We start from the raw sequence: 64,685 nt of genomic DNA, 5'->3' as shown, positions 1-64,685 counted from the left end.
GATTCATATTTATTTATGTGTTCTCCACAGGGGAGGAAATTAGGCCACTTTACTGGCCAAATGCTGGTATTTTTTACGTTTGGCTGGTAAAAAAAATCAGATACCCGCCAGTTGGCTGTTAAGCCAAAAAGTTAGTTTCCTCCCCTGCTGGCGAGTATACAAAAAAATAAAACATTCTGCAATCACTGCACTGGCAAACGGTGTGCGTCTTCTGAGTGTTCGCTTTAGTTGACAGTGCCACGAGAGCACTGCACAAGACCACCCGCGGACATATAATGTTTAATAAACGTTTGCGCAGTACTGGCCAACCCGCGGACATATAATAATAAAAGTCCCGCGGTACTAGGCTAGCCATCAGGAGCACTCGCAAACAGATAACGTTAAACACAGCAGAAGATGGAAAACAGACAGACTGACCAATGGGGAACTGCATCCAACCCTAGTACAACCCTCGAGTATAAGTTACTAAGGAAACATTTAAATCACAGAGGTGTAATGTTAGTCTACTGGAACTGTATACAGTGGTTAGCTTCTAGTTAGCGTTTTAGCTATAGCTGCTTGCTAGCTAACGTTAGCCCCGTGTGCTCAAATCAGCCAGCTAGGTGTATCTGTTATGACTATAATGTTTCCAAAAAAGCACCGGACTACGACGTAAGGTTAGACATTTTATTTCATGCTCAAAAGCCCCTGGCTTGCACATCGCAGTCACGAAAGGGGCTAGCTCAACCAGTGCACTGTGCACAACAGCACACCAACCCAACTGACGTTACCACAACACTTGACGGTACTTCACAGCACTGTCGTAAGACCACCGTGCTGTCTTAAAGGCACAGTGTGCCTACTCAGATGCATACACAACATTGACACGGCTTGACATACAAAGAAGTAATTATCACAATTAGCGATTTTTTTTGTCTGGTAAAAAATCTGTTTGGCTGGTAAAAAAAATCAGATACTCGCCAGTTGGCTGGTAAGCCAAAAAGTTAGTTTCCTCCCCTGGTTCTCCACTTGCACAACCTGAAAGTAGTCACTTCCGGCTGACTTCCGGTTGCCAATGGTACTTCCTGTCCCATCCAAATACATTGGTTTTAGCTACTTTTCTCCCCTTATTTAAACAACTTTGTCGTCACAGAGAGGCAATGAAACGTTTGTATTATTATAGTATAGAATGTATTTTATAAGCAAACGTTTGTCAGCAGGGTTTTTGGGCTGTATTTCATGTAAAAACGTTCACTGTTAGTTTACTTGCTCACGCTAATTAAGGCTAATACTGGCTAACAGAAGCTAGCGCAAGAAACGACGCCGCAAAGTATTGTTTATAGTGCATTTCTTGCCACCTTATAGCATTTGTACATTTGTATGACAGTCTATAATGCTCCCGTGAGGTTTTTCCGGACGTTTTGGTAATGATTTTCACTATAAAATCATATTTCTAAATGACAGGAAGTTGATGAAAACTGTCCGGAATAGCTTTGAGCTAACGATCTTTGCCAATGCATTGCAAGAAACAACGCCGCAAAGTATTGTTTATAGTGCATTTCTTGCCACCTTATAGCATTTGTACATTTGTATGACAGTCTATAATGCTCCCGTGAGGTTTTTCCGGACGTTTTGGTAATGATTTTCACTATAAAATCATATTTCTAAATGACAGGAAGTTGATAAACTGTCCGGACTAGCTTTGACCTAACGATCTTTGCCAATGCATTGCAAGAAACGACGCCGCAAAGTATTGTTTATAGTGCATTTCTTGCCACCTTATAGCATTTGTACATTTGTATGACAGTCTATAATGCTCCCGTGAGGTTTTTCCGGACGTTTTGGTAATGATTTTCACTATAAAATCATATTTCTAAATGACAGGAAGTTGATAAACTGTCCGGAATAGCTTTGAGCTAACTATCTTTGCCGATGCATTCCATTCTAAACGTAACATTAGTTGTTCAAAACATTACCCGTCTATATAATTTGTTCCTCAACGTTATATAGACGGGTAATGTTTTGTAAACTAACTGCAGCCTGCTACAGTTAGAAGCTAACGTTAGCCAGCAAGCTGCAGCTTGCTACAGTTAGAAGCTAACGTTAGCCAGCAAGCTGCAGCCTGCTACAGTTAGAAGCTAACGTTAGCCAGCAAGCTGCAGCCTGCTACAGTTAGAAGCTAACGTTAGCCAGCAAGCTGCAGCCTGCTACAGTTAGAAGCTAATGTTGAGGAACAAATTATATAGACGGGTAATGTTTTGAACAACTAACGTTACGTTTAGAATGGAATGCATCGGCAAAGATAGTTAGCTCAAAGTGACTACTTTCAGGTTGTGCAAGTGGAGAATTGCATGCATTTCTACATTTTATTTCCTATTTTGTTTATTCATCCCAGTATCTTTCTTTCTTATGTGTGGAATTCTACAAGACATTTACATTCACATTTACATTTAGTCATTTAGCTGACGCTTTTATCCAAAGCGACTTACAAGTTCATTCCACCATTGTGGGGCAAGGACTGAGAATAGGCGTGTAGGTGGTGTATATGTGTTTGAGGATGATATCCTTCAAACAGGCAATAGTGATGATATAATTTGGGCAGTGCTGAGCTGGGTCACTTTCCTCCAGTGTATTTGTCCCCCGGCCCCACCCAATGGCCCCATGCACACACACACACACACACACACACACACACACACACACACACACACACACACACACACACACACCGAAGTAAAAATAAAAATAAAAAGTTGATTTTTTTATTTTATTTTTTTTAACTTCGATTTTTTTTTAATGTTTGAAGCTTGTGCCATCGAACGAAGCTTCGAAGTATTTAAGACAGCCCTAATTAGTATAGGGTCCCGCTGCAGCACAGGAGAATCCTTTTTGGAGCTGGAGGCTACTAGAGTACACACAGACAGTGGAGCTGTTTGCAGATAGCGAGCATTTTGACTTATTGCGTGGTGGCAATGTCTCGCAGATAATACAACTACAAGTATGATTATATAATATATATTTTATTTAAAAATTTTTTTTTTATATAAAATATATATATATATTTTTTTTTAATCAAAAAAGATTTGGCAGGTAAGAAATATGCTTGGCGGGTAGATTCTTCCCATCTACCCGCCACTGGCCGGTGAGTCAAAAAGTTGCAGGTAGCTGTGGTTATATACAGTACATATTAAAGTACATATTAAAGTCATGCAGGTAGCTGTGGTTATAGTAGCCTGGTATTAGGCCGTGTTCACATCTGAAAGTCCACGGGTAGACCGGACTTTCTGGTGGACCAAATGTGAGCATGATACATTGTTTCGATTTTGGTTTGCGTTCACACTGCCCTTTTTTGAGCAAACCTAATTTGTAAACAAAGGACATGCAGTCGCCAAGTCGTTCATCTATTGGACAGATCAGTCGCCCAGGTCATTCATTCTATTGGACAGATAATTTTCGGGAATGTCCCGGCTGAACAGCACATGTTCGCTCGCACATGCACATTCTCTCTCCCTATACAGCTAAAGAGATTAGTTTTATCTGGTATCACAGCGGCTAAAAAGCTGATAGCATCACGATGGTTTCAACCGGAAAAAAATTGTCGGAAGGTTTGGATTCTTACATATCTTGATGTGATTTATCTAGAAATATCTACAGCAAGAATTTTAGGTGTCAGTGAAACCAAAATTGCAATGTGGTTAGAAGTGGTGGAGAGAATAAAAGCTAGCATATGAATTGTAGTGCCTGGTTAGGAGCGAATGATAATGGATGGATTATCCAAGTGGGGGTCCGGGGGGGGGGGAGAGAGCGAGAGCATATGTATGTAGGGTATTAGATAGCAAGTATTAGGTGTATATCTCGTATACTACATTTATTTAAATGGTGATTTCATTGGATGTGTACTGTTAATTAATGCTTGTATATCTAATTTTATGTTTAAAAAAAAAACATTCTCTCATGCTCGCTCGCGCACACACGCTCTCTCTCTCACACACTCGCTCTCTCATGCTCGCTCGCACACACACGCACGCTCTCTCTCACACACGCTCTCTCTCTCTCACACACTCGCTCTCTCATGCTCGCTCGCACACACACACACACACGCACGCTCTCTCTCTCACATGCTCGCACACTCTCTCTTTCACGCTCGCGCACACACACTCTTTCACACTCTCATTCACACTCACTTCCAAAAATCCTGCGCTTCCTAGATTAGGTACTATATAAAGTTCAATGCCGTTCACACCAACAGCAAACCGCACCATGCTCCACTTTGAAAGGGACCGAGTCCCAACTTTTCAAGAGGACCATGGTTCGGTTGTTTGGTCCTCACAATAGTTTGGTTTGTGTTCACACTTCTCCAAACGAAACGGACTATTGATTTAAAGGGACCATCATGGTTCACTTAAAACGGACCAAAACAGGGTAGGTGTGAACGCAACCTACTGATGCAGATATCATCCCTTCTCCTAACTTGTTCCCCCCCTCAGCTCTGGCCGGTCAGAGGGAGCTGGACGACGCCTTGGTCAGCATGTTGGTGGCCGACTGCCACCCCTTCTCTCTGGTGGAGGAGCACGGCTTCTCTGCCTTCATCCACAAACTCAACCCTGACTACACCTTACCATCCAAAACAGCTCTAAAGGTACAGTACACTCAAACTCAACCCTGACTACACCTTACCATCCAAAACAGCTCTAAAGGTACAGTACACTCAAACTCAATCCTGACTACACCTTACCATCCAAAACAGCTCTAAAGGTACAGTACACTCAAACTCAACCCTGACTACACCTTACCATCCAAAACAGCTCTAAAGGTACAGTACACTCAAACTCAACCCTGACTACACCTTACCATCCAAAACAGCTCTAAAGGTACAGTACACTCAAACTCAACCCTGACTACACCTTACCATCCAAAACAGCTCTAAAGGTACAGTACACTCAAACTCAACCCTGACTACACCTTACCATCCAAAACAGCTCTAAAGGTACAGTACACTCAAACTCAACCCTGACTACACCTTACCATCCAAAACAGCTCTAAAGGTACAGTACACTCAAACTCAACTCTGACTACACCTTACCATCCAAAACAGCTCTAAAGGTACAGTACACTCAAACTCAACTATTTCTTGTCTAGAATATTGTCATAAACATATTTGGGTGAACATGTGATTGGACACTCCTGTTCCCCATACGTTATGCTCATTCTCCGGAGATGGATCGGTGTGTGTGGAGATTGGAAGTAACATCACTTCATCTATAAAGCTATACACACTGCTTTATGCAATCTTAAGATATTAAGATATTCAGAATCCCATTCAGATTGTTTTATTGTCAATCTTTTGCCGTTGACTAAAAACACACTTCTTCAATCAATATCTGAAATGAAAAAATATATATAATAATAAAAACACTAACCTTCTACTGTCTTATACTATCATGCACTCTACCTACTATACTAATAATGTCTTTACTACTATGCACTCAACACTGCAGCACCCAAGTTAAGGTGCTGGTTCACACAAGTAATGAAAAAGAAACACAATATCACAATACTATACAAATAAAAAAGTTTCAGCACTGTTTGAGCACAGTCATCTTGTACAGACGGGGGGGGGGGGGGGGGGGGGTTCCACCCCATTGACTGCATTGGTTAGTGGCTAACTAGCTGGAAAAAGAGAGAGAGAGAGAGAAAAAAAATCACAACCTTCCCTTTTAAAATATCACGTCCAGATGTTCACCACTGACCACATGTGGTGTCTGTATCTTTTAAAGGCCAGTGTCGCCGCCCAGTTTGATGTCATCAGAGACGGTGTGATGTCAGAGGTGGAGAGGGCGGAGTCTATCAGTCTGTCATCAGAGGTCTGGACCACTGCAGACGGTGAGAACAGAAACTGTGTGAGATGGACATGTTTTAACTGTTCCAGTTGTAGCATTACAAATTATATATATATTAGTGCTGTCAAACGATTAAAATATTTAACTCGATTAATCGCATGATTGTCCATAGTTAACTCGCGATTAATCGCAAATTAATCGCATTTTAATTTTTAATTTCTTTTTTTTACCTTAAACAGATCTTTTTCAAGTTCCAAGTTTTAATACTCTTATCAACATGCGAGTCAACAAATGCTTGCTTTGTGCAGCCATTTAACACAAAAGGATGACCCTCATGCATTGCAAATTTGCATCAAATTCAAAACAGAGTGATGCACAAAATAACTTAAAAGAAAATAATAATTTAAAACAATGAATAAAGTGTGCATGAAATAATAGGGGAAAGAAAACGTTAGGAACTTGTTACATTCACACACACAAGGGCTGATTAATCACACACACCCCTCTCTCCCTCACACACACACTCTCCCAGCTCTTTTTCTCTTTTGCCCCTTCCTCATCTCTCTCACCCCCCTCTCTCTCTATATCTCACACACACATACACACACACACACACACACACACACACACACACACACACACACACACACACACACACACTTCAGAAACAAACATAGTATCAATGAGAGCATCAATAATACACCTGAGTGAAGTCTAGTAAAAAATGTTTTTTTTTTTTTTTTCTTTTTAGTTAATCTTGAGTTAAAAAAATTTGTGGCATTAATAGAATCAGGCGTTAACGCGATATTAACGCGATATATTTGACAGCCTTAACACTTTAACTGCCAGGAAACGCTTTACAGCGTCATTCCCGGCCATGCTCAAGTTGCCGAGGACGCTTTACAGCGTCTTTAATATCAATATTTCAAAAATCTGGGATCGGATTCATATTTCCCCTCCGCTGGCCTGAGATCCACCAGGAGGACCCACTGAGCTCTCTGGCGGTTCAGGAGCGCCATCTGGTGGCCGATCGGCGCAATCGCTTAACAGGAAGTGCAGTAGAGGTTGTGCTGGTCGGCCATATTACTTCCGGGCACTCGCTATAGGTCCCGGGACTCGATACTAACTGCTATTATCAACATTTGACCCACATTAGATGATTGGTATAACGCTGCCCACGGAATTATAAACGCCCCCTAGCCCATCCGGTCAACATCAGATGACGTGTAGTAACTTCTAGAAGTACGTCTAGTTGGAATTTTTTATATTGCGCTGATTGCCATACAACTGTATTGCATCATCAATATAATGCATTTGGGGCTATAGATCACGTTCTGGAGAAAGCTGCAGAAAGAGATGAAAACATACTTATACATTAGACCATACTTTACTATGAATATGTGAATGAAAACGTTGCTACACAATGAACAATACATATAGGACTTTGAATGGGCCCTAATAATGGCAATGTAGCAATAGAATTTAAAAAGTTATAGCCCTGCAAAGAAGGGGACTTTCTCCATAGACAAATAGAGCCGGCAACCTACGGTTGATAATGAATCTAACCCATGGCACCCAAAGTGTTATATATATATATATATATATATATATATATATATATATATATATATATATATATATTAGGGCTGTCAGTTTATCGCGTTAATTAGATTAATTAATTACACGGCAAATTATCGTGTTATGAAAATTAACTCAAAATGAATACCTTTTTTTATTTATTTTTATTTAAATATCTTTCAATCTCATTCATTCCATAAGAACGTAGAATACACATTTACAGACTTTCTTTTTAATATGGGCCATTTGCATGTTCTAGGTATCTGATTCTAGGGACATGGGAATGTATTCCCAGTGTCAGAAATACTGTGTCTGTTACTAGGCTTGAGTAAATTGTAATGAACCAAATGAGAATATCAATTCAAATTATTTTTAAATCTTTGACTGTGAATAACACCATGCTCAAATTGACCAGACCTGAAAAATCTAAGCAAATGAATAAATGGAAGATGATTAAACAGAAGGTTTTGTATACAGTACTGAATTCTGCCATCCGGACACATGCAATTTGAAATATGATTATAGAATATCAGGCCTAAAATGGTTATGCGATAAAAATGCGATTAATTAGATTAATTAATTACAAATCCTGTAATTAATTAGATAACTTTTTTTAATCGCCTGACAGCACTAATATATATCCTCTATATATAATATATATATATTAGGCCTGTCCCCGACTAAGGATTTGTATAGTCGACTTTGATTGGCCCAAATTTGCAAATTGGCCAAAAATATTTTGGTTTTTGTCATTCCATTTGGGCTGTGGGGGGTGCTTAATGTCTGAAGGAGTCGACGGAAGGCTTCTTCTCCTCTGCGAAAGCATGCAATTGGTCCACTGATGGATACATCTTGATTTTGTCTAGTGTGTTCATTAGACGGGTGAAATCCTCTTTCTGTGCCTGTTTTCTTAGGCAGTTAGCCTCGCCATTAGCTTTAGCTGCGCTTCTTGGCCTTCTTGCTTTTGGAAAGAATGATATATAAATAAAATAAAAAGATTATATACTATATATATATATATATATATATATATTATTTTTTTGACTAATACTTTTTTTTTGTGACTAGGTTGGCAGTCGATTACGGCTCCTTTCGGTCGATTAGTCGACTATTCGGCTAGTCGAGGTCAGCCCTAATATATATATATATATATATATATATATATATATATATATATATATATATATATATATATATATATATATATATATATATATATATATATATATTAAGGCTGTCAAATATATCGCGTTAACTCCCGATTCTATTAATGCCACTAATTTTTTTAACTCAAGATTAACTAAAAATTTTTTTTTTTTTTTTTTACTAGACTTCACTCAGGTGTATTATTGATGCTCTCATTGATACTATGTGTGTGTGTGTGTGTGTGTGTGTGTGTGTGTGTGTGTGTGTGTGTGTGTGTGTGTGTGTGTGTGTGTGTGTGTGTGTGTGTGTGTGTGTGTGTGTGTGTGTGTGTGTGTGTGTGTGTGTGTGTGTGTGTGTGTGTGTGTGTGTGTGTGTGTGTGTGTGTGTGTGTGTGTGTGAGATATAGAGAGAGAGGGGGGTGAGAGAGATGAGGAAGGGGCAAAAGAGAAAAAGAGCTGGGAGAGTGTGTGTGTGAGGGAGAGAGGGGGGTGTGTGATTAATCAGCCCATGTGTGTGTGAATGTAACAAGTTCCTAACGTTTTCTTTCCCCTATTATTTCATGCACACTTTATTCATTGTTTTAAATTATTATTTTCTTTTAAGTTATTTTGTGCATCACTCTGTTTTGAATTTGATGCAAATTTGCAATGCATGAGGGTCATCCTTTTGTGTTAAATGGCTGCACAAAGCAAGCATTTGTTGACTCGCATGTTGATAAGAGTATTAAAACTTGGAACTTGAAAAAGATCTGTTTAAGGTATAAAAAAAAATTAAAAATAAAAATGCGATTAATTTGCGATTAATCGCGAGTTAACTATGGACAATCATGCGATTAATCGAGTTAAATATTTTAATCGTTTGACAGCACTAATATATATATATATATATTCACACATATTCTATCTCTCTCTATATATAGAGAGTGCATGTCAGTGAGACACACTAACATTAACCCTTTCCCTACCACACTACAGAAGGTTAACCGTTTACTATCACACTACAGACGGTTCCATCTGTAGTGTGATAGTAAAGGGGTAACCTTCTGTACTGTGGTAGGGAAAGGGTTAACCTGCTGTTGTGTGGCAGTGAAAGGGTTAACCTTCTGTATGGTCACAGTGAAAGGGTTAACAGTTTGGCAGTGTGGCAGTGAAAGGGTTAATATTGTCCTCCTCCTCCCAGGTGAGACACTGGTCTCCGTGACGGGTCACATGGTCTCAGAGGAAGGTCCGCTGAAGACGTTCCTGTTGGGAGTCTGTTCTCTGCCAGACGACCACCAGCCCAGTCAGCTGGAGGACTCCAGGAACCAGCTGCTGGCAGCATGGGCCGTACACAGCAAAGTAGTGGCTCTGATCACAGAACCAGGTGGAAATATACATATAAATATACTTATAAATATACATATATACATATACTGCTGGCAGCCTGGGCCGTGCACAGCAAAGTAATGGCTCTGATCACAGAACCAGGTGGAAATATTATATACATATAAATATATTTATAAATATACATATAAATATACATATACTGCTGGTAGCCTGGGCCATACACAGCAAAGTAGTGGCTCTGATCACAGAACCAGGTGGAAATATACATATAAATATACTTATAAATATACATATATATACATATACTGCTGGCAGCCTGGGCCGTGCACAGCAAAGTAGTGGCTCTGATCACAGAACCAGGTGGAAATATACATATAAATATATTTATAAATATACATATAAATATACATATACTGCTGGCAGCCTGGGCCGTGCACAGCAAAGTAGTGGCTCTGATCACAGAACCAGGTGGAAATATTATATGCATATAATTATATTTATAACTATACATATAAATATACATATACTGCTGGTAGCTTGGGCCATACACAGCAAAGTAGTGGCTCTGATCACAGAACCAGGTGGAAATATTATATGCATATAATTATATTTATAACCATACATATAAATATACATATACTGCTGGTAGCTTGGGCCATACACAGCAAAGTAGTGGCTCTGATCACAGAACCAGGTGGAAATATTATATACATATAAATATATTTATAACTATACATATAAATATACATATAAATATACATATAAATATACATATACTGCTGGTAGCCTGGGCCATACACAGCAAAGTAGTGGCTCTGATCACAGAACCAGGTGGAAATATACATATAAATATATATATACATACAGTATATACATATACTACTGGCAGCCTGGACCATACACAGCAAAGTAGTGGCTCTGATCACAGAACCAGGTACAAATATAGTGATTTATATGAATGGGAAAATGAATGGGACTCATGAGTGATTAATGTGAACATGAATGGGACTGTATGAGCGATTCATGTGAAAATGAATGGGACTCTGTCTCTGTGCCAATTTGTAACTGATCTCTCTCTCTCTCCCTCTCTCTCTGTCTCTCTCTATCTCTGTCTCTCCCTCTGTCTCTCTCTATCTCTGTCTCTCTCTATCTCTGTCTCTCCCTCTGTCTCTCTCTCTCTGTCTCTCTCTCTCTCTCTCTCTCTCTCTCTGTCTCTGTCTCTGTCTCTCTCTCTGTCTGTCTCTCTCTCTGTCTCTCTCCCTCTGTCTCTATCTCTCTCTCTCCGTCTCCCTCTCTCTTTCTCCCTCTCTCTCCCTCTCTCTCTCTGTCTCTCTCTCTCTCTCTGCCTCTCTCTCTCCCTCTCCATCTCTCTCTCCCTCTCTCTCTCTCCCTCTCTCTCGGTCTCTCTCTTTCTCTCTCTCCCTCTCCATCTATCTCTGTCTCTCTGTCTCTCTCCCTCTCCGTCTCTCTCTCTTTCTCTCTCTCTCTCTCTCTCTCTGCAGACCTGTGTAGTAGCATGTCCTCCAGGCTTCAGAAGCTAGGCGTGCTGGAGATGCCGTCTTTAGTCGTGGTCTTAAACCAGGCCTTACTCAGAGCCATAGAGGCCACCCAGGACATCCAGGAGATCAGGACGCGTGCCAGAAATATAACAGGTAGCTACACACACACTTTATATTGTATTTATACTGTATTTATATAGGCCTGTCGCGATAAGCAATAAATCTATTTATCGCGCGATAATGAAAATGAATGTGATGATTTTGACGGGCGCGATTAATTGCTATTTGCGTGTTTGTTTTAATGAGGCGGAAACCAGAACCTCTTGTCAGTCATTCTAGTCTGTGTGTGGGGAGGCGGGGCCGCTAGCGTTACTACAGAGGTTGGCTGTGATCTGCCCGCATGCAGGCAGGCACGAGAGCAAAGCTTGCGTCACATCACGGCATGGCAATCTCACGACATCCCTTGTCTATTATTGCTTTTATACAGCAGGATGAATACAGACAATTCTAGGGTCTTTTATCTCAATTTCAGTGAACTTGGCCCTACCCCATTCGAAATGCGTTCCGCGGCCCATGCTACAGAGTACAGCACGAGAGCTCCTGTGAGCACCATGCGTATCCGCGAGCCACAGTAAACAAACGCGAGCCACAGTGTGGGGTGACCAGGGCCCTATTCCCCGTACCTGGTTCAACTAAGTCGATCAAGAGTCCCATTATCCAGATTCAATTAACCCGATGTTTGAATCCGGGATTTTCCTGTTCCTCGAACGCTGATTCAGTCTCGTTCATTTGAACCAGACTTGAGACTCAGGATAATTGCGCGCGGCCGCTTCAGCTGAAAAGACAGCAGATGTCGATCGCAGAAATCCTGATTTTCTAACGGCATTGATTGATTGATTGATTTAAAACTTTATTAACAGATTGCAGAATGGGTACAATGCAGTACGGCTCAATAGCCTCGCCGACAAGTTAAATGCATAATCTATAGGCTAATTTTAAGTCCCTCATTACCCCAATCAATCAGATTATATTTCTTTAAACGTGCCTGCTGGCAGTAGGCTTATGGATTGAATAATCAAATGAGATCTTGCTAGCGAAAATAATTAGTTCAACTCTTTCAGAATAACGATATGGCTCTCTTATCCATTGATGGATGTATGGTGGATGTTTTATTTATCTGGCACTGTGGTGTGGCATGACCCGCGTTCGAATCCCCCTTTTTCAATTTTTTGTTTTTCTTTTTGCAATGTAAATGCTTCAATTTGGTGCACTTTGAGAGCTATATAAAGAATGACATCCTCAATGCATGTAGATTTATAATATTTTAACTTAAAACTAGGCTACTTTTGCGTATATTCATTAATATTATATTCCAAAAAAATTATATAGTTAACGCGGGGTTTCGAACTAGGGTTGTCCGCTTGACAGGAGTGAGCACTAGCCGTTGCACCACTGTGCCAGACGGGATATATCAATTGTGTATCCGTCAATGGACAAGAGACCCGTGTTTAGAATATTCTTCTTTTGAATGAAGTTTTATCTCTTTATTCTCAAATGCATTAATGTGACGTCAACGGCTCATTCAATTGCTCAAATCCGTCAAACAGCGCATCTCATCAGACATTTTAATCCCAGTTACAATATCACAATAACGTGTGAGTGATGATACAATTCAACAATCCTCAGATTCCTCGTAATTCATAATCCACAAAGACTACAATCCACGCATAGACACTTCAATTTTATGCTTGAATGAAACACAATCCGGGCGCTCTGTTAAGCAAATCTACAGCGGAGAATATATGAAACTAATCAGAGCCAAACGGCCGATAGGTTTCATTCATTAAAAATATCCCCGCAGGATTCACATTTGCAATTATTTTATTTAGGACAAAGTAAATCTATAGGCTGAATATGATTTATTATCAGCATTTAGTTCTATTATTATACATTTCAAAAGCCCCCTCTAGGAAAACGAAGTACAAAAACATAATTTAGAATGGTATAATGGGATCTAGACTGTGAGAAATATTTCAGGAAGCGAGCTGGCATTTCTTTGCGCGGGCGTGGCCATGGTTCATCCAGCTAACTGAACTTAACCCTGCTCCGGACCAGGTTCAAACTTTCTGATCTGTTACCATGGTGATTTAGAAAATCCGACTTCGGGGAACGGAAAGGTCCGGCTTAAGTCAAGCTATGCTGAAAATTATCCGGCTAACTCAGTTAGCCAGGTACGGGGAACGGGGCCCAGGTGTCCCGCGGTAACCGCAAAAAAAAAAGTTCGAATGCATTTATTTCTGTAGTAGTCTATTCTGTATAGCCTATAGCATCTAGTCTAAATGTCTATCTTTAGAGGACGACTTTGCAGCAGGAATATTGTTTGGGATTCAGCAAGCACGCATTTGTTATTGAAAGTGAAACACAGACAAATAGGCTATACTGAACACTGTTTATTGACACTTGCAAGAACACAGAACAAATGTGAAACTTGAAACTAAATGTGCATAATATAACAACAGAAACCGTTAGTAAATACAAATAAATCCTAAAGTGCACATTCGTTGTGGCAATTTATTGAATAAAGGCCACTCGTTTAAAAAACTAAAAACAATAATGAAATAATACAAGGTCTAACCAATTAAATGAAAAGCCATTTTTGCATTTATTCTCTAAATTTGAGCCGCTCTCAATTTATTCTCTCAATTTTTGCCCATATACGTAAAATACGCACGCAGCCACTTATAGTTATTCTGAGACTATAATTAATCTGTATCTGGATAACCAAGGCACAGATTTTGTCGTGGCAGGTAGCGTTTTGTCAGGAAAATTTATATCTATACTGGTGTATTTTTCCTCCACGAAAAATGGAGCCTCGAATAATTATTATTGCCCATAGACGTAAAATACGCTGTAAAAGTTAAGCTAAAAACGGCGACAATGCCACTTATTTCAAATACGTTCTTTTTTTTATCTACTTTTTTTCGCATTTTCTATTTTTCTCCCATCCCAATTTCATATTGTCCAATTCTACCCTCCCCTGTCTTGAACGCTGTTAGGCCATGCCTCCCACAGGTCGGCTGCAATGTGGACCAAGCCTTGCATCATGTGTCCCCTCCGGTACACGAGGAGGCAGCTGTTGCATCTTTTCACTTGAACAGCGCAATCTCTCAGCGGCGAGGGTCTGCGTGGGAGGGACACGCCGCCCTCGTTGCTTCCCGATTCTGCTGTGCAGGCGCACCAACCGTCTCTCTCTCTCTCTCTCTTTTTTTTTTTTGCCTGAGTATTTAAACCCTGCACGCACGGCTCGGATCGTCCCAGAAAAGAAACTACACCATTCCCAATGGGGTGCAATACCAGCTGGAAGGCGTAGGCGGCGGTATTTGCCCTTTTGCGAGCTCAGACCCATTCCCAACGATAACATGAGGCTGGATGGATGAAAATGAATGGATATCGCTAATAAAAGAAATAACTATTAAAACCTGACTATCAGGGCTCCAGACTAACTTTTTTCACCACCGTCTCAGAACCGTCCCGAAATACAGTTTTAACCGTCCCAAAGTGAATGTAAACCGTCCCAAAAAAATGTAAATATATATATCTATCAACGTCGATTTTTATCATATGGGGACATATTTTGTGCTGATAATGGCACAGAGGGTGAGACCAACTGTGTACCTTAACTTTTGATTATTGTAAGCACAAAGATAATAAGCAGCTATAACTAGAACGTGTCGATAACATACAGTTCCAATAGACTAACATTACACTTCTGTGATTTAAATGTGTCCTTACCTTAGACTCAGGGGTTGTATTGTTGGATGCAGTTCCCTGTTGGTAATCTTTTTTAAATAAATATATATATTATATAATTATACTTGTAGTTGTATTATCTGCGAGACATCGCCACCACGCAACAAGTCAAAATGCTCACTATCTGCAAACAGCTCCACTGTCTGTGTGTATACTCTGCTTTGGTCAAATCACATTCAGCATTGCCATCTTCGCAGTGTTGTTATGAAGCATGATAGCTAATTAGCTAATGTTCAGCTGCAAAAGTGAATACTTGACTGTGTAGTTTTGTTTAAACAGTAACGTTAGCTCACGAGCGATAGCTAGTTAGCCAACGCTAGCCAGCACTTGCGAAAATGAATGCCAAACTGATATCAGACGTTGTTATCAGGAGCTATCAGTAGTAGGGATGCACCGAATGGGAAATTCTTGGCCGAAACCGATACCGAAAATAGGAAACAGTTGGCCGAAAACCGAATGCCGAAAGGCCGAAAATGATTAATATAAATATATATATATATATTTTTTTTTAGCTACCTGATTATGGCAAAAGACATGATTATGGCTAAACTTAACTTAAATAATATTAATAATCACTATTATGTGCCCATAAAACATTTATTCAGCACTTTTGAATGCATACATTAATTCCAGACTGTTAAGACTAAAAGACTTACAATGATTGATGACGACTTCCTGTCCTCGCATTTCCATTTCCGGTTTAACGATAATACATTTTCAACAACAGATTGCTGCTAATTAAACACTTCATTTAAACGGAGTAACGTTAACGTTATGTCGAGTTCATACGTGTTGTGTAGTATGAACTCGTCATAACGTTAACATTACTCAGTGTCCACTGTTGCTGCCACCGTTGCGTCGCAGATGGATGGTACACTGTTAGCTCCGTAGCTAATCCGAAAGCCGAAAGAGCCTTTTTAACCATTTTCGGCCGATAATTTTCGGTAGCCGAATTTTCGGTGCATCCCTAATCAGTAGCTAGATAACATTAGACAACGCCTCATGTATTAAACAAAAGTGAATAGATGACTGGGCCATTTTGTTTAAAGGGGACATGTACTGCTATTCCTAGCACTATTTGGGCAACTTTACACAATTCCTGTTAGTCTATTGAAGACATCTGTAAGGTTTTTTTCAAAAAAATGCATTGTTTTATATTTCGACTGGTAGACAGAGAGAGATAGAGAGAGAGAGAGAGAGGGGGGGGGGGGGTGCGAGAGAGAGAGAGAGAGAAAAAAGACAGGCCGTCTCTTCCTTTCGTTTTTTCTCTCCCTGCGGCAGCTTGTGGGGGGGGCCTCCCTTCCTCCCCTCTCCCGTGTGGCGCAGCAGGCCCCCCCCCCCCCCCCAAGTGCTCCCTCCCTCTCTCTCTCTGTCTCTCCCTCTCTCTCTCTGTCTCTCCCTCTCTCTCTCTGTCTCTCTCTCTCCCTCCAGAGTATGCAGAGGTGTCAGGTTTCACTGCCTCGCAGTATGAGGAAGTGGTTTTCCACTCGCTGTCTAGTCTATGTAGATTGTGGGCGGGCATTAGCTACAACCACAGAGCCAATCACATCACTGTCTTCTACCCAGAGCCTGAATGACGTGACTCAGGCCTTCAAATCAGGATGGACTAATTTACTGGAGCAGGAAATTATCTGAGCTGAATCAGAGCAATCCGCCAATATGGTTTGTGACATTGATACTAACTCCTATTACTATAATACAATGCTAGAGACTGAAAAATGACATTTATAGTACATGTCCCCTTTAATGCTTGTTATGTTGAAAGAGGAGCTCTGAGGTGCTCATCCACTCGACTCTTGCGTGGTAAGGGTTTGTTGACATGCCATGGGTCTGGGAGGGGGAGGAGGAGGAGGAGGGCCAAGACGTGCAGCAGCAGCAGCTGTGTGGCTGTGAGAGAAGAGCGAGTGAACCTAGTGTGGTTTGCTGATGAGAATGGTGGGCAGGAGCTGCAGCTGGATTAGCATATCGCTGCGTTGGGAGGCGGAGATAGTCATTGGATTCGGCCAATCACGCAACATTTAGCCCCACATGATAATGTTGCCGTCTCTCTGTCAACTAACAGTCAGCACGAGACACGCACCGTTTGACAGCAATATATGCGCGCACTCGGCAGTCGGCTAATTGAAATTTCCTGTGAAAAAAATAAATCCTCTTCGTCCCGTTTGTGTCCCGGCAAGGATTTCTGTTTGTCCCAAATAATTTTTTATCGTCCAGGGGACGACGGGACGCCGTTAGTCCTGAGCCCTGCCGACTATACTCGTGATTGGCGCTGAGCGGTCGGCGAGTTAACCCGACTAATGAGTTAAGACTTTATTAAGACTTTATTAGGACTGTATTAAGACTGTATTAAGACTATTAAGACTGTATTAAGACTGTATTAAGACTTTTTTAAGACTGTATTAAGACAGTATTAAGACTTTATTAAGACTGTATTAAGACTATTAAGACTTTATTAAGACAGTATTAAGACCTTATTAACACATTGGTCGCCATGAACGGCGTAAGTCATTATTGCCCACCATGCATTGAACGCCAACAACGGCGTAAATCGTTTTTGGGATCAATATAAAAAAAATTCGCCATGGCATTCATAATTCATCCAGCCTCCCTCCGGACTGCAGCGGCACCCTGTATGAGATTGCAACGCCTCAATACCGCCGCCTGGTGGATGGTCGGGCGAGTTACACTCTCGCCAAAACCGGAAGTGGCGATTGGTGCGTCGAGGAAATCCCTCCGGCAGTCATATCTTGTTACGTGGATCCAGACAAACACTATAGTGCATTTGGATCGCTTTCTAAACGCAATAATCGATATGATTTCGGCGTTTATTGCGCCATACAAACCGGAAATGGATCTAGGAGATTGGCGTCAAATAATTGGGATCTTTTTCCTCCAGTCTCATCGGCGAACGGTAAGAGGACACTAACGTTATTTTCAGCGCGATTGTTAATTAATTTCACTGCAAACCATCTGCTCAACATATCAACCCATACTAAATAAAGCCGTTACTGACGATCAAGGAATTATAAACGCCCCCCCCCCTTTCCTTCACGCATGATGAAGCATAATGTATACCGATCATATACATTTGAATTTTTTAATATAGCGTGTATAGGAAAGAAATGCCAATCGATAATCTATCATATGCGTCAGGGCCTATAACTCTCGTTTGTGGAATTATAGCAGAAAATCTTAAAAACATACTTATATTCTAGACGGTATTAACACAACAATGTATGAATGAAAAAATATAACGTTCCCACATCCTGAACGATAGATAATCGATGTTGAATGGGCCATAGTAATGTCAATATAGCAATACAATTTAAAAAGTTATAGCCCTGCAAAGAGGGTAAACATCTCCATAGGCTTTCAACGGTGGCAGACTGGGTACAATGATGGGCACAACCCCCGGCGCTCCCCAATGTGTTAAGACTGTAATAAGACTGTATTAAGACTTTATTAAGACTATTAAGACTGTATTAAGACTTTATTAAGACTGTATTAAGACTATTAAGACTTTATTAAGACTGTATTAAGACTTTATTAACACATTGATTGCCACGCAGTATGCCCATTATTATACCCAGTCTGCCACCGTTGAAAGCCTATGGAGATGTTTACCCTCTTTGCAGGGCTATAACTTTAAATTTTTTATTGCTATATTGACATTACTATGGCCCATTCAACATCGATTATCTATCGTTCCGGATGTGGGAACGTTATATTTCTTCATTCATACATTGTGTTAATACCGTCTTGAATATAAGTATGTTTATAAGCTTTTCTGCTGTAATTCCAAAAACGCTAGTTATAGGCCCAAACGCATATGATAGATTATTGATTGCCGTTTCTTTCCTATACACACTATATTAAAAAATTCAAATGTATATGATCGGTATACATCATGCTTCATCATGCATGGAGGAAAGGGGGGGCGGGGGTCGTCCATAATTCCTTTATCGTTATGTAGTATGGGTTGATATATTGATCAGACTGTTTGCAAACAAAGAAACGCACAATCGGGCTGAAAATAACGTTACTGTCCTCTTACCGTTCGCCGATGAGACTGGAAGAAAAATATCCCAATTATTTGATGCTGATCGCCTAGATCCATTTCCGGTTTGTATGGCGCAATAAACGCCGAAATCATATCGATTATTGCGTTATGGAAGCGATCCAAATGCACGTCAGTGTTTGTCTGTAGTCCCGTAGCAAGATATTACTGCCGGAGGGATTTCCTCGACGCACCGATCACAACTTCCGGTTTTGAGAGTGTAACTCGCTTGACCATCCACCAGGCGGCGGTATTGAGGCGTTGCAATCTCATTCAGGGTCCCGCTGCAGGGTCGGAGGTTGGCTGGATGAATTATGAATGCCATGGCGAAAAAATTAAATATTGATTTAACCCTTGTGCCTTGTTAAGTAACTGACAGAGTTGTCACGTTAGTGCATGAAAAGATTGCATCACGTTCAAGGTCATAAAAAACTTAATTTGTAATATTTCGTTCCAATTCTTTTTTCATGAATACCACTATGAACCTAACTCAACATATCTATCAAAGATTCCAAATATTTCCGTTTGTAGGGTTATGGTTAGGGTTAGGGTTAAGGTTAGGGTTAGGTTAGGGGACTGTTGAGCAAGTGTTGGGGTGGGCACGGGCACAGGGATGAGATTTGACCTTCTCCTAATCTTTCTGTCTGGGTAACCCTAACCCCCTAATGGCAAGAAATAAACCACTATGGACGGGTTGAAAGCTAATAGTTAACTTTTGTGTTAGAGGGTTTCAAAATCTAATCTTTTCAAATTCTGTGAATATATGGAAAATAAGCAAACAGACACAATTTCATGACATAATAATCAACACAGCCATCGTTGTACACAGAAACACAAAAAAATATAGGCAAAAAACACCAAATAGTCGCTAAGGGGGCAGAAGAGTTAAAAAACGGCGTTCAGCGCATGGCGGCCAAAAACGGCGTAACTCGTTAATGGCGACCAATGTGTTAAGACTGTATTAAGACTGGGTTTGTGATCATCTTACACCTGACGGCCCTGGTGACGGGGGGGGGGGGGGGGGGGGTGAAACTGAGGCCAACTGAGGTGAAACTTGTTTGCCTGCGACAGTGAAATTGCTTGAAATGTCATGTGGTGTCAGACCAGCACAGTGCGTGTCTACTGTGATTCTACTGTTAGGTTTCTTCAGAAGCAACGGAGCAGCCAGAGACCGACTGGAGGCCATTCAGGAGCAGCTGAGCGGACCAACACACACACTGGTGGTGGAGAGTGATACCAGGTGCTATTCTATTCTATTCTATTGTAGGTGAACAGTGTCTACTCTGTTAGAGTCTATATTCTATTCTATTCTAGATGGAACGGAATGTTAGAGTCTCTAGGTGGAACAGTATAGACTCGTTAGAGTCTCTATGCTATTAAGCTTAGGCGCTCTTTCGAAGTTGGTTAAGGTTAAAGTTTGTCTTAGAGCGGGGCGATAGAACGCCTGCCCTGATTTCAATCTCTAACCTTAACCAACTGCGAAAGAGTCGCCTAAGCTTAACCAGTGATAAACTAGGCGTTAGGTAGTTTGCAGGCTGTTAGACCCGGAAATAGGCGCAGAACTTGCCGTCCCACGATTGGCGCACATGTCACATGACCAGAAACGTGCGTGGTCAATCAGAGCGCAAAACTCGAACGCGAAAACACGAATTTGTTGTGGAAAGCATAGACGCATCAAGGCCTGACCACTCCCCTCTGCTCATCAACAACGAGGTAGTGGAGAGGGTCACTGAGTTCAAGTTCCTGGGTCTCAGTGTGAGTGAGACCCTGTCCTGGAGCACCAACACCGCCCCAGTGATCGGGAAAGCTCAGCAACGCCTATACTACCTAAGGAAGCTGAAGTAGGGCTGGGCGATACGGCCTCTAAATGATATCACAATATTTTTTGGCCATATCACGATACACGATATATATCGCGATATTTTGACATTTCCTCTAAAGCACTTAAAAATGCTTGATTTAACCCTTTGATGCATAGTCACGCCAATATGATGACTATAATAATAAGAGAGAGAGAGAGAGAGAGAGAGAGAGAGAGAGAGAGAACCAGCCCCCCCCCCCCCCCCCTCGAGTTTTGTTCTAGGTTTGCGTTTTGAGCGTCTAAGCTGCTGTAGGTGATGATGTCACACTCGATTGTCAACACAGGAAGTTTAACACACGGTGATGGGAACTGGATGCCCGATATAAAGAAACGAATAACCAATAAATATGAAGTTATGTTTGAACTTCTGTTGTCAAGCCTCATCAATATTACCCCACCCCCTTTCCTCACGAATGGAACTAGTGTCGTGGAGTTCGCTTTGAGCATTTCCAGGGTTATTAGCCAACGCTAGTTAGATTAGCCTAGTTATGTGCGATAACTTAGTTAGCAGCTAACGTTAGCCCATTGCTTCGTCAATTAAATTGCATGTCATTAAAGGTCCGCGCTGGTCTGTCTATAATGAAATGAGAGGACAGCTCTGCGCTAAAGCAAGTCTCATCTCAGCCGCGACGTGACAACATATACTCGATGTTCACGATATAGTAATTTACTACATCTCATGTAGAACAAGCCGCGATACATCGAGTATACTCGATATATCGCCCAGCCCTAAGCTGAAGCAGGCTGGCCTGCCACGAAATCTCCTTGTCAACCTCTATCATTGTGCGGTTGAGAGTGTGCTGACCTACGGTGTGTCTGTGTGGTTCTCCAGCTGCACAAAGGCAGAGCAAGAGGCTCTACAGAGGGTGGTGAAGGCGGCAGGCAGGATCGTCGGGACTCCTCTACCAAACATCACCTCCGTCTTCACCTCCCGCTGCCTCCACCGCTCCAAGTGTATCATCAAGGACCAGTCTCACCCAGCAGCACATCACCTCTTTCAGCTCCTTCCCTCTGGGAGGAGATACCGGTCCATACATGCGAAGAGTTCAAGATTCATGAACAGCTTTTTCCCCCAAGCAGTCAGACTGTTAAACTCTCATTGACTGTCCCCTCACGTGCACCATGCACTTACCTGGACTTGAGAACCACTATGTTACCGCTCATCATGCACTTTATTATTTAAAATATTCTGTTATATGTACAGTGTTATGTGTTACATGTACCGTATTTTCCGGACTATAAGCCGCGGCTTTTTTCCCCATTTTTTTACCCTGCGGCTTATATAACGGTGCGGCTTATATGTGACTCGACGTGACCAAACTCGAAAATGTAAACATCTAAATATTGCTTTTTTGACTGCATTGAAAGGTTATTTATCTGTTCCCTTATTTGCTAAACTTAATACAACTTGTAAATGAGTTAATGCTTGTTATTTATCCGACAGTATTGTGTCCCAAAGCTAATTACATATGGTAATTAAACATTAAAACACCTGCGGCTTATAGTCCAGTGCGGCTTATATATGTACACATCATTCAATTTAGCTGCTGCGGCTTATAGTCAGGTGCGGCTTATAGTGCGAAAAGTACGGTATGTATATATTGTACTATGGTCTGTGGGAGCTCCCCTGAAATTTCGTTGTATACTTGTGTGCAATGACAATTAAAAGTCTATTCTATTCTATTCTATTCTATTCTAGTTGGAACAGTATATACTCTATGTTAGGTCGCTTTCACATATAGTTTTGGTGGACTCGGTGCGGTTCTGGGGGTGAAGTTGCAACATTGTTGCATTCTTCATTTGGTTCGCCTGCTTTCACACAGATATCTGTCAGGCGGACCGAGACCTTCTGAACAATGTCACGCGGTCGAAAAGGGCGCTTGTCTATTGGACAGTGGAAATGTGTGTGTGGCTGCGATCCCGTGTGTGCGCGCGTGTGTGTGTGTGTGTCTGTGTGGACTGCGAGCCCTCCAGATCAGCGGAGCCGAGTTTTGACATGGCATTGATCCATTGTTCTATTGAAGCACATTACCACCATCCTCTCGCTAAACAACTTGTAGACCACGGTGTTTTTATGAGTGCCCACAAGTAGCTGTTTTATTAATAATATAATAAGCCGCGCGCCTCGGTAATAACAATAAGCTGCGTTTTTTCTTCCTTCTTCCCAAGATGCACAGACATATATAGATAGATAGATAGAGAGATTAGATGCAGTGTGCTTGTTTTGCAGTGAGTGCTGCGAGCAGTGGTAATAATAATCACTTCCTATATTTGGTTCGATGAAGCCGAACCGAGACCTACATTTTCAGGCGGACTAGAGTTCGCCTGCTTGGTCCGCGGACCGAGTTCGACGCGCATTCACACAGACCCGAAAAACCGGACTATCGAATTCTGGTCCGAAAGTCCGGACCAAACAGCCCCTGTGTGAAAGCGACCTTAGAGTCTCTATTCTATTCTAGGTGGAACAGTATATACTAGGGATGTTCGATATTGGCTTTTTTACCGATACTGATATACCGATATTGTCCAACTCTTAATTTCCGAATACCGATATCAACCGTTACCGATATATGCAGGGTCGTCTCCCCCCCCCCCCCCCCCCTGCTTTTGAATAAAATCAGAATTTGTTCTTACTTGCTTGCCTGGGTAAATAAAGGTTAAATAAATGTAAAAGATTTTTTTTTTTTTAACGATACCGATAATTTCCGATATCACATTTTAATGCCAATATCGGTAGGCCGATAATATCGGACATCCCTAGTATATACTCTACGTTAGAGTCTCTATTCTATTCTAGATGTAACAGTTTATACTCTATGTTAGAGTCTCTATTCTATTCTAGATGTAACAGTTTATACTCTATGTTAGAGTCTCTATTCTATTCTATTCTAGGTGGAACAGTATACACTATGTTAGAGTCTATTCTATTCTAGGTGGAACAGTATACACTATGTTAGAGTCTCTATTCTATTCTATTCTAGGTGGAACAGTATACACTCTATGTTAGAGTCTCACTACCATCAGAGGGAGTCGATCGCTGCGGCCCTCAGTACTCTGGATACAGACATCACTCCTCTGGCGTCGCAGGATTATGATGTCATCAGCCAGTGCCTGGAAGTGTTGGTGCCCTTCCGCGAGGCGATCGAAGAGCTCTGCTCAGAGACACGAGTCTCCGCCTCCAAGGTCACACGCACAACACACACACAACACACACACACACAGACAGACACACACACCTCATTACTTATTGTAATGTCATATGGTGCAACACTTACCCCAGCCATCTCAAGAAACTTGAAAGTTTACAAAAAAAAATACGAGTAGTGTCATGGTCTGGGCCCTCACGCCCTTTGTTCCATCGCTTTGGTCTCCTGAGGCTCGCTGAGTTTAATGTACACCAAAATGCATCAATTATGTATCAAGTTGTCAACAACATGAATCACAGACTGTCTGAGCTTGTCCCAGTCTGCCGTCCTGCACATCCACAACACAAGAAATAGGCATCTTATCTTTAGTAAAGAGGAGAAAACTAAAACGTGCCGGCCTAAGCATAGCACGCAGGGGCCCGCAGATCTGGAACGAGCTCGACGAGAGTCTGAAACTAGGGGTGGGCGGTATGGTCTAAAATTTATATTACGGTATAATTTGAAGCATAGACGGTAACGGTATATATCACGGTATCAGTGTTTTCGTTCGAATAATTTTTTTTGCCTGATAGGCAGGCTATATAAAGAATGACATCCTCAAGGCATGTAGATTTATAATATTTTAACTTAAAACTAGGCTACTTTTGCGTATACAGTCATTATATTCCAAATAAAATAAGTCCCAAGTCGAGACTCCGTGCTGCTCCCAACAATCTCAATAGTATGCAACTGCAGAGCCGCAGAGTAGGGGCGCTTTCAGGTCCGGTCACAGGCCCGCTCAACAGCGCCCCCCACCCAACGGCTGAATTGCCAATCGCTGAATTGGAGTATTGCACTGTGCAAAACCGCTGTCATTGTAAAGGATAGGTGACGAGACTATTGGTTCTTCTGCTCTGCTCCCTACCAGTAGTGTACTTGGGCCGTTTTGAGTTTTCAGAGCCTCCTCAGAGTTTCAGAGCCTCCCTCTCAGTCAGAGAGCCTCCTTAGAGGAGCCTTCTCCTCAGAGAGTCTTAGTCTACTTAGTCCAATTGTTACATGAACCGGACGGGATCAGTTTAACCCGTTGTCCGCCGGGGAGCTGACAAGTTCTGGTACCCCGAAGGACCCTGAGCTTTTCTGGGGGGAAAATGCCTGGGCGGGCCGGACGTCACAGGGGTTGATGTCATGAATGTGTGTGTCATATAGATGTCACTACGAGTTGCCCTTAATACTTTGAGTGCCAGCCACGAGAAATCTTGTTATTTCATGCCATGCGTTGAGTGCCAGCCACGAGAAATCTTGTTATTTAATCGTTATTGCTTTTATTAGCGATTTCCATAAATTTTTCATCATTCTAGCCTCACGTTATCATTGGGACTGTCTAGGATCTCGAACAGGGAAAATACCGCCCCCTATCGTCTGCCGGATGGTAATGCACCCATTGGATTGGACTCAATGAAAATGGATGGGGAAAGAAAAATCCGGATTCCACATTTTACTTCTCAGGCATGTAACCTGAGCCGGATTCATTGTAGACCCTCAGAACAGCGTGGAATATGTGTTTCGAGTACCCAGCGTTGGATCAATAAACGCAACCGATATTTGGAAAAATATAAAAAGCCGACAGCATAAAAAAAAAGAAAAACGCCAACCAAGGCGCGCCGGTCCCAAAAGGCGGATTCAATCATTGGAAAACACCCTGGGCCAACGCTGATCGGTCTCGTAAGACCAAACGCTGATTTATGAAACAGCGTGCATGCTCGTAAAGAACCCGAGAACAGTGACGGCAAATTTCTAACAAGAAAGAGCCCCATGTCATGTCTCTTGGCCAATAAGAAAACGCACCTGTGACGTCTTCAATGGCCGGGGAAATCCCATGTCCCACTATCCTAATTTGGTGTGGGAGACAGGGAAATCCACCTGTAGTGTAATAGCTTTACATCCTGCACGCCAACCACAGCCGATTTTTGCGTAAAAAACGGGTTTTATCCACGGCTCTGGCTTACGTGCGAAAAACTTGCCACCCGCTATTTTTTATCTTTACCCTTAAGCAAAGAAAAATACCAGACTGAAGAGAGGGACTCAAAAAGTCCTTGGTTTACATGCTACATATGTACAACTCTGTAAGCTAACAATAGCACACCAGTTGCGGACTCAAATGCTACGTTTTATCCTAAAACGTATTTACATGAAACACAAAACCCTCATCGAAGCCATCAAGTTCACTTTTACCACGTAAGAAAGAACACTGGCTTAGGTAGAGAGAAAGGACATAAGCCCTTGGCTAAGTGCTAGAAATACAGGCCTTGCAAGTTATACAAAACGGCACCCAAAGCAAATTTCAGAGAAATTTGCACAAACTCCCAAGCAAGAACACGACCCTAGCATTTTAGCTGTGGGTCTATATTGCACATGTCGGCTGATGCCAGAGATGACGCCGAATCAGAGTGTCCAGGGCCCGCTATCTCCCTGCGGCTATCGCTAACGGTTAGTTACAGGCTAACTGCTAGCTACAAGCTAACGGCTAGCTACAGGCTAATGGCTAGCTACAGGCTAACGGCTAGCTATTGAAGCTGCGTAAGGTGGAGTGCAGGCCTGGTCACTCCAGATAGCCAACTGCCTAGCCCAAAGAAAGGGCAGACAACGCTCTCCTCCCTCACACGAGATACAGTGGCGTCGGCAGCGGAGCCCCGTTTGTACGGGCGGCTGCCGCCCTAAGCTCGGGGACAAAAAACATGCAGCTCCCTTGCGTACTTTCCTCCGTCTCGCTCGCATCACTTTCTCTTTCTGAAAAGCGGGAGCCAACGTCCAGTGCGGATGGCAGTAGGGCATCCCGTCTCGAAGGTGGGATTTGAACCCAGACTCGGAGTACAGGGCTCCCAGGAAAACAAAGCACACTCTGCCCGAGGGGAGAGAGCTCTGTCTTCGTGGGGTGTCAAGAACTCCCCGCCCCCTCCATGTAATCCTAATTGTCCATCGGACGCTACAGGCTAACGGCTAGCTACAAGCTAACGGCTAGCTACAGGCTAATGGCTAGCTACAGGCTAACGGCTAGCTATAGGCCAATGGTTAGCTACCGGCTAATGGTTAGCTACAGGCTAACGGCTAGCTACTGTAGCTGTATCGGACGCGATGGAGAGGTAACGGAGGAATCCTCGCCTGGAGCCGGCTGTTCTGCGGGGCCGTATGCCTGAGCAGCCGACCCTGCACAATTGACACATCCGTTTAGACCGTCCGCCCCCGCCACTCACCGCCAATTGACGTGAGCGAGCAGAGGCGGAGAGCCTGCGTCGCAAGACACCACCCACTAGGGATGGGTACCTTCACATTTGAACCGATACCGGTACCGGTACCTGTGAATCGATACCGGTACCCAACGGTACCTTTTTTCGGTACTTTAGTCTGAAGAAATTTAATTTACCTACCTCAGTTGTAAAAAAAGAAATCCAAACTTCAAATAACTACAATTTCGACAGTTTTCGGCTTGTCATTGCTCCGACTGCTTTGTTGTTGAATCAAGTCAAATCCTAGGTAAGCATATATTGTGCGTGTGAACGTTGACATGAAAAGATTTTTTTTTTTTTTTTTTTTTTTGTTTCTCACTTGATTCGATACTCGGTAGTACCGACGTGTTTCGGTTCGGTACCTCAAAAGTACCGAATTCGGTACCCATCCCTACCACCCACCAGAGAGACCGTCGGACCAGCCGACTGCCTCCCGTGGCAATAGTATCCAGCTGCACAGCCGGAGAGCAACGCTGGCGGGGGAACTGCCCAGTGACGCGCACTCCCCTCCGGGAGCCGCTGAGGCTCACCTGCCTGTCACAAACGTGGAGCAGGAAAGCCCCACTACGCCCCGAGGAAGCCCGAATGTGAAGCGCCGGTGGAGGTCAGAATAATCCTCTAGACTCTCCGGTGGTGACGACATTATTCTTTCTTTCCCCCGTAAATTAGTGAGAGAGGGAAAAACAAAAGACAATGCTAACACAGCTCCTGCAACTAACTAACTACTTCAGCACTGATCTGAAGAGGTGCCCTGCACGTACTTCCAGGTGGTGAAAGTAGGGAAGGAGCTGGTAGTATGGCCATGGCCCCGCTTATGTGAGCGGATGTGGGCGTGGCCAGGCAGGTGTAGGTGCGTGCATGTGGTTGAAAGTTTTCATGATAGCATATGATTAAAGGGACAGTTCCAATAGAGCAGAGCGTAAAGCCATATGAAATATAACGGATAATGATGTATAACAGATAATGTTGTATAACAGATCATTTTGTATAACAGATAATGTTGTATAACAGATCATTTTGTATAACAGATAATGTTGTACCTTGCAGGTGATTCCTCTGGTCTTCTGTTTGAGTGAGTTCCTGGAGAAGCAGCTTTCCTCTGGCGCCCTGCGCTGTGCTGCTGCAACGCTGGCCTCCAGCCTGCAGAGGGAGCTAGCTGCCAGCTTCAGCAACATAGAGACAGAGTCTGTACTAGCACTGGCTACTATACTGGACCCACGGTATAAGGTGTGTGCGTGTGTGTTTGTGTGTGTGTGTATTGAAACAAAAAAACTAATGCAAGCAGAATTACTGCAATGATTTAAAAAGCTAAATCCAATTATTATCAAACACTTGATACTTTGGGCTGTTTCAAAACTCCTTGGACACTGTGGGATATAGTGGATATCCTGAAGAATGTACTCAGTCAACCGAGATCCAGTTAATAAGGTTTATTAGCCAGACAGATAGAATATATACATGTAGTTTAGAGAGAATGGCGGAGGCTCTCGTCCAAGGTGATCAGCTGAAATCACTCAGGTAGAGAAGGCTGAATCTTTGTGAGGAGGGTGATTATATAGTGTGAAGGGGGAGGGGGGGGGGCCCATTTGATAGGTAAAATGGGTGGGGGGCAACACAGGATAGGGAACAAAGGAAAAGGCAGGGGGGTGTCTTTACATGAAAGTTGGGGGCTCAATATATTATTCCACAGTTAGTCCCTTCTTTTTCTTTATAATGTGGGTGAGATCAATATATAATACCACACATATAGCATGATTCATAATACATAGACTGAAAACTATATCCCCGATCCGAACAAGTGATGGCTTATTTTGAAGGTATGAATCTGTACTTTCATATTATGTAAGAAAAATAAAAAAATTTTTTTTTTTTGAAGATGCCTCAACAAGACCATAATTAATGTATATGGCTAGTCACATATTATTCCACAACACTTCAATTACCGGAAGAACTAGGAATGAAAAACCAACGCAAAATAAGTATAATTACTGAGTCTAAAAAAACTGACCTGCCTCTTTCATTAGTATTTTTTATAACCTCTTATGGAAGCAATGGCTCTTCTGAATGTAATCAACTGGATAAATAAATCAAACTCAACACATAACTCTAGTAAAAACATGCATTTTGTCACTACCCATATCTCTGTAAATAAACTGTATCATAGATCTGTCTCCAACAGTAGAAACAGTCTATAGATCTGTCTCCAAAAGTAGAAACAGTCTAACAGTAGAAACAGTCTATAGATCTGTCTCCAAAAGTAGAAACAGTCTAACAGTAGAAACAGTCTATAGATCTGTCTCCAACAGTAGAAACAGTCTATAGATCTGCCTCCAACAGTAGAAACAGTCTATAGATCTGCCTCCAACAGTAGAAACAGTCTATAGATCTGTCTCCAACAGTACTGTTGAGTGACAGCCTGACTGTTGAGTGACAGCCTGACTGTTGAGTGACAGCCTGACTGTTGAGTGACAGCTTGTATAGCTGAAACCAGGTGCCTTTTGACCATAGAAACATGCAAATGTTTGTAAATGGACTCATTTCATAAATATGAAACTGGAAAATGGCCATAATGTGGGCTCTTTAATGTAAACCACTCACCCTCTGTCTGTAACTCATCACAAGCGATAACGTATGCTGACGACACAGTCGTCTTTACATCTGACCATAATGTAACTGCAATACAGACAGACTAAGCTAACTTCTGATCTTGACATGCTCAAATCACTGTCTGTGTGTGTCTGTCTGGCTGTGTGTCTGTCTGTCTGGCTGTGTCTGTCTGTCTGTCTGTCTGTCTGTCTGTCTGTCTGTCTGTCTGGCCGGCTGTGTGTCTGTCTGGCTGTGTTTCTGTCTGTCTGGCTGTGTTTCTGTCTGTCTGGCTGTGTGTCTGTCTGACTGCCTGTCTGTGTGTCTGTCTGACTGTCTGTGATTGGCTGTAGGTGTTTGGGTTCCAGTGCCAGTCGAACTGTGATTGGGCCGTGAAGCTACTGACGGAGGAGTGCGCCGAGGTCATGGTTCCCGTGGCGACGGAGACGAACAGCAGCAGCCAGAGCGTCTCGGACAAAGAGGACACCAAGAGCCCCCCCCCGCCGGAACCAGCCGCACGCTCCTCCTCCTCGTCTTCATCAATCTGGGACTGGTTCGACAGTGTTGTCAGGAAAACCCAGAGTGTACAGAGCACCTCGGTGGACGCTGCTGTAGAGGTATTATTATTATTACTACTATTATTATTATTACTATTATTATTATTACTATTATTATTATTATTATTATTATTATTATTATTATTATTATTATTATTATTATTATTATTATTGTTGTTGTTGTTGTTGTTGTTGTTGTTGTTGTTGTTGTTGTTGTTGTTGTTGTTGTTGTTGTTGTTGTTGTTGTTGTTGTTGTTGTTGTTGTTGTTGTTGTTGTTATTATTATTATTATTACTATTGTTATTACTATTGTTATTATTATTATTATTATTATTATCATTATCATTATCATTATCATTATCATTATCATTATCATTATCATTATCATTATCATTATTATTACTTATTATTTATTATTTATTATTATTATTATTATAACTATTATTACTACTATTGTTATTATTACTATTATTATTATTATTATTATTATTATTATTATTATTATTATTATTATTATTATTATTATTATTACTATTACTATTATTAGTATTGGTATTAGTGGTATTACAAAAGGCGTTCCACATGGATCAACCCTGGGTCCTGTCTTATTTACGGTTTGCTGCATTGATCAGTACTTTGATCAGAAGTCGGTCAAGTCCAGCTACAGGTAGAAAACACAGTTTGCAGGATATCAGTAAGTAAGAGCTGTAGGAGGATGTAGATGGTACTGAGGCCAGAGAGAAGAGCTGTAGGAGGATGTAGATGGTACTGAGGCCAGAGAGAAGAGCTGTAGGAGGATGTAGATGGTACTGAGGCCAGAGAGAAGAGCTGTAGGAGGATGTAGATGGTACTGAGGCCAGAGAGAAGAGCTGTAGGAGGATGTAGATGGTACTGAGGCCAGAGAGAAGAGCTGTAGGAGGATGTAGATGGTACTGAGGCCAGAGAGAAGAGCTGTAGGAGGATGTAGATGGTACTGAGGCCAGAGAGAAGAGCTGTAGGAGGATGTAGATGGTACTGAGGCCAGAGAGAAGAGCTGTAGGAGGATGTAGATGGTACTGAGGCCAGAGAGAAGAGCTGTAGGAGGATGTAGGAGGGTACTGGGGGGGGGGGGGGGGGGGTCTGTCACATGTTGACGAGTTCAACGAGCTGAGGGGAAGAAGCTGTTCCTGAGCCTGCGGGTCCTGGAACAGTGATTCCTGTAGCGCCTCCCAGAGGGGAGGAGGGCAAACAGTCTGTGGTTGGGGTGAGAGGTGTCCTTGGTGTTCCTTCCTCAGACATCATTCACGGTGGACAGTCTCAACTGCAGGGGACGATGTGCCAGTGACCAGTTCCCTCCGTTCTTCCTCCCAGGTCGTTCATTCTCTCTCCTCTTCCTCCCAGGTGCAGCGCTACCTCAGTGACCCCTATCTGCTGCGATCTGAGGATCCTATTGGCTACTGGGACCTCCACAGACAGGTGTACCCTCACCTGTACCAGCTGGCCAGGAAGTACCTGAGTGTCCCCGCCTCCGCCTCGCCCCCCCGTTACCTCCTCAGCCAGAGCGGAGAGGGGAGGGGCCAGCGGAGGCGGGCTCTGAACAGGAGGACAGTAGAGATGATGATGGGACTAAACCAGGGACTGATCTGATCAGTACCATTCTGTATCCCCAGTTCCTCCAAACCACACCATTTTACTACAGTACCATTCTGCATCCCCAGTTCCTCCAAACCATTTACTACAGCACCATTCTGCATCCCCCCGGTCCCACCAAACCACACCGTTTTACTACAGTACCATTCTGCATCCCCCGGTTCCACCAAACCACACCGTTTTACTACAGTACCATTCTGCATCCCCCGGTTCCACCAAACCACACCATTTTACTACAGTACCATTCTGCATCCCCAGTTCCTCCAAACCATTTACTACAGCACCATTCTGCATCCCCCGGTCCCACCAAACCACACCGTTTTACTACAGTACCATTCTGCATCCCCCGGTCCCACCAAACCACACCGTTTTACTACAGTACCATTCTGCATCCCCCGGTCCCACCAAACCACACCATTTTACTACAGTACCATTCTGCATCCCCCGGTTCCACCAAACCACACCATTTTACTACAGTACCATTCTGTACTCCCACATCCTCCCGTATCATCCACCTCTAAGGACAACAGGAGGCACTGCTCTAAAGGAAGTCGATGATTTCAAATACCTGGGCTCGTGGGTCAACTCGTCCGAGCAAGACCTTAAAGGGAGGAAGGCGCTTGCGTGGAGGGCTCTGAACGGCATGACCAGTGTGTGGAAATCCAACCTCCCCCGTCGAATCAAGCTCAACTTCTTTCATGCAACAGTTGAGTCTGTCCTTTTGTATGGCAGTGAATGCTGGACCTTGAAGCCCACCCTGCAGAAGTCCTTGGACGGGTGCTACACCAGAATGATGTGTGTGGTGCTCAACATCAACATGGATGAGCATGTCACTAATGCAAACTTGTATGGGGGGTGCTAAAGGTGAGCGATAAAGTGGCAGTCAGGAGAATGAGGCTGGCAGGTCACTGCCAGAGACACCATGAGATGCCAACCAGCAAACTTGTGCTGTGGGAACCAACACACGGGCATCGATCACGAGGACGTCCCACATTAACCTACGTGGACGTACTCAGGAGAGATGCGGGAACGGAATGCACCGGCGAGCTAGCCAGATGCATGGAGGATCGGGATGACTGGAAGCACCGATGGAGGGCCCGTCCGAGGACGACCTAGATAGACCATTCTGCATCCCCCGGTTCCACCAAACCACACCATTTTACTACAGTACCATTCTGCATCCCCGGTTCAACCTGTGCTGTGATTACATGGCTGCTGTAGATTAAAGATGCTACATTAAAGATCCTCCACTCAAAAACATGTTTTTCTACAGTTAACTAGATAGATAACTTTGACTATACTACAGATTGTTATTTGTGCAGAACTTGTGACCAGAGCGCCTTTTTCATATTCTTCCCCTGGAGAGGGAGAGCAGCTCTGTACTTCCATGAAATCTGAGTTGCATTTGTGATGTCACTAATAGGTCAAACCAATCATGGTCCACGGTGGTAACTTGACACCTATAGCTTCAGCAGGCAGAACACTGAGTAGGTATACAAATTAAAATGTAACATTTAAATACAAGCTGCTGACTTCCTGGTAAATATCAATGGATGCTTTTTTACAATATTCACATATCATTGCATCTCAATGAGGGTAGAGATGCTGCTAAGACATTTTCAATCGTTTATTGAATCATTTGGTGGAAAAAATATATTTAGACAAACGTATTCAATGTAGAACATGTTTAATGGTTTAAAATGTATCTGGAGGGGATCTTCAAGGATCTTTTCAACAATAAGTCAGTGTTGTTATGATCGATAATGAGGCTGTTATAATGAGGCTCTTATAATGAAGCTGTTATAACGAGGCTGTCATAATGAGGCTCTTATAATGAAGCTGTCATAATGAGGCTCTTATAATGTACAGACATCAGTATCTTCATCCAAAACCATGAGTGTTTGTTTTACATGGTTATTAACACATTGAGTGCCAGCCACGAGAAATCTCGTTAGTTCATGCCATGCGTTGAGTGCCAAGGATGAGAAATCTTGTTATTTAATCGTTATTGCTTTTATTAGTGAAATCCATTCATTTTTCATCATTCTAGCCTCACGTTATCATTGGGGCTGTCTATGAGCTCGAACAGGGAAAATACCGCCCCCCTATCGTCTCCCGGATGGTAATGCACCCATTGGATTGGATTGAATGAAAATGCATGGGGAGGAAAAAATCCGGAATCCACATTTTACTTCTCAGGCATGTAACCTGAGCCTACTGCAGTCATCACCGACCCTCAGAACAGCGTGGATTATGTGTTTCGAGTACCCAGCGTTGGATCAATAAACGCAATCGATATTTGGAATGGCGATCAGGAATTGGAATAATCTTTTTGCAGAACATCTGATGTGAGGTAAGGACTTTATTTTACCAGTCTTGGGGTAATCAGAGTTTTTTTTCACGTATATCTCAACGTGTCCCCTATGTGTGTGTGTGTGTGTGTGTGTGTGTGTGTGTGTGTGTGTGTGTGTGTGTGTGTGTGTGTGCGCTGAGTGCTGACCAGGAAATAGATAATAATTTTTCAGCCCGCTTCTCTAGCGTGCATAAGTACACATATACTATCGATAATCTAGCGTTTATTTGAAAAACTATTCATAAATAGGCAGAAAAATGACAATGTGTTTTGTGTATTCCACTAAAGGGCGATTATCACAGAATATATTTTTTTTCTGGAAATTTCCAAAAACATCAGTTTTTCAAAATGGTATAAAAAACGGAAATGTACCGATGAAATAACAATCCGTTTCGTACATGTTGACTGCAAGCAAGTCATTGATAAGCAACGGGCGTATTAGACACATAGCCATAATATAGAATATAGAAATAGCTCAGTGAAAATCATGAAATATCGGAAAATCTGTCTAAAAAGGCTGGCATTCAAGCACTAATTCTGGCGCCCCCTGCTGGCACTCAATGTGTTAAAGGAACACTCCCAACATTTTGGGAAATACACTTATTTACCAGACAGTCGGACGAGAAGATTGATGTCAGTTTTGGAGTTGTTGGAAGATGTATTTCTTCATTTTTGACGGAGCTAGGCTAGCTGCTCCTTACTGCTTCCAGTACTTGTGCTAAGCTAGGCTAGCTGCTCCCTACTGCTTCCAGTCATCGTGCTAAGCTAAGCTAGGCTAGCTGCTTCCTTCCAGCCCCTGTGCTAAGCTAGGCTAGCATGCACCCGGACCCCTCTCGGGCTACTGGAAACACAGAGATGTAACTGATATCAATCTTCTTGTCTGAATCGGGAAGATGGCAGGTAAGTGCATTTCCTTAACTCATTGAGCGCCAATAATGAGATCTTGTTTTTCGTTCCTTTTTTTCTATTTTCTTATTCTAAACACTCGTGCGGGCCTTTGTGAGTGTGCCTGGGACGGGACCTGCAATGACTATTAAATCCCGACAGGTGGCAGTATCGCCTACCTTATGAACTGCATGGGCCAGTTCAGTGAGCAACCAAAGCACTAGGGAGTGAGCAGCAGTGAGAAAACTACAGCCATCTAACGTTCGACAATGGCGATCGCCTAGAGTGAACTATTGGATATTAGGGGTTAGGGGTGTACCGATATATCGGTCGGGTATCGGCCGATAAGTGCCTTGTTGACTGCCATCAGCTTATCGGCCGATAAGCTCAAATTTGCTGATGTCAGTGGCCGATAAATGTCCATCAATTTGTGTCGCGTCAATCTGGTCCACACGTTCAAACTTTGAAAAAATTAAAGCAACTAAAACCCTGCCTACTCCCCCGACGTTCTGCAAACTGTCACAAGCATTCTGGCACTAGCTAAATCTGAATGAGATTATTCGTTCTACTCACATCATACATGTAACGTTAAGCTAACGTTTTTCCAACAACGATAGCTAGTTAGCCAACGCTAGCCAGCTACTGCAAAAACTATTGCCAAACTGATGATATCAGGAGCTATCAGTAGCTAGCCAGCTAGATAACGTTAGACAATGCCTCATGTATTAAACTAACGTGAATAGTTGACTGGGTAATTTTGTTTAAACAGTAACGTTAGCTAGTATCACTCGAGGTGCACTCGACTGTTGCCGGAGCATTTGTTGTTATATAGTTACACGTTCAATAACATCAGCAAGCATTGTTGGTCATTCAAGAGCCCGTACTGAATTGTACCCATTCTGCAATCTGTTAATAAAGTTTTCAATCAGACGAATGTATAGAAAAGCTTTTATTATAACATTCTTTGCAGTAAAATCATTATGCCTCGTTTGGTACTCCTGCGGACGCTGGTATCCTATTCATGAGCGGCGGGGAGCTAACGTTATTAGCTACGGTATTGTTTATTGTTTAAAAAGGATCCCCATTAGCTGTCACCTAAGTGGCGAGCTAGTCTTCCTGGGGTCCACATAGAAAGACAACACAAAACACATGTTTTGTATGGTTGTTGTTGATCTTGTGTAAATCAATGGCGCAGTTCCCGGAAGTAAAAAAAACGAATAAGCGCTTGCTTGCGCGGTGTGACGTAATTGGCAGAATCGACTGTCAATCAAAATTGTTCTGATTGATTGATTGATTGAAAACTTTATTAACAGATTGCAGAATGGGTATTTTTGGCTTTTTTACATAAGGGTCCTCCATTTTCAATTCAGCAAAACATTTAGAGACATACAAATATACAATATTTTCATAAAAAACGAAAAGAAAATATTAAGAAAATTAAATATTTATAAAAAAAAAAAATTGCCATAAATATCGGTATCGGCCGATTGTGATAGTTGAACAATCGGTATCCGTATCGGCCGCAAATTTTCATATCGGTGCATCCCTATTAGGGGTGTAACGTTACGTGTATTCGCCCCGTGAATTTACGGTACGTGGCTCACGGTGCGGTACGTGCAGCCATACGAAGAATACGTCATATATACCACACTAGGTGAAACTATGGTTGCACATTTTAGTATCGAGTATATGTTGTCACGTCGCGGCTGAGATGAGGCTTGTGTACGTTTTGATAGTTCGTTTTTAGTTTCAAACGGAAATACGAAAAAAACTGAAATACGAGGTGTTTTCCTATTTCTGTTTGAAACCAAAATCGAAAAAACTGGGAAAAACAGAAATACAGAGCTGTTTTTCGTATTTTGGTGTTGGAATCAAATGAAAAAAGGAGTAAATAATGGGCCGGTTTAGGTTTTTGACCATTCCTTATTTCGTTATTCTTTTTTGAACCACGTGACAAGTACGTTTTTCAATGTAAAAGCCATGCACGATCTAACGTTAACGAATATGTATAAATGTTTTGTGCATTTCATTTAGACATGATATTTTATGTGAAGTAATAGCCTAATATGGAAATAGCCTGTGTGGTCCGTCTGTCCCAATAGTACAATACAATACAAATAGTGTTCTCTAAACGCACGTTATACAGATATCCTAGTTCAGTGGTCGGCAATAGGCGGCTCGCAGGCCGAAATAGGTCCGCCAGCAATAATATCTGCCCATCAGATTATTTTGAGAATATGATTTGTAATGAAGACTCGCTTTAGTGTATCGGAATCGGGAGACTTAGGTAATGTTAGAAAGATATTCACAGATTCGAATTTCCGCGGTCAATAATTCTTGAAGGAAAACTCCAACATTTTGGGAAATTAGCTTATTTAACATCTTCCCTGGAGTTAGACAAGAAGATACATACCTTTTTTGTCTCTGTGCGTGCATTTAGCTTTGGGAACAGTTGCTCCGTTAGCGTAGCTTAGCTTCATCACTGGAAGTGGGGGAGGACAATAGCCTGACGTTCCCTTACAGTGTATACAGTCACCAAATACACTCCAAATACAACTCCAAAACGTTCATGTAAACATGTTGTGACCTGTGTATTTACCACGTGGAGAAATAAAAACCTCCCCAATTTAGAAAACCGTAATCCAATGGCTGGTATTGATAATATAATACTAACTACTGCACGTAGCTAACCGGAGCTAACACAGAACCGGATGGTCACTAAAGCAAATATAATGACTTCCTTTCTGGGGTTTTCAAAATAAAAGTGCTGACGTTTATAGCAGCGGAAAACGTTTATTTTGTACATTATCTAACGTTAACACGAACCTAAACTAACTTTAGACATATGTTTTGAGGGCACGCAGGTTAAAGGCACCATTGTGATTGTGTCAGGGTTATTTGACATTTGGGAATGTTGGAATTAAAAGGGGGGGGGGTGTTATAATGTGAGCTTATTAAAACTGAGTTAATACTAATTAGGAATAGTAATTAAAACAAATCTGTTCTGGCCCATGGACTATAATGGTAGGAGTAACATTCCATGGCAACCTTCTGATGAAGCTTAACACAGATGTGGGACATGCTGATGAGCTCCTGCTACCCAGACTGTTACAATCACAGCCAGGGCCTCTCTCTCACCTGCTGCTTCCACGCCCTTATATGGGCAGCTTCCTGTCGCTGCTTCCACACGCTGTCAGCCAGGTTCAATCTGCACACCTGAGACTCGTCAGGTCATCACCAGCCCTGACAAGAGACCTGCGTTTCCTGCCACTCCCTGTCCGAGTGTTGCTTGAATCTGGAGACAGCTGAGACGCAGCACCCTGTGCAAAAAGCTTACTGCACCTGGTATTCCCAGCCGGTCTCCCGTCCAAGTACTAACCAGGCCCAAACCTGCTTAGCTTCCGAGATCGGACAAGACAGGAAGTCTTTCGTACCAACAGCCATCTGACTGTATATCGCCTCAGTGTGCCTCACTGAGATTAACAATCTATCAATGTGATTTTTTGCACTGGACTGTATAACTCATTGTATAATATCTTCCTGTACATTATCCATTTACTGTATATTTTTGGACTGTATGTTTTAGGATGTATATCTTTGACTGTGTATTCTTATTCTTTGGAATACCTAAATGTTTATTGTGAGCGATCTGTGGTGCTGAATTTCCCTCAGGATTAATAAAGTACGTCTATGTGTAGAATCATGTGTCATTGAAAAAGGAACTATTTTCAATTGTGTCCAATGAGAAACAAATGATTTCCAGATAGACTGTGTCCTCCACAAGTCCAAACTAATGGCAATTGTTTCTTGCCATCTATACGTTGGCTTTTGTCGGCAGGTTATTTCGCTTACGGCCATACCAACTTGAACACGCCTGATCTCGTCCGATCTCGGAAGCTAAGCAGGTTCGGGCCTGGTTAGTACTTGGATGGGAGACCGCCTGGGAATACCAGGTGCAGTAAGCTTTTTGCACAGCAAGGAGGTGCTACTAGTACTGATCCACTTCAAGCTCAAGTCTTTCAACTAGCTTTTGCACATTTCAGTAGTACACTACCTACAAACACTCATTCAAACAGCTTGAAAGTAAGTAACATGCCTAGTGTTCGGATCTTTCAAACATTTTCTATTTGACTCCCTCCGAAAGAGGCCGACAGGCACCACACAATGGATGACTCAATGGTTTGTCATTAGAGTTTGTTTATTTTAAACAAACTAGTTGAGATGTTTTTCCACAATACAACTCTTATAATTCCCACAGTTGGCGTTTATTTGATTTTGGGCACTTTTGGGAAAATCTATTTATCAAAAATAAAATTGCATAAAACCTTAAATGATCGATTAAGCTTTATAGTCATTTTGTCAGGAATCATAATATGAACATTGTTGTAAACATCACTTTATGGAATTTAATATATTTAACACTTTTCCTAGAATGTCAGAGAACATTGTCATTACCATCACGTTACCAAATAACTCTTTAAAATGTAAAAAAAAAAAGTAAAAAATGTGTGCTTTTAAGACATTTATGTAACATTATACCTTACTTCTGATGTATTAGTGGTTTGAAATATTTTACTTGAATTGAAACATGCTTTAGATCTTTAGATATGCAGCCTTTTAAATATATTGCTAGATCCTGTCAAGAAAGATACAATTACTACAACAACAGGTCCATGACTCTTGTTTTTCATACATAAAATGTTAAGGGAGGGCTTGTAATATAGGAAAACATGTAGGAAAATGTCAGATTTAAACTATTTGTTACAAATTTGTTAAGAAATATGTCATGTGTTGGTAATGACGTACTGTTGTGGTAATGACGAAATGTGATGGGAATGACATTTAGATAGATTTATTGAATTAATTCATGGATACAGTAACACAACATCTGAATCATAGGTATTATCAACAACTGTTACAACAGGATAGGAACATCTAAGAAACCATCTAAAAAAAACACTGACAACCTTTATAGTTTCAAACAACATACTTTAACAGTAAGAGGTTTGTTCTTTTAACATGCCTACATCTTCTTCTCCATGAGGGAGCATACTTGTTTCCAGACAGAGGCATTGAGCATCATATGTCTTTTAGTAATCAGTTGCGGCTCTGGGACAAGGCCCAGCACATTTTCCATTCTATACCATATTAGGGGAGAACGGGGGACGTTGTCACACTTTTTACTCTAGTGTGAATTGCTCATAATCAAAACATCTTTCAATAGTCATTCCTACATTAAATTGAAGCTTAAGATGTTGGCTTGAAATGTGTATCCCTCTCATTTTCCAACGTATTGTAACAAAGAGTTAATCACCTATCAAAGACACTCTGACACATTGTGACAACCAACCCCATCATGGGGATGGTTGTCACACACTATGGGGTTGGTTGTCACCATGTGTTTTAAAACTTTTAATGGGAAAATCTTAAAAAGAAGACCAGATTTAGATTTCAGATAATGATTGAAGAAGTGCGTCTTTAGTCGACGGCGAAAGATTGGATGGGTTTCGGCTGTCCTAACTGGGGTGGGTAGTTCATTCCACCATTGTGGGGCAAGGACTGAGAATAGACAAGAAGGCAGAACTAAATTTCAAAGTTTAATTGCATTGACAAGTTGACAAATACATAACTTAATGCATCTTAATGAACATAAACAGGAAACACATCTTTAGGCCATCCTATATAACAAAATAAGAACACAATAAATCGGCCTAACAATAATAGCCTACACAACATGTCTAGTAAAGTACCTGCACAGCAGGATGTCTGGCAACACCACATTAGAATAGTATACACAAATATACTAGTATAATATAATAGTATACCCAAAAAACCCAAATATCGGTTATCGAATATCGATAATATAACAACCAAATATCAGTTATTCGATAGTTGCCCTTTATCTGGCACTATTTAAAAGTTTAACTGAGATCGGAATAAAGGAGTTTTTAAACCTATTTAGTCTAGAGCGTGGAACTCTAAACCTCCTCCCATAGGGCAGTAGCTCATACTCGGCATGTAAGACATGGGAGGGGTCCGAGACTATTCTATTGGCTTGCCTGTTAAAAAATAGTCTGCATCAGACGGACCAGTTTGGACTTTAATTGTACAGACAGGTTACCAAACCAAGCTGTAATACCGTATCTGATGAGACTCTCTAATACAGATTGGTAGAAAAGTAACAAAATTTTTTTATCTACATTTACATTTACATTTAGTCATTTAGCTGACGCTTTTATCCAAAGCGACTTACAAGTTCTGTGCGACAAGACAGCAAGAAGGGTATAACTCTATCAGCTGAGTAACAATGTTCATCAAAGTGTTGCGTGTTACAGTGTAGGTTAGTTTATTAGGACAAGTGCATGACATTAAGGTTAGTCGGGGTTAGATTTTTTTTTTCTTTTTTTTTTATCATTTCAGATAATGGTTGAAGAAGTGAGTCTTTAGTCGACGGCGAAAGATTGGACGGGATTCGGCTGTCCTAACTGGGATGGGTAGTTCATTCCACCATTGTGGGGCAAGGACTGAGAATAGGCGGCTTCTCTTTGATGACCCTCCGGGAGCTTGGATAGGAGTAGATCTGAGGCGGCCAGAAGACGCAGAGCGTAGGGGTCTTGAGGGTGTGTAGTTAGAGACCATTGACCGGAGGTAGGCGGGAGCGGTTCCCTTTGCCGCACGGTATGCTAGGTCGAGGGCCTACACCATGAACTCTAAGGCGACGTAGAAAGTGCAGTCGTTGTTGTAGTCTGCTACACAGGCTATCTACATGGGTGTTCCAGGTTAGTGTGTTATTGACAAAAATCACAAGATATTTATATGAAGAGACCGGCGAGATGGACTGTGTGTGGATGACCACAGGCCTGTGGTCCCCAACACCTCTGGGGTCAAACACCATCTCCTCAGTCTTAACTGATTGAAAATGTTATTAACAGATTGCAGAATGGGTACAATACAGTAAGGCTCAATACACACAATTGTTAAGGGGATGCAGACCAGAGAAAGACTTTCGTCTTGTTTACACCAGGTCCCCCATTTTCTATTTATAATGAATTGTAAGTAGGGTGCAACTAGCACCGTGCAATCCATTCTTTGTGGATCTAGCCCTTAATGTTGCTAGTCTTTAGCACTTTGTGATGGAGCAGTTTGTCAGCCATCAGTTGAGTGTTTGCATGTGTTTTAGACAAGCATGTGTCCCTATCACGGACGGTTGGCCTCACTATCCAAAATGGGCAGGTTTTCCATAACTTACTATAGGAAATATTGAGCTGTGGATGTTCATTCTTGAATTTCCGCCAAAGACTGTACATTTCATTCAGAAAGCGCTTTTGCATTTTCACTTTCTTCCACGTCAATGTGTCTCTCTTCCCTGTTGTTGCCCGTGAGCAGTGATGCCAGTAACTAGTTACTAAGTAACTAGTTACTCTAATCTGATTACTTTTTCAGTAAATAGTAATCTAACTTACTTACTTTTTACAAGCCAGTAATCTGATTACAGTTACTTTTCCAAGTGGCTGTGTGTTACTATTTAGTTACTATCTCATAATGCTGATGATAAGAGAGCCAGGGGTACAGTCAGCTAGACTGGAGATGGGATGTGCGCTCGTGCACGCACGCACACAGCCACACACACATGTTTATGTTTATAGCTGATTTTAGAATGGCTTCAGCATGAAGTTAAATAAACTATCCAGTTTGTTTTATAGTGTAATTTGGCTACTTGAGAGAGAGTGAGAGAGTGAGAGTGAGAGAGAGAGATTCATGTTACGTGCGACTTGCGGAGTACGCACTGAGTCCGTTGTCTCAGAATGGATTTGGTAGAGAGGGAGAGAGAGAGAGAAAAAAATTGTCATTCTTATGTTGTGGCAGCAGCAGGGGGGACGACGACAACTTCGTAACCAAGTTACTTTCAAAGTAAATAACTTACTTTGATAATCAAGTAATCAGTCAAGTAACTAGATTACTTTTTAAAGGAGTAATCAGATTATTTTTACAAGTAATCTGTGGCATCACTGCCCGTGAGTTATCATCACGTTCCAGAAACTCTTTGACTTTTGTCCTGGTAGAGAGAGGCAATGCATTTGCATGTTTCTTCTGAAGTCCAGTTCCTCTTCTGTATTTCCGCATCATCTTTGCAGAGAATCCAAGTTCCTTTTGAGCCAGATACACCAACTTGTACTTTTTCAGAATCCCCCCCCTTAGAATCTTTGAAATTACTTGCTTCTCTTTAGTGTTGGTGTCTCGCAGCTCTGACACTAGAGTATTGTGGAACAATATAGTGTCTTCCTGAGATCACATTTCTTTGACTTCATTTGTTGTTTTGATTTTGATCGTGGCGATTCTTGTGGTTTGAGCTTATTTGACAGTCTTTCATATCGTTTTTTATATTTCTCCATATTTCGTTTTGCTCTCTCCAACATCAGGTTGGCTTCACACAGATCTCTGTAGACTTTACTTCTGTTTCTGTTTCCTTTTTTCGTCCTCTTTGTTGTGGGGTTTCTTGTGGTGTAGGCTGATTGGGACTTTCACATCTGGCAATAGGGACAGGGACAGCATTGTGTTGCTCAGGTTGTTGTGTTGGTGACACTGGTGGGCTCTTCACTGTTAGGTAGTCATCCATATTTCATATTTGCTTATCGTTTGTTCTTTTGTTTCTTTGATTGATTCACCATTGATGCCTTTTATATCTTTGTGTGCATTTGGGCTGCTGAGATATGCATTGCAGCTTACCCGTCTCTTTTCTCTTTTTATACCGCTCTTTTTCTTTTTGAAAGTATCTTTGATATTGTTCTGGATCATCTTTAAGTCTCTCTCTGTATGATTTTGACCTTTGGCCTGTTGATTTAGGTGCCATGGTGAAGACACTAGCATAAACAAATACAAAAACCAATAAATAAATAAATAAATAAATAAATAACAATAAATATCAGTTATAAATGAGACACAACATATATTTACATATACATATACATACAAGTAATGTTATCAAAAAAAAAGAGCTATAAACAGATATCTTTGTCATTACCACCACACGTTGTCATTACCACCACACTTCATTGTGTGGTGGTAATGACCGTGATGGTAATGACATTTTCTTACTTTTAAGCTAACAGCTAGCATAACATCAAACTTGCTTATATTCAATTCTTAGCTAGCTAGCAATGTACTCAATGTACCTACAAATATGAAGAAGTTTGACTAAGATTCAAAAGCATTATCAAATTATAGTGTGTTTGGTAATGACACACAATAAACATATTCTGTAGTATGAGTAAGTAAATGTGAAAATATCTTACATTCCTGGTGATCAAAATGTCAGTCTTCCACTCTGACAGCCATGTGCTCCACTGTCACTACAGGTTGTAATGGGTACCAAAGCAAGGGGCGTAGCCAACACTTCATTGTATTGCAAATAGTTCAATGTGATGGTAATGACACAGATATTAAGGGATAAACCTATTTTGATATTTTTTTTTTCACATATTGTATTTAAGTTAAATATTTGGCAGAGAATCATTGATTCAAATGTAGTTATAGTAATATATACCTAAAAGTATTGTTTTTTAATAGTTTTTTCTAGAGAAATACAAGACCAAACGTTAAAACTCTGGATTGGGACAAGGTGAAAATGGTAAAATTCCAACATTAAACAACAAAAAATAAGATAAAAAATGTATGTTTTAAATTGAATAATTAAGTCTAGGTAAGTAATTAATTATACTAATCAATGATAGCATAAAGAATCTGGAAATATTTTTTTTCTTTCAAATATATCCCAGGGACATGAAAATGCCCAAAATCAAATAATCACCCGTATATAGTTTCTTTCTTTAGATAACCATAGCTTGTATATAGTTTCTTTCTTTAGATAACCATAGCTTGACTGTCCATAGGTTATAATGTCCACAGCTTTACCATAGCTTTACCATATGTCAAAAACCTGTGAAACAGAACAAAATGCACAGTAGCATACACATTAATTAAGCATAATATTATATATTATATATTAATATTAACACCAATCAGTTAATTAATTAATATCAATATCAATATACATCAATACCACTATTGAATATACATACGCTATACATTTCATACATACTAATCAAACCTGCATGTCATGTCCCTTTTAACAGTGGGCGAAAGAGGGAGAACTACGATGACTACATTAACCAGAATGCCTGGCAATGTTTACTTCCGCATCTCATGCAACACACACAAGCCACCCGTCGTCTCAGCAGGGATGCGTTCTTCATGGGACGAGGCTGCCAAAGATTTGAGCAGAAGCGCGTGCACGCACATGCACGGCACGCACGTGCACACAGGAATGCGCTGCACTCGCTATAAATACCCACCTGGGCTACTTTGCATATCAATAGCGCTGGTCGTCAGGTGTGTTAAATACGTTCTCAGACGTTTTCAATGACACATAATTCTACACATAGAAGTACTTTATTAATCCTGAGGGAAATTCAGCACCACAGATCGCTCACAATAAACATTTAGGTATACCAAAGAATAAGAATACACAGTCAAAGATATACAGCCTAAAACATACAGTCCAAAAATATACAGTAAATGGATAATGTACAGGAAGATATACAATGAGTTATACAGTCCAGGGCAAAAAATCACATTGATAGATTGTTAATCTCAGTGAGGCACACTGAGGCGATATACAGTCAGATGGCTGTTGGTACGAAAGACTTCCTGTGTCGTTCAGTGTTTCATGTTAAACAAGGTGAAAACCCTGTCGATGGATACAAAATTTGGAGAAAGTTGATTTGATGTAATGTCTTGTCATCTTTTGGAACAACTCTCCAGCTGATGAACTGCCTCCTCTGTCTTGGAATTCGTCGAAATGGGGAATTTCTTCAGCAAGAGTATCACATATTATAGCGAATTTTCTAACCTATGCACTCAGTCATCAGTGCAATCAGACCACAGACCTGCCGGCTGCCGATAATAATAATCACTTTATTTGGGCTGACAGAGCCACAGAACAACTGCGTCTGCATTTGATCTGGTCTTGTCGATGGTGTACAATGAATTAGGTATATTTGTTAGTAAGTTAGCCATGTAATAAGCGGGATAATGTATAGCTATACTCGATCATTGTCGCAAAATAATTGACCTTCACTGACGTTTAAAACACCTCGGCGCTGCGAAAGCCCTGGGTCTCCTCTTTCTTAGGACAGCGTCATGTTCTCCCATCTAAATCATCTGGTTTCCGATGCAATGTGCAGAGATTTTTATAAGCTCATATTTTGCTAAACAAATGTAGTGCTGAAAATATACACTTTGACTGCTGTTTTGATAGGGTTAGTGTCTTTACTCTTGGCTACATTTGAAAAAAAAAACACAACATTAATTAATACGCTACCGGGCCGATCGGGCTTAAGAGGTTAACAGCTTCCATTTATTTTGCAGAGAAAGGCTGTCACTACTACACTGTAGAAAGAAGCACGAAGAAATCTGTCCCGGAGATAGATCATCATTACAAAGAGGAAGATCGTCCAAAAGGTGCTTTGAAGTTGGCGGGACAATCAAGAGAAGATATCATTAAAAACATCAAGCTCCTGTTAGATACAGTCTTTTGCAGGAGCTATAGTTTCCTGAAAAACAACTGTGAACACCTTGCCACACTCGCACGCTACGGAATAGGCGTCTCAGAGCAGGTGAGGCTGTTTGTCTGTTTGTTCCACTCTGTTGTCTCTGTGCTAAATGCAGTAAACTGACCACATCACTGTCTTCTTGTGTCAATGGTTTTCACAGATTTTAATAATATGTGATACTCTTGCTGAAGAAATTCACCATTTCACAGTAACTGTGAAATGGTGAATTTCTTCAGCAAGAGTATCACATATTATAGCGAATTTTCTAACCTATGAACTCACATCGCTTTTAAAACATGCTATCGCTAATCAAGTCAATGATGCCCAATTGTACAGTGTAAGCGTGAATGTCAATAGCGACTGCTTAAGGCATTTTGAAAATATAATGACGATTGTGAGAGAAAGGGTTGCTATATAATTGGAAATATTTGATAGAGGAACTCTCAAAGGATCAAAGTCTTCTATTGGAAAACGCCATAGTTATAATTTTAGATCATATGAATGGTAATTTTGATAGACCCCATCTGCTATGTTTGTATACCGTAATAGTAGATGCTGCTGCTTTTAAACTGAAAAATCATCAGTGTTTAGATATTAATCACATTATTGATGTTCTGCATGCTTCTATTATTGAGAAAAAAGGTTACAGAATTATTTGCAATATTCTTTAACCCTATGTAATCATTCTTTAATAAAAACTGTCAAAAACCATCATTGTTTTTATTTGACCTCAAGGGTTATAATATATGGTTTTAAGATGATTTTAAGTTCCTCCTTACAGTTATAGATGTTTTAAAAAAAAGAATTATTATTATTACCTGGATGAACAGCTTTTTGTTTAAAAATGTCTTGTATAAAAATGTTGAATTAGAAAAAAGCTAAGAAGAGACAGTATGGAAACCAAAAGGTCTCATCCACAGTGATCTACCTAAAAAGTGATACAGTACTATCATCACGCACTACGCAAGTTAGTTGAAAACAGATTGAATGTTTTGTGGCCTTGTTTAAACAAGGTGAAAACCCCTCTCTTCACTATAACCTTTAGCCACACAGACAAGCTGATGTTATATCCAGATTCAGAGTAGGCTAATCAGCAGGAAGAACATCGATTTGATGCTAATGTATGTCTTTTATTACTATGTATAATATATTTTTACTTATACTGTCTATTTATCTTTTCTTTGTACAACCGTTTGAAGTGAAATATATTAGTAGAACTCTTTTACATCATTCTACAAAAGAGTTCCATAGTTTGGTGTTTTATTTGATTGACAATCAAACCGAACAAAAGAGACCTTTTAAATGTGAGATCCTACTATAGATGGAAATTAGCTTCTGCTAAATCTGTTGCAAACATGTTTTCATGTGATATATTTAGCAGAAAATGAAAACATCATCACAATTACATTAACACAAATAAAATAAATTTTGTGTATATCAGTTAAAGTGCATATTTATAGGTTCCTTCATTTTTACACAACCACACACACATTTATCTCTATTATATCATGTATTATTCTATAATATACTTCTATATACTGTACTATATAATTGTATTATTTTTATTTTTATTATATTATACTAGTCAAGTCAAGTCAAGAGTTTTATTTGTCACGGCATTACAGTGACATGCGGGTGGTCATGCCCTCAGCGATTGTGCAATAATACAGATACAGATGTCCTAGACTATATTATATTGGTATACAATATTATACAATATTATATATACTGTTATTTAAATATATTATTCTATGTTAATCTGCTAAATACTATATTACTATAGCATATACTGTAACGCTATACTATTATCCTGTTATGCTGAACTCCAATAGCTATACTGTCTATTTATCTTTTCTTTGTACAACTTTTTGAAGTGAAATATATTAGTAGAACACTTTACATCATTCTGTAAAAAATAGTTCCAATAGTTTGATACCTAAAACGGAGGTGCATCTTTGTTTTAAGGTGGTTCATGCAAATTGGTGTTTAAATTTAATTTCCTTCTACTGTTATCTAGACAGAACAAATAACCTCTGTATATTTACTGGTAATACAAATTTTGCTCTAAAACAAAACTATTAAAGTCTGTATTTCAGCTAACTTAAGTTTCAGTAGTCTGGACTTAATAAATAATTTATTGGTATGTTCTCTTGAATCTACTTTGCGAACTATCCTCTCTTCTGTAATATAAATAATGGCTTTTATGTTACTTTCATACGTGTTACCCCTACTTCCATAGCAACTCAGATAACACAGACATAAGGGCGTTTTCACACCTAGCTCGTTTGGAGCTGTTATTCCGGAACCTGGAGCGTTTACCCCTTATTTCGGTTCAGTTGGGCATATGTGAACACAGCAATTACATTCTGTTGCGGAACAAAACAAGCGGACCGAGACCACCTGGAGAGGGTGGTCTCGGCGCAGTTGCAACCGAACGCGAAGCGGACTCGTACGCTGTGAGAATGCAATCGATTTAACAAACCGACACAATTAATAATAATAATACGTCGTGGGTCAACGTGGAGCAGCGATGAGGTACACTGCGTCGTTGAGCCGCGCGCAGGAGAGAGGAGCCGGGGTCTCTGTAGTGACAGCAGCAGCACCGTGCGTCTCTCTCTCTCTCTCTCTCTCTCTCTCTCTCTCTCTCTCTCTCTCTCTCTCTCACTCACCCACCCACCCACCCACTCACTCACTCACTCACTCTCTCACACACACACACACACCGAGAGAATGAATGTGGACTGTTCCATCCGGGAGCTTCGGTGGTAATGTGAGTGGCTACAGACCGCTGCACTTAAATATAAACATTAGTCTACCTGGAGACTCAATGAGGTAATTATAGATGTCGCCATAAGACGCTTCTGGCCATTTAGTGGGATCATTGTTTCATTATCCTGGTCGGCTGAAAGGACACTGGCCACCGAAGCTGCCCCCTCTGATGGAACAGTCCACATTCATTCGTGCGTCTCCAGACTCTGTGGGCAATCTGCGCATGTGCATGGGTAATAATAGGTGCTTTAAAATGGGCTTTTTCGCTGCCGATTTAGTTCTGATCGATTAGGAATGGCTCGCGCCGTGTTCAGGAGATTGAGGTGCATAAAAGACTATTCGATCATGTCTCTAGCACCCCCACAGCCGTATCTGCAACCACTTACATCACGGCTCTCATCCACATTCATTCATTTGCTCCCCCGCTCTCTCCTCCCCGATTTCAATGTAACGCGGAGATTCAGGGTTGGGGGGGGGGGGGGGGGGGGCACACCTCAAAATCTGACCAATGAGTGATAGTTTGCTCGCGCGTGCGTTTGTTTTGGTCCGTGTGAACACAGCCGTGTGAACACAAACGAACTAAGAATCAAGTGCAACAATTGTATCATAATAGTCCCTGAATCGGAACAAAGCAAACGAACTACAGGTGTGAAAACACCCTTAAATTAGCCATAGAACTGTCAGACACCTTTGAATTACTTGAATATTTCCTGCCATGTGTAACTGCCGTTTGTAATGAAGCTCAAATTACTAAGAGCAACGTACTGCTCATGGCTTTCTAATTTTATTGTACCTAAAAACTATATTGGGTGTCGGAAAAGGGGTCGCCCTAGAAACACATGGCGCAGAGACTTGGAAGCAAACACCAAGACCATGCAGATGACCTGGAAGCAAATGGAGAGAACAGCTCAAGACAGAGATGCCTGGAGATCACTTGTTGATGGCCTATGCCCCATAAGGGGTAGCAGGCGTAAGTAAGAACAAAATACAACTTTAACGTTGTTCTGTAGAAGTAACTCAGAACTGTTCTGTAAAGTAATTCAGAACTGTAATTGTTGTAGAATGTACCTTAGAACGGGGTGAAAAAGGCGTATGAGAAAAATATCTATTGATCTGACAGTACTAAACTTCTAAAATACTGTTTTTTTTTTTATCCACTTTTTCTCCATTTTCTATATTTTCTCCCATCCCAATTTCGTATCATCCAATTCAACCCTCCCCTGTCACGAACGCTGTTTCTTGCCTCCCACAAGCCGGCCGCAATGTGGACTAAGTCATACATAGCACAAGTCCCCTCCGGTACTTGAGGTAACAGCAGTCGCATCTTTTCACCTGCGCAGCTCGATCTCTCAGTGGCGAGGAGTAACGCGTGGGAGGCTCACGCTGCCCCCGACACTTCCTGATTCTACTGCGCAGGCGCACCAACCGACCTGTGGGAGTCGCTGTCCACAACGCCCGATCCCCACCCATCAGTTTCTCACCCCCTAATACGGCCAATGTGTATTAGTACGGACAACCAGCTAAACTGAAAGCAATGTGGAGCGCTGGGCTCGAACAGGCGAGCCCAGCCCAGCGTCTCCAGTATTCGTGGCGAGCGCCTTGCCCACTACGCCACGTAGCCGCCCACTTCTAAAATACTGTTGTGTTGAAACATGTTAGTGTTGGTTTAAAATACATCTATTTTACATGTATCAGCCAGTTTCATGATTTTATGTTTGTTTTATGTGTACCATTGACAATCAAACCGTAAAAAAAGGAGACCTTTTAAGATGTGAAATCCTAAGATGAAACATTATGTGATTATCATGTTTTTTGTACAGATGGACATTAGCTTTTGCTAAATCTGGTGCAAACATGTTTTCATGTGATAATTATTAATGTAAATGCATATTGTCTATAGGTAAATAAAGAAAATAACAATTGTTAATGTTCTATGCCTTATCTCGACTATTTCATGCTCATTTTATGTTTATTTTATGCATATATTCTATGCCTGCACTTTTTGCTTTGCCCTTTTGTACAATATTTTTTTGCGTGTGCAAATGTTATGGCTATCTGTTTCACTGCTGTGAAGCACTATGGGTTTAGCAAAGTAAGATTTTTATTGTATGGTAAACTGTCTGACTATGCATATGACAATAAACAATCTTGAATCTTGAGTTGTAATGCTTGTATGAAAGGTGTTATACAGATATACTCTTCAAATGCTGCATAGTGCTTTTGTCACCTGAATTTATACATTTGCTTAAGTATTATACTTCAGTGGCAGAAAGTGATGATTTAGAAAGAAAAGTATCTTAAATATCTCACTTGTTTTCTCTTTTGCTGTTATCGTACAATACCTTTAGAATTATTGGCATCTTTGGTACCTATAAGCCGACAAGACACATATCATGTTATATTTTGTGTTAAGATTTTTTTTTTATTGTGAACAAAATGTTTAACAGAATGTTAAGTTCTACTTGTTGTCTGTTCGTAATTTGATCAGTATAGCCATAACCGCTTCATCTATTATCTATATTTAGATCCTGAGAGTTGTGGTATATTCCTTTGAGATACTGGCCTACCTACTGTAGGTAGGCTAACATGATAAATATATTTAAAAGTTATAAAACCCCTCTCTTCACTTTAGCCTTTAGCCAAACAGGCAAGCTGATTTTATATCCAGATTCAGAGTCCAATACATGAAGAAAATTGGCTTGATGCTAATTTATATCTTGTATTATTGTCTATAATTTATTTTTAGCCTTTTCTTATCAATCGTATTGTGTCAGGATTCGACAACCATTGAGCTATACTCCGCTGCTTAGACTCAGTGCATCAATACTGTGATTGTTGTACTGTAGATGAGAACAAATTTATTGCACTGCACTATTGTACTATTTTACTCTGTTTATCCTACTTCACTGTCTATTTTATTTCATTTAATTTTGATTTATTCGTACATGGAATTGTTACAGTCCACTAGTGTCTTCAGTATATATATAAAACTCTTATTGTACCTCCCCTACATACAATACACCGATAGACTGTTCCTAGCAGTGTTTACCAATCCAAACAAAATGTACATAGTTATTTTGGAGAAAATTAAAACATCAACACAATTACATTAACACAAATAAATACATTTTGTGTATCTATCAGGTAAATTGCATATTTACTGAGGTTCATTCATTTATACACACACACACACACACACACACACATACACACACACACAGACACTATCCCTCACCTGTTGCGTTGGTGTAATATTCGCCATTCTTCTTCTGTTTTGATATAAGATAGTGTATTATGCCATGCTAGATCAGGTCAGTTTGATAACCCCATATCTCATTGGTCCGCTCATCTTGACATCAAGCAGCGTCCTGCGATGTCTTTGACATTCAGAATCCAGTGGGTCTCAAAATGTGTTGTTGTTATCAAATTACAACTGACCTGCAAAAAATAGCGAATGCACGTCTCGACCCCCTTCGGCACTGACCTAAATCAAGTGATAAAAGTTGCGAGATCTTTACTTTGTTTTATTACTGGGACGTTTTTATCTGACAAGTCTGACCCTGTCAATAGGATGTGTCATTAATCAGATGATTTCCCCTTCCCTAATCCGTCACACTGCAGCTGGGGAGAATTACTCGCCGAAGCCTCAATGAGTGCGCTGTTGTTTTAAATTTCTTCTAAAATGCTTACGGTCTAGAGTCATTATTCTATATCATTTGAATACGACTAGATTATCTACTTCTTATTTACGTCTCTGTAGTGAGAAGAAAGACATCTGTAATCATTACCGCCAAAATCTTTACATCATAGATAATGTGTCGTCGGAGCAGCGTTCCTGCCGACTTCCCGTTATAATGCAGAATGGATTCTTAAAAGTGTACCATGATATTTAAAGCTTACCAGGATGTTTAGAAGAAGTGACACGAAGTAGTTTCCAAAAAGTTTTAATTAAAAATACAAGGGTTACAAAAGAATGCAAAAATTATCATAGAATCTCTTACAGCAGTAAAAAAAGGCTTCAAGTCACAAAAGTACCAAAAGCTCCTCTAAAAATGTCAAAAATCTAAAATCTGTCTGTAGCATAGCAAAAAACTCTCTTTGTCATTTTGAGCAAATGAGCTAAAAAAACAAAGCTTTGTCATGGGGACTCCACTTTGAAAAATAGACCGATTCCGTTCCTTACACCGCACAACGGTATCGGCCGCTAGAAGAAAGGTGTCTGCAAGCAAAATCTGAAAAATCTGTCTGAGATCCAGCGAGTTGGTCTTTATAAAGAACTCACAATCTTTTTGCTATTGGTTTAAATACAGTGATGTCATTTCACTAGCCAATCAACGTACAACACCTAACGCATTCCGCAAGGATGAACTCCTCCTTTTGTCTCTCTATGCTGGGAAAGCACCCAGTTTCCTCTGCCACGAATCCCGGCCCTCTCTGCCGGCAGGACAGGCAAGGGTTAAAATGTGCCACCCTGCTCTTAGCTTGAGCTGGAGTGGAATCTTTCAAGGCCACATATAGAGAGAGCACATTCCTACCCCTTCTAACAGAGACTGCATTATCAAAAAGGTTTCTGTTTCCATTCTGACTGTAACATAACATTAACATTAACTGTAGTATAGTTTTAAAGTGTATAAAGAATATACAGGTTATATAAGAATACAAAAAGACATCCGTCATATCATAGGCCTATTCCATTCTCCAGGATCACACGAGATAGAAGATTGTAGTGTGCACAAGTTACTGTTCCAGAGTCCACAGTCCATAGTTCTCACAGTTTTACAGCCAAATGGGTCAAGTCCTACCTGGAGGGAAGAGAACAGGTGGTAGACATCAATGGCACCTTGTCCTCGTCCCTTCCAGTGACATGTGGGGTCCCCCAAGGAACCATTTTGGGGCCTCAACTGTTTTTAATATATATTAATGACATGAAATCGGCATGCGATTGCAACCTGTTCCTGTTTGCTGACGACTCGGCACTCCTGGTCTCTGACAGGGATAAGTCTAAAGTGGAAAGTGTCCTGAGCAATGAAATGAAAAAGATCTGCTCTTGCCTCAGTGACAATAAATTGTCTCTACATCTGGGAAAAACAGAGGCCATACTCTTTGGGTCAAACGCCAACCTAAAGAAATCCCAGGGTTTTAAAATTAGAGTAGGTGAAAACATTATTGAGGATAAAGAGGAGGTCACCTACCTGGGTTTTATTTTAAATAACAAACTTTCTAACGAAAAAATGGCACAAAAAGTTATTACTAAGGTCAATCAAAAAAACAAAATTTTTAAAATAAAAATAAATAAAATAAATAGAAACGCTCTGAGGACCCTAGCTGGAGCCCTCATCCAATGTCACTTTGACTATGCTTGCACTTCATGGTACAGCAACATATCAAAACAAATGAAGACAAAGCTCCAGACCTCCCAAAACAAACTAGTGAGACTCCTGCACAACCTTCACTTTAGGACTCACCTAACGCCAGCCCACTTTAGCAGTCTGGGATGGCTTAGGGTTGAAGAAAGGGTACACCAGCTTAAAATGCTACTGGTTTTTTAAGTACTGAAAGAAACGGTCCCCAAGTACCTAGTAAATTATTTTAATAAAGTAGGAGATGTCCACAAACACGCCACAAGAGGGAGCCCCAGGGACCTGGTCCTGCCGAGAGTCAGGACATGCATGGGGAAAGATGAATTTTTTTACTCGGCTACGGTAATGTGGAATGCCCTGCCAACATTCATAAAACTCCTGAACTCCCCTCTCGGATTTAAATCCGCCCTAAAAACATGGCTCAGCAGCAACTCAAATTGGTCTTAAAATGTTTTTTATCTCTTTTATCATAACTTGGCTTTTATTTCTTTTATCATGAGTTGCTTTTAAGGGTTGCGGATTTTCTTTTAACATTAGTTAACTGTATGAGTTGTCAGGTTAGGTGTTTTTATACAAATTTTTAGGATGTATCCTGTCTCTGTGCCTTTTTATGTTCCATGTATGGACCACAATGGAAACAAGCCTTGGCTTTATTGTGTTTTATCCATTTTTGACCAGCGTTGTTGACACTGTTATTGTCTTGTCTTTTAAAATGTTTTTGTCCTACGATTTGTGTCAAAATAAAGTATTCAATCAATCAATCAATCAAACACAAGTGGGAGGAAGAATATACAGACATTCCTCATAATCATATATAATAAACATAAGAACAGGATGTCATTATTAAAAGTGTCATTCGTTGTCAGTGGCACTTCACACCCCCTCTGTCATCCTTGTCGGTCATTTTCCACTGTATTAATAGCGTCTGTACTTGGGGACGAGATGGCATTTGCGGGGTCACGATGGCTGTGACTCTCAACACCCCCTCTGTCATCTTGGTACCTTGGTACCCTGGTAGCCGGCAGGAAGACTTGCATCTGTTGTTCCCTGGATGGACGGCCCGACAGGATAGGGGCCACGTCGTTGCTTGGTAGCTGGCGGGAAGACTTGCATCTGTTGTTCCCGGCCAATGCACCCCCAGTTGTTGTCGTCTGAAGAACACAATGTCATAGTTCTTATGGTCACCCCCTCTGACCTCTTGGATCTCTCCCGTAGTTTGAGGTAGGTCGAATTGTCACTTCTCGGGCGACCCCACGGGTCCCAGAGAATTGTAGTAGCAGTCCTCTATTGAAGTGTGGTTGGCCTGGTCGTGTGACCCTGTCCGTAGGCCATGCAGGACATCACAGATACAGTCCACAGAGGACTCATTTCTTTTCTCTCTTTCAGGTCCATTCAGGGCTCTCATCGCCCTGTAACCTGGGTCCAGGCCGATGTCTTTCTGTCTCCATGTCACAGGATATGCGGGCATAATATCCCCTGTTTCATCGCCTGCCCATTCTCCTCCAATCCTGAGCTCCAGGAGAGCTTTCAGAGAAGGCCCCTTGCTGATGGGTCTCAGTTTGGCCTGCTTAGCTCTCTTGTTCGGTCTAGGAGGTTTGTCCCTTGGGTACCGAACTCTCTCCCTATCCCGGTCTTCCTCCATTTCTGAGTTCTGATCTGGGTCAGTATATTCCTGTTTGCTATTTGCTGCGTCATCCACTGACTCCGGGGGACAGCCCCCCCATCTAAGAATGCTCCTGGCCCGAGATAGGGCAGGTTCTGATCCTTCCGGTCCGAACTATACTGTCGGTCTCCTTGGTGTATCCTAAGGAGGGAGGTCGGTTCATCCCAGGATCGCAACATATTCTCCTTGATTATCTGATCCTTTATAGAGCGTACAGCTCTCTCTGCCACCCCGTTCGTATTGGGCTGGTAGGGTACAGAGTATTGGGCCATTACACCCGCTTCCTCCAGTAGTTTCAGTCCTGCTTTCAGATACTGCTATTCGTTCCGGTGGCACTGGTTCAGGTTTTGTCCCCCTTACCATCGCACATTGTTCACAGGCCTTTCGGACTGTTATCGCTCTTTGTTTGGCTTTAGGTATGAGAATGTTGTTAGTTCTCAGGTATACCAACATCCTCTTACTTCCGACATGTCCAAGGTTATCGTGTACCTGTCTGATCATGTGAGTAGCCTCGTCCTCCGGTACTCTCACCGTGCCTTTGTCTTCCCAGGCCGTGGGCATGACTAAGGCCAGTCTTTTGAGGTGTAGCCCTCCGACCTTAAGTTGTTTTTGGGCCAGGGTATCCGCTTCCTCTATGGGGATGTTCCTATTCCTAGGATTTTTTCCCTCGAGAGCTTTGCCTTTCAGTTTGTGGAGTGGTGATGCTTTTGTCGCATAGCCAGGCACATGAGTCATAATGTGGCAGCATTTTCCCATGGCAGAGTCCAGCTGACTCAGGGACACCGGCTTCTCTATGGCCGCTACCTGATCCAGGTATTCCCTGCTGGCCGACTTTCCGGTGTCCGTGATATTGAAACCTAGATACCTCAGGGTGTGTTTTGCGATCTCGCACTTTTTGAGGCCTATTTTTAATCCGGCCCTGGAGAGGCGGGTCACTACTTGGTCCAGCAGTTCCAAATGTTCCTTTTCCGAGTCATTGTTTCCGTCAGTTCCTTTTTTCACAGGGGGTTAACCCTGTGTTGTGCTTGCCTCGGTGGTATGGTCCCTTTTATAGTGTGTGTATACTTGGGGTCCACCTTTCCCACGTCGTTTTTGTGGGTAGCATACAAGCCTTTCTCGTATGAGGGTTTTCTCGTGACTTTCTGACTCTTCCACAACCTTATCCATTTCACTCTGTATGTCCACCGGCTTCATATATTTGACACAGACTCTCTGCTGTGGACCTTTCGGGTCACAATTGAGTATGGATATTGCCTTCCCCTCTGTGCTAGATCTTTGGTTATGCAGCATTTTGACTTGGTCATATAGCATACATTCGGTACGTAACTGGTCTCGGGACCATGCTGCGCATTTGGCTGCCAGGAGGTTACCCCCTGGTACTCCTATGAATAGCTTTTCAAGCAGTAAGCCTGATCCGTGCACAGGTCCTCCACGTATGACTGATTCTGCTGCAACAGTGAGAGACAAGCTCCCGTCTCGCACCTGTGGGATTAGTTTCTCCACCATGTTTTCCCCTGGATCTTGACCGGGGGTTCTTACTTCTATTTCCATCATTTGGGCCATTTGAGGCCCTTTCGGGGATCTCCAGTCTTTTGAGAGGTCTCAACATGCGAGCTAGCGTCTCCTTGTGTTAGCTTCTCCTGAGCTATTACTCAAGATGTTGAGTAATCAGAACTGTGTTCAGTTTCAGAGGTACTTAGCTCCCCATCTTGTTCAGGCTCAGACTTAGTTTCACCTGACGGTGTCATCTGTGGCCTCGGGTTCTGATCCCCGATCTGAATGTCGCCATACTCCTCCTCTGGGCCAAAGAGAATGGGATCATTCCGCTTCGATTCAAGCTCGTCCCAGGTAGTGTGTCGAAGTGTTTTTGAGCAAGACACATAACCCCTGACTGCTCTCGTTAAGCAGGTTGGCACCTTGCATGGCTGCCTCCGCCATCTGTGTTTCTTAAGCCCATGCTTTCTCTGGAAGCTCATGTAACACTGGTCACAGTAGTAAGGTTTCTCTCCTGTGTGTATCATGTGGTGTTGTTTAAGGTGAGTCTTCGTCTTGAAGCTCTTGTTACACTGGTCACAGCAGTAAGGTTTCTCTTCTGTGTGTACCCTGTGGTGACTTTTAAGTCCTGTCTTACTCTTGAAGCTCTTCCCACACTGCCCACAGCAGTAAGGTTTCCCTCCTGTGTGTACCATGTGGTGACTTTTAAGCTCTGGCTTCGTCTTGAAGCTCTTCCCACACTGGTCACAGCAGTAAGGTTTCCTTCCTGTGTGTACCATGTGGTGACTTTTAAGTCCTGACTTACTCTTGAAGCTCTTCCCACACTGGCCACAGCAGTAAGGTTTCTCTCCTGTGTGTACCATGTGGTGTCGTTTAAGCTCTGCCTTCGTCTTGAAGCTCTTCCCACACTGGTCGCAGCAGTAAGGTTTCTCTCCTGTGTGTATCATGTGGTGTATTTTAAGATCTGACTTTGTCTTAAAGCTCTTCCCACACTGGTCACAGTAGTAAGGTTTCTCTCCTGTTCCAGGTTTAGGGATTTCTTTGGGTGTGAATCCCCCCATTTCGTGTCCAGAGGGAACTCTCATTGAGGGCGGAGCCCTCTTATCCATATACATGGAAGTGGGAGCAGGCAGTGCTCGGCCAACTCCTGGGTCCTGACCATGTTCCTGTGTCATCCCCTCCTGCGTGTGTCTCGCACAGGTGGAGTAGAGCTCATGGCTTTCAGGGTTAGTGAAACCCCCTGAGCCTTCTTTCTCCGGGCTTGGAGGCCGAATATCTGGTGTTTCCTCGTATATCCTCCCTGGTCCTGACAGGAGCCACGTAATTTGGGCCCTCTGTTCTTTTTTTTTTTTTTTTTTTTTTTTTTTTTTGCACAAATCTCTCCAACATTCCAAACATCTCTTTCCACATCATCATATTCAATTTCCAGGATTTGCCTTTTTCTTTTTTGTAAGAACATACAAAACATGTAAAGGACTCATACAAATACATTAATAACTGACATGGAAAATAAAAAAAGACTTACGAAAAAAGAAACATACTATACTATACATTATGCGTATACATTCCTGATATATATACCTTGCATGTAGACCGAACTACCTTCGAGCAGGTATGTGCTGCATCCTCTATCGGGATGCCACCCTTCTCCATATTGCACGTGAGAGAAAGCGCCCCAGACATATGCAGTTGTGCATGATAACATGCATGCACGCATGTCTCCGACACATGTATGTGGGTACGTGTATCACGTAAGCATGTGTACATGCCTCATATGTGTGTGTGTGCATCTTCCTGGTATGTGACTGTACTCCTATCTCTTGTGTGTGTTTCGTATCCATGTGTGCCTCTGCCCCCTATGTGAGTGTATATCTCAGATGTGTATATATATGTGCGTCTCAGCTACGTATGTGTGTGTCTCCTATATACATGTGTATCCCCCTTATGTGTCAGTGAAAGCTTACATTTCAACTATGTGTATATGTAGGTATGTGTATGCCTATTTCCTATAAATGAGTATGTGCATGTATGTGTGCCCCTGACGTGTATACCTTATCCTTGTGTATATGAGTGTGTGTAAACCTATTATGTACACATATGAATATGTGTATCCTAGATACTTGTATGCGGCTATACCTGCGCACATGTGAGTGTGATAGAGACAGTGACCGTTCCATAGACACCCCATCCGGACATAAAATATATGTACATATATACACAATACATTATAAAGCACAAGTACCATCAGATCAAATCCCCTTTTTCATATTCATCCTTGATAATATTGTAATCCCATCTTAATCATTTGTCCCCAGACCGTTCAGTCAGGTGTAGAAAACTGTCCCATACCTCAGCGAAAATATCCTCTCTCCCTGCGACTCTATACGTCACCCTTTCATATGATGCTGTCCGGAACATTAGTTCCATCCATTCTTTAAAGGTAATATCAACAGGTGATTTCCAATGTCGTAATGCAATTCTACATCCTGATATCATGGCCATTCTATACCACATTCCCCGGTATTTAGGCAGTTTAATCCCTTTCGGTACTATACCCAAAACACATGCCATTGGGGCGTTATTTATCTTCACATTCAAGACCTTACTTAGGAATATCACAATTTGATCCCACATTTTCCGGACCTTCTCACATTTGTACAACATGTGCAGTAAAGTGCCTGTCTCCTTCTCACATCTCCAGCAGATGTCACTGTCCCTTAATTTCAGTCTGGCCAGTTTACTAGGCGTCCAATAGCTTCTGTTCAACACTTTGTAAAAAATAAGTTGTGATTGCGCCTCCCTAGAGAATTTACTCCATTTGGACACCAGTTTCTCCCACATTTCCTCAGTAATATCCTCACGTACAACGTTTTCCCAGCTCAATCTCAGACCCGCCAATTTGGGTGCATTGTATTCTCTTATAACATCATAAAATCTTGACGCACCGCCTTTCCTACGCCATCCTTTATAGAATATTTCTTGAATTGCAGTAATCGGGCCACACTTTGGTCCTCCTATTGATGACGATATACAATGTCTAATCTGTAGGAATTTATAAAAGTTTTTATTATCTATATCAAAATCCTCTTTAATATCCTCAAAAGGCAAGACCCCATCCTCCCCGGCTATATCCCCTAGTACATGTATCCCCCTTTTAATCCAATCGTCCCATATGACTGATTTCTTACCAATCTTTAGTTTCTTATTATACCATATAGAGGCTCTCGTAGTTAAATATGGGCTATCACCAGTCATTTTGTGCGATTGATTCCAAGTTTCCCTGATAAATGCCAATAAAGGGTTTTTAAAAGGTATAGGTCTGTCTGATTGTGTCAGGAAGGATTCCAGAGATGAGGGATATATCATTTCCTCCTCCATCTTGACCCAAGCAGGTGCCTCCTCAGACGAGTGATTCAGTTTGGAGAGCTGGGAGAGCGAGAATGCATAGTGATACCAGTCTAGTTTAGGCAGGGATAAGCCGCCATTTTCCTTTGCTGCATACATTTTGGCCCGTCCAAATAGCGGCCTTTTGCCCCCCCACAGATAACCATTAATGACTTTGTCATACTGTTTGAGTAATTGGGTCGGGAGAGTCAGCGGCAACATATATAGGATATAATTTAATTTGGGAGCCAATATCATTTTTACTAGGTTTATCTTTCCCAGGAGGGACATATTCATTTTGGCCCAATTCTGGGTCAGAGCTGGGCCCTCTGTTCTGAGCGACTTACTTCCCGTGGTGTTCCCGAGGGACCAGACCATGTCTGGTTTCTGTATGCCCACTTGTTCATGACCTGTGTGAGGTCTCCAACCATAGTGGGCTCGATTTCCTCGAACAGGTTTCCCCAGCCATTACGGTAGTGTAGTGGCCATGCTTCCATTTGAGCTCTGCGCTTGCTTGGTATGTATCCGGGATCAGCAAGACCACTGCTATTGACGTGGCTGGTATTTCTTGGTAAGCTTCCAGGAAGCACCATATGCTTGTGTTGGCATCATAATGCCAAATCCCTATTCCAAATAAGGTCATAACTAGGCTTGTTATGCCTACGCCCTGGGCTTGTCTGAAAATGTTCCTGTAATATGCCAGGAGTACTCGGGTTTGGCTTTCAAGGTCTGTTCCTGGCAGCACGTCCTGCATGGCAATTGTCAGTATCCCCTCGTAACCCTTATTTTTAAGTAGGTAGGGGATTCCTACCAGCACTGTGCCGTCCTTAAGGAGGTTATGAGGTTGTCTGGCCACTTCTCTTGCGCACCAGTCGGCGTAGCCGGGTCCTGCCATATCTTGTATGGTTTTTGCCATTCCTCCTCCATTACGTAGGCCTCAGTTGGCCGGGTTAACCACAAACGTATGGTTTCCTTTTGGTACAAAGTTTTGTAACCATATGGAGCAGACCCATAGGTGCTGTATATGCTTAGGGTTTCCTGGTTGAGATCTGGGTTTAATAGTACAAGAGATTTCATTCAATCTTGACATGCCAGGGGGCATGGTCTGCTCCCCTCGCGGAGAGTTTGGTGTAGGGATTTGGGGCAGTGGGTTCCACTGTCCCTGAAGTCCCAGGCTGTCGGGCCAGTATGCAGGGGCCATAGCTGCCGTGACCTTCCGTGTTCCAACTACTGCCTGCTGTACAGCTGGCAGCTCTGGGTATAGTGATTCGCTTGGTTCTGTGAATTCCTCACTTCCCGCAAACGTTTCAGGGGACTCTGGGTTTTCTCCCCGCTCTCCTAGGTAGTCTAGACCCAGGCCGGGTATGAAAACTCCCAATCCATCATCCGAGGGTAAATCCTCGTCCTCTGTGATGTGGGAATGATTGTGAGACATCTTGTTAGTACTGGCTCGTTAGCCGGCGCTCCTGTAGTCTCGGGCTAGGTAGCCTGCTATTCGCTCCTGTTCGCAATGGCTAGTTAGCCTGTGGTGAGCTAGTTAGCTCTTGTCTGGCTAGGGCCAGTTCACTTCCTGTTAGCACTGGTTTGTTAGCCGGTGGTGAGCTAGTTAGCTCTTGTCTGGCTAGCCATCAATTCACTCTTGGCTAGTTAGCCATCAATTAGCTCTTGGCTAGTTAGCCATCAATTAGCTCCTGGCTTTGTTGGCCTGTTGTGAGCTAGTTAGCCATCCATTAGCTCTTGGCTAGTTAGCCATCAATTCACTCTGGCTTGTTAGCCTGTGGTGAGCTAGTTAGCTCTTGTCTGGCTAGGGCCAGTTCACTTCCTGTTAGCACTGGCTTGTTAGCCGGTGGTGAGCTAGTTAGCCCTTGTCTGGCTAGGGCCAGTTCACTTTTGGCTAGTTAGCCTGCGTTCCTGTGGACTCCGGCTAGGTAGCCTCCAGTTAGCACTCAATTCACTTTTGGCTAGTTAGCCTACGTTCCTGTGGGCTCCGGCTAGGTAGCCTTCAGTTAGCACTCGATTCACTTTTGGCTAGTTAGCCTGCGTTCCTGTGGACTCCGGCTAGGTAGCCTCCAGTTAGCATTCAATTCACTTTTGGCTAGTTAGCCTGCGTTCCTGTGGGCTCCGGCTAGGTAGCCTTCAGTTAGTACTCGATTCACTTTTGGCTAGTTAGCCTGCGTTCCTGTGGACTCCGGCTAGGTAGCCTCCAGTTAGCATTCAATTCACTTTTGGCTAGTTAGCCTGCGTTCCTGTGGGCTCCAGCTAGGTAGCCTTCAGTTAGCACTCGATTCACTTTTGGCTAGTTAGCCTGCATTCCTGTGGACTCCGGCTAGGTAGCCTCCAGTTAGCATTCAATTCACTTTTGGCTAGTTAGCCTGCGTTCCTGTGGACTCCGGCTAGGTAGCCTCCAGATAGCATTCAATTCACTTTTGGCTAGTTAGCCTGCGTTCCTGTGGACTCCGGCTAGGTAGCCTCCAGTGAGCATCTGTTAGCAATGGCTAGTTAGCCTGCTGTTAGCATCTGTTAGCAATGGCTAGTTAGCCTGCTGTTAGCATCTGTTAGCAATGGCTAGTTAGCCTGCTGTTAGCATTCAATTCACTTTTGGCTAGTTAGCCATCCATTAGCTCTTGGCTAGTTAGCCATCCATTAGCTCTTGGCTAGTTAGCCATCCATTAGCTCTTGGATAGTTAGCCATCAATTAGCACTTGGCTAGGTAGCCTCCTGTTAGCACTGTTAGCTCGTACATTTTTCTACTGTAGGTTTGATTCTAAGGCTCCCTAGGCCCTTGACTTTTAAGGCTCCCTAGGCCCGCTAGTCGCACGTAGTCTTCTACTTAAGTTTTGAATCTAAGTAAGCATTATGTTACTTCAAGTTCAAGTGACTTTTTAAGGCTCC

The 64,685-nt window shown here is 41.9% G+C and overlaps 1 protein-coding gene across 2 annotated transcripts; it reads left to right on the top strand.

Moving 5' to 3' along the window:
• The first annotated feature begins 4,487 nt into the window (after positions 1-4,487).
• On the top strand, positions 4,488-33,513 carry LOC311240837 (zinc finger BED domain-containing protein 4-like). Of its 2 annotated transcripts, none has more exons than XM_084329432.1 (9): positions 4,488-4,618; positions 5,757-5,862; positions 9,723-9,905; positions 11,371-11,520; positions 20,375-20,474; positions 24,077-24,278; positions 28,552-28,731; positions 30,441-30,704; positions 32,025-33,513. In XM_084329432.1, the coding sequence occupies exons 1-9, from the start codon at positions 4,508-4,510 to the stop codon at positions 32,268-32,270; spliced, it is 1,542 nt and encodes a 513-aa protein (XP_084185558.1). In that variant the 5' UTR covers positions 4,488-4,507; the 3' UTR covers positions 32,271-33,513. The 2 variants fall into 2 exon arrangements, with proteins under 2 accessions (XP_084185558.1, XP_084185557.1); XM_084329431.1 differs by having other exon boundaries at positions 31,995-33,513.
• Positions 33,514-64,685: the final 31,172 nt, after the last annotated feature.

Source organism: Notolepis coatsorum, assembly GCF_963971535.1.
Source record: "Notolepis coatsorum genome assembly, chromosome: 14".
Lineage (NCBI taxonomy): Eukaryota > Metazoa > Chordata > Actinopteri > Aulopiformes > Paralepididae > Notolepis > Notolepis coatsorum.
The sequence above is the reverse complement of the archived record's forward strand: the minus strand, read 5'-3'. Positions and strand labels throughout refer to the sequence as shown.

Bases quoted from the DNA above. Each gene is read 5' to 3' on its own strand.
- LOC311240837 (XM_084329431.1), top strand. From the start codon at position 4,508: ATGTTGGTGGCCGACTGCCACCCCTTCTCTCTGGTGGAGGAGCACGGC. The intron at 11,521-20,374 runs GTAGCTACACAC...TTCTACTGTTAG, and splicing joins GCGTGCCAGAAATATAACAG to GTTTCTTCAGAAGCAACGGA. The intron at 30,705-31,994 runs GTATTATTATTA...TCTTCCTCCCAG, and splicing joins CGGTGGACGCTGCTGTAGAG to GTCGTTCATTCTCTCTCCTC.